The sequence below is a fragment of the Pleurodeles waltl genome, chromosome 8 (genome assembly GCF_031143425.1).
Source record: "Pleurodeles waltl isolate 20211129_DDA chromosome 8, aPleWal1.hap1.20221129, whole genome shotgun sequence".
Classification (NCBI taxonomy): Eukaryota; Metazoa; Chordata; class Amphibia; order Caudata; family Salamandridae; genus Pleurodeles; species Pleurodeles waltl.
The window spans coordinates 1,181,736,346-1,181,808,434 of NC_090447.1; positions in this window are offsets into that span (position 1 = coordinate 1,181,736,346).

The following is a 72,089-nucleotide window of genomic DNA, read 5'->3' on the forward strand; positions in this document are numbered from 1 at the left end:
ATGTGCTGTGGACATGCAAGTGGAAATGGCACATTGCAGTCAGGACGTTGCACAAGGATTGGTGCAAGTCACTAATACACTGGAGTCAATGCAGACAGCTCAGAGTGCTGCAAACAGCGATGTGGGTGGTGGGGAAAGTGAGGAGCTCTCTAGCCTCAGTAGTGCAACAGCCCCTGTAATGGATCCTAGGCATCGCAGTTCCAGACACAGTACTGTCTCAGTACCTTCAACAAGATGTGCAGCTTAGCCCACTGAGCATTCTAGCAGAGTGCGTGGACATAAAAAATGACTTAGACATGTTCTGGCCCTTGCATATTCTGTCGCAATGCATTGGTACTATGATGTTAATAATATGACGTTATTGGGTACTTATTGTGCTATTTTGAAATACCCATGTCCTATGTCCACATAATTGACCTGGGTTTAAGGCAATAAATGTGTTACCTGTAGCAGATAAGAAACGAGATGTGGCGTTGTCATTACTTACATTAGAAATAGTTGTGCATAATCTCAGCACTTCTTTGCCTGCCGTCTGCTTCTCTGGTTCTGTCTGCTGGGTGAAGGGGTGGCAAGGGTTCGTCATTCTCATTGGAGTCGGTCTCTGTCGGTTCCACTGGTATGCCTCGTGTTGTAGCAATGTTATGCAACATTGCAAATGTGGCCACAATCTTGCAGGTGGTTTCTGGACTGTATTGGATTGCACCCCCACTTTTGTGCAGGCACCGAAAGCGACTCTTCAGAGTCCCAAGGTCCTCTCCATCACACTGCGTGTCCTCCTAAGTGCCACATTGTATCGCTGCTCACTGGGCATGGCCGGATTGAGATGCGGTGTCAGGATGAAGGACCCCACTGCATACTGCAGATGCACTGTCTCCTACAATGACAGGAGTGTCATATTAGTTATTGTTATCTGTAACATCACTTATACAATATGCAGCATTGTTCTCTGTTACATTACAATTAGGTATCCTTCGCCAAACTCCCCAGCAAGAAGTCTTGTGTACATTCCACTGTGCCTAAAGATGTTGGAATCATGTGTGCTACCAGGGTATCTGCCCACTAGATCAGTTATGATGTGGGAAGCATTGCAAATGACCTGGATGTTCATTGAATGGGTATTATTACAATTCCTGTATATATACTCTGTTGCAGATGGTGGACAGATTGCCACATGCGTCCCATTAATCTAGCCAATAACATGTGGGAATTGGGCTACCTGGTATAAATTTAATTTAGCTAGCTGCAAATCCTGTGGGGTGTTGGGGAATTTAAAGTGCAGATTTAATTTTGTTAACATTGAATTTAGGAATGCATTAAGTAAGCGTGAAAGCACATTTTGAGATACACCTCCAGCTGCTGCTATGACCCCTGATAGCTTACTGAGGCTAAGAGGTGCAGAGAGCATAATACCTGCACATGAGTGGGAATGGAATTGGTTCTCTGTGTGTTGCTGCAGTAGGGGGTTGTATAACATGGCAGAGTTCAACCTGTACTTGTCATATATTTCCTCCTCTGTTTGATCAAATAGAGTTCTGCACACTCTGAAAATGCGCTCCTGTCTCCACCTCCCTCTCCTCAAACCTGCCAGGCTCCTCATCCTCCTCGCCATGACGTAGAGTGCAGCCATTGTGGAAAAGGGCTGATGCATTCTGGGCCTCTTTTTATAGGTTGCAGCTGTTTTCCACCTGATTTCATTTGGTGGTAAATTGCTCATGCAAAATCCCCATTTTGCAACTATTCACTGTTTGCAACTGCTTCATACATTGGATTTGCGATTCCTTATTTGCGAATCCTAAACCTAATCACATTTTTAGGGAATCGCTATTTTAGCGATTCCTTAAATATGCACTGCGAATGCCTTCTGACATTGTAAACAGCTTTTTTGCATTTGCAAATGGTGGAATTTTGCTATTCTCACCGTTTGCGAATGGAAATTGTTTGATACATTTGGCCCATACTCACATGAAGATTTCCTCATGTGCAAATCTACTCCCAGGGTTCTGGAGTTGCAGCACATGGGTGTTCCAAGGCAAGAATCTTCTGTGAGTTTATACACACCTCCAAACGTACACCTTTGTGGCTATCCACAATGTTCTAACCATCCACTTTCCCCTCTGGCAAAAGTTGCAAAGTTATTTCTGACAAGACAACAAATAAGTATTTTTCCCTGGTTGGTAGTGGAAGTGGCACCGCACAATTGTTTGAGGTGTAGTGTAAGGGGCCTCCCCATGGGCAACAGCGAAACAAAGGTAGCAAGGGCATTTGCACTTTCCTGGCATCATTTTGCATGATCAAAGTATCAGTGGCGGCTGGCAACTTTAGGAGGGAGGGGGGCGGGCGGGAAGCACACACACACACACACACACACACTCATTCTTTCACAAACAGACATGCACGCACACACGCACATCCATTAACAACACTCATACCATTCAAACATGCACGCACACACCAAACATTCATTTTAAAACATCACACACACATTCTTTCACACACGCACGCATGCACGCACATCCATTAACACTCATAACATTCAAACAGGCACGCATGCACCAAACATTCATTTTAAAAGATCACACTCATTCTTTCACGCACACAAGCACGCACATCCATTAACACCATTCATAACACTCAAACATGCACGCGCGCACCAAACTTTCAATTTAAAACATCACACACACTCACACTTACATTCAGCCTCCAGGTCCCAGGAGGGTTGGGACTGCTGCCTTCCCTCATTGGCTGACCTTAGGTTAGCCAATGAGGGAAGACAGCAGTCCATGCCTCGTTACAGAGTGGGATGGGTCAGTGAGACTGCTGACCCCACCCTACTCTGTGACGAAGTGTCACTGATGGACAGTCACCTTGGGAGCTCCAGGGCTTAAACCTGAAGTGCCCAGGTCGAAGTCAATGGGTGACGCTTTTTCTCTTCACCCAGGGGAGGGCCTCAAGGCACCTTTGCTGAGCCGAGAAGGTCATGCCCATAGGAGCTGTGACCTCCTCAGCCCAGCAAAGTTCAGCTCAGGCAGCCAGGAGTCCGCGCAAATCACGCATGTCTGCTCCTGGCTGTCTGAGATAAAAAAAATGAAGAGTGTCTGTCAGGCTGGCCTTTGTCCAGCCTGACAGACACACTTCATGGCCGCCACTGCAAAGTATACATGTGCGTTTGCTCATGCAGAAATGAAATTCATAAACGTTTGCCAGCAGTATGCCTGGAACTTGCAGCTGCTGTCACACCTCTTAGTGCAATCTGGCAAAATATTGTGAGTTCTAAAAATGACTAAACGTACACCAGTGTGAGGCCATACGTCTACAGAGATAGATTTACTCATTCTCTGGAAAGTTGTCCAAATAGATTGCTAATCAAGAGGTTCTAAGTCTAAAGTCACTGCACTCAAATCTTCAACTCTTATATCGAACCAGATTGCTTGCAGATCGTAATGATTTTCAATCACTTTTGCCTTATTAACAAAAGGAAGCGTTGAGTTAATGGCCCACAACATATGGCGCAAACTGTTTAACTGTCTCCCATTTCGGCAATCATATTGTTTTATAACATTTTTGGGAGCCACACAGCTTTACGTTAAAGTGTAGGACAAGACAAAGCCTCTTGGAGAGAAGTGTGCGCAGTGTTTGCAATGAATTCACTTAAAGACACAACGAATTACAGTTGCAAATCTTTTCAATTTTTTAAGTGGATTCAATTTCCCCTAGGATCAGTAATGTCACACTGAATGCTGTAGATACTTCTAAAGTTGCTGGTAAGGGTTATCATGACAAATGTGGGTCTGCTCTGCTGCTAAGCCTTATTTAACAATGTGCTCTGGGCTGGAACAGATACTTTTGTGTATTTTAAACCAAAGACACAGATTCTTGCTGGGAGCAGTGTGTGCCTGGATGGTTTTATTGCAAAATGCCCTCCTTGCTTTGTGTGAGGAAACAAGACTGTTCTTGCCACTGACACCGCTGTAAAATGTGTTAGCATTCTTTAGAAAATAAACAGAAGCACTGTACATAATCACAAAATGAGTATGTCTTCCGTTTTTACTTTAATGCTTTGACCAAATTGAAATAAACCTTAGATTAGCACTGTTGTGTGGGAAATCATGGTTCAAAAGATTTTATACCAGATAGAAAGAATAACATTGTAGGTAATCCAACAGAATGTGTATGTTTGTCGAATATGATATTATAACGTTTTCCAAGAAAGAGGTCCCTAAGAGGTTAGAAGAGTTGAATTCAGCTTACTATATATTCCGTTGTCTAGTTGTCTGAAAGAAAAGGTATAGGAAACAAGCACTGTGAAAAGCACTGTGAAAACCATGGAAAGATCAATATCTGTAGAAAAGATATAAAGCTTTGAGTGGCTAGACTTAATACATGTTTGATATGAAGCTGAAACAAGCGATCATCCACACAGGGACGATGTTCATGATTCTGAACTGGAGAAGCAGCATGAGACTGCCATGTAGATTTTAGGGGAGTGATCTCAAGATGAATACCAACAGCTCCTAAAATTATTCCATTTACTTGCATTACCTTCTCAATCATAATTCAGAAAATAAGGGTTGAAATTTATTTTCCCTTTTCTTTTTCCCATCTGAAAACATCATATTTGAGGTTTAACTTTTGACCTTGTAATCATTAATATATATATTTTTATATCTGTTTATTGTTTTTTTTTCTTTAAAAAATACAGAAACGACTGTATACAACTTAATAACCACACAATGTTTGCAGACCATTGTTACGTGCAAGAACATTAAATAATAGCGTTCAATTGCAACACATTATCCTTGAAAAGAAATAAATGGCAAAGACTCCACAATATTCCAACATTGTAGATGTCAATCACATCTCCTCTCTAAAACATTTGACCTAATCCCTTACTTTGGTGTGTGTTTTCCCCTCTGCCCCTTTAGCCCCTCATCATCCGCGAATCCTCACGATCTCTGGGTGTCCCATCTCTCAAAGCTGGATAGAAATACTCCCCAGTCATGCAGTGTTAAAAATGGGGTTTCTGGTTGGCTAGGGTATGCACCTCAGCCAGGCAGAACCTACCCACTCTAGTCAGGGCTTGGGGGTTACACGTCCAAGATAACCCCTGCTCACCCCCTTGGTAGCTTGGCACGAGCAGTCAGGCTTAACCTGGAGGCAATGTGTAAAGTGTTTGCACAACACACAACACACGTGATGCAAAATATACACCACAAAGTAAACACAACACTGAGCTATGTAAAAATAATCTGTATTGCACAAAACATAATTAGACCAACATTACACATGAATAATACCCTGCTACCTTAGCAGTTGTCAGAATGTTACACAAGTTACTAATACCCTGCAGAAATATGCAGTGGTCACATTAGAATACGTAGGTACTCAGGATTCTGCAACATAAGCAGTAGTCAGGAATTATAGTAAAAGGTATATGCACTTGTCATGAACAATTCCTAAACACCCATAAAAGGAACATTAGAGAATATACCACAAGTCATATAAATACATATTAACTAGACATGCCCATAAAAGGAACATTGGCACACATATTTATTACCAGTAAACAGGGAGGAAACCTAAAACATTATAAGTCTGTATTAGGCTCCTAAAGCCTAGATTTCCTACAAAGTACCTGTTTCCAGTCGATTTGGGTACTTCCAGTACCTAAAGGTGGGTGTAGAGGGCCCCCGGCGCTCCAGCACACAAAAACGGGGGCTGCACGAGGTTTTGGAGGGAAGAGGGGCGGTTGGCACCCTCTCGTTATGAATGGGCCCCTCTGGGGGCCTCCGTTCGGGGTGGGGGCCTGCCTCCGCACACTCTGTCCGTGGTGTGGGGGCTTGGCGCGGCCCACTAAAACAGTGCTGGGGCCAAAGTGGGAAGGGACCTCCATCGAGGTCTCCCTTCTTGATTCTTGCCGCGAAGAAATGCCCCCGTGAAAGGAAAGCAGCGTCCCGCTCCTGGTGCAGCGACCGGGGAAGGGGCACTCCCTGCGCCTTCTCCGAGTCCTGCCTTACGTGAGGAATGACTCTCGGACCCCTCCGGGAGCCCGAGGAAACACTTGTCCGCACCCAATGTGGTGCACGAGTGAGGGAAGCCTCTCCCAAGCCGCCGGGAGGCTTCCTGTGAAATGGAAGGTGGCTGGTGCACCGGGGCGCTCCCGGAACGGGAGGTGCCTCGGGGGCGCCGAGAGGAGCACGCTTGCTCCGATTCTTTTGTTAATGTGCCCTGGGGCACTAGAAACAGCATGGACCTGGCGCTGAAGGCAAATCAAAAGCCCCGTTTGCAGCGGTGATCTCGGGGAGCAGAGCACAGCAGTGTTTATAGCGCTAAAGGCAAACTTGCAGCCTGGGCTGCGGTGGTGATCTTTTCTAGCAACTTTAAGAGAAGAGCGCTTTTCCAAAGCGCTTAAGCAAACGCTGGAGAGATCAGTGCAGGGGTCAGGGGCACAGCACCTTGCCCCTGGGAGCACTCAGGAGTCAAAGGAAGCACAGGGCTGGAGGGCCCAACTACATACCAGCACAAGGGATGCAGATGGTGGCAGTTCCTCCTAGTGCCCAGGCAGGTCACAGGTCAGCACTACAGCAGCAGTCCAAGGTGGTTTCCTGGTGAGTCCATTCATCAGCATTCTGTGTCCAGTTTACAGTTCCAAGAATGTTCCAATTGTGGGGGAAATTCCCCTGTACTTATAGTCAGTTCTTACAGTGGTTCACAATGGTATGTAAAGGAGGTTCCAGCCAGTTACAACTGGTTCTGGGAGTACCCCCTCTCGCCTTTCAGCACAGGCTCCAAACATCAGTGGGGGGTTATAGACCCTATTGTGTGAGGCCAGGGCACAGTCTTTACAAATGCAGGTGTGCCACGCCTCTCCCTTCTCTCAGCCCAGGAAGGCTTTACAATATGTGGATGCACCTCTGTGTCACCTCCACCCTCCCTGTGTTCAGGCTGTCCGAGAAGTATGCACAAAGCCCCAACTGTCAATCTGCCCAGACGTTGATTGGAGACAAGCTGCAAAACACCAAAGTCATAAGCACAAATAAAGGCGCACTTTCTAGAAGTGGCATTTCTGTGATAGTAATAAAAAATACACCTACACTAGTAAGCAGCATTTCTTATCACTGTCACAACCCTACCACACATGCCTACGCTACCCCTCATAAATCAGACAATACCCCTTACACCTAAGGCAGGGCATTTCCAATGCAATCCTATGAGAGGGAAGCACTCCCAGCAGTGAGACACCAAGTTAGGCTGTTTGTCACTACCAGGACAGGCCACGCAACATGGCACCTGTCCTGCCTTCTACATACATGGTACCCTGCCCAAAGGGCTAGCTAGGGCGTACCTTAGGGGTGACTTACATGTAGTAAAAGGGGAATTCTGGGCCTGGCAAGTAAATTTAGATGCCAGGTCCCTGTGGCAGGAAACTGCGCACACAGGCTCTGCGCTAGCAGGCCTTAGATAGGTTTGACAGGCTACTTCAGTGGGTGGCGCAAGCAGCGCTGCAGGCCCACTAGTAGCATTTAATTTACAGGCCCTGGGTATAGGGATACCACTTTCCAAGGGACTTATAGGTAAATTAAATATGCCAATCAGGTATAATCCAATCATACCAAATTTGTAAGAGAGAGCACATGCACTTTAGCACTGGTTAGCAGTGAAAAAGTGCTCAGAGTCAAAACGTCAGCCAACAAAGGTCAATAAAATAAGGAGGCAAAAAGCAAAAAGTCTGGGGAATGACCCTGTAAAAGGGCCAGGTCCAACATGCCCCCCTACCAGCCCAAAGCCAGGGGAGAACAATCAATAACTTGATGGACTTCCCTGACTAGGGCGATAGAACCAGGACCCTGGCCTGCAACTGCAGGGACATGATCCAGTTCTACGCCAAGCTGAACCCAGTTGAATTCCTCTGTCTATGCTCCCAAGACAATCTAAGCTAACCCATGGAGGCCCTGGGAGGCGTCCTAGATGTCTGTGGCCAGAGCCAGGTCCCAGGCAAGCCCTCTCAGAGTGGGGGACGGGAGCCCAAGGTGCATAGCATCCTGTTTCCACTCTCCTTCCCACCAGTTCAGGAGTTACCCCCTGCCACTGGTCTTCTAGCCTAGGGACTGGTACCATAGCCTGAATAGGGCCCAGAGGAGAATCTCTCCTCCTGCCCCTCCTTCTAGGGTTGCGCCCCCTTCGAGGAGGAGTTGTACCCCCAGCGCTTGTTACAGTCGACCTGGTCAGCTCACCCACCAGTTCAGAGGATCCCCCTGTAACTGGTCTCCCAACCCAGGGTCCTTCCCCTCTGGCTGAGCTGGGGTCAGGAAAGAGCCTTTCCTCCTCCTGCCCCTCCTTCTAGAATTCTGCACCCTTCCATCAGGAGTGAAACGCCCAGAAGTAATGGTAGAGAGACTGGGGACAGCCTTCTCCACCTCCAGGTCAAGGGAGCTACCCTGGACCTGGTTTTCCAACCTAGGGACGGTACCCTTGGGCTGGTTCTCCAACCTAGGGACGGTACCCTTGGGCTGGCCTTGAGTTAGGGGAGCATCCTCCCTCAAACTATCCCTTACAGGAACTGAATCCCTAGGGCATGCATCTTCCAACCTAGGGACGTTACCCTTTTGCTGGACAGGAGTCAGGGAAGTGTCTTCCCGTGAATCCCCTCTTGACGGAACTGAATCCCTAGAGAATGCATCAGTAGAGAGGCTGGTTACAGCAGTCTCTATTTTCAGATCTAGGGGGTTGGCTATGATCTGGTTTTCCAACCTAGGGACGATACCCTTTTGCTGGACAGGAGTCAGGGGAGTGCCCTCCCTCAAACTCTCCCTTACAGGAACTGAATCCCTAGGGCATGCATCTTCCAACCTGGGGACGTTACCCTTTTGCTGGTCAGGAGTCAGGGAAGTGTCTTCCCGTGAATCTCCTCTTGAAGGAACTGAGGGCCAGATGTATCAAAGGGTTTTACCCATTCTGTGTCAATGGGAAAATGCTTTGGTACATATGGGCCTAAATCCCTAGAGAATGCATCAGTAGAGATGCTGGTTACAGCAGTCTCTATTTTCAGATCTAGGGGGTTGCCCATGATCTGGTCTTCCAAACTAGAGACAATACCCTTTTGCTGGACAGGGGTCAGGGGAGTGTCCTCCCTCAAACCCTCAAAAGGAAGCACCTGCACCCCCCTCTGCGGGTTGGTGCTGCTGATCTCCAGAGTTGGAGAAACCCTGTTCCCAGGTGTCCCCCCTTCTCCTTCAGACTTTAGGGCATCTTTGTTACAGGATTGGCCTTTGGTAACGACAACCCTCCCACCTTGGGGCCCCTCTCGGGTACCTTCCAAGACCTGCGGAGGAGGACAGGTCCCTGTGGATCCTGCACCCTCCCCGCTCAGAACATTGTCAGGGTTAGTTAAATTCTCGCCTCGTTGTACCAATAAGAAGCCCTATAAGGCATACGTAAGAGGATAGGTCCTTAACAATCCTACTTCCTCCCGGCTGAAAACTTTACCTGGATTACCCAGCACCTCCCCAACCCCTTCCAGGGGTGAACCTAAGACAGCCCTTGGTGTCTGACAAGCTCCCCTGGCACTAAGCCAGAGGTCAGCCTCTTTTGCAAGCTCCCTGGGGTCAGAGAACTTAAAGTAAGACAAGTGTTGGCGTAGCTCTGAATAACAGCAACGGAACATGTGTTCTCTTAGAATGAGACTAAACAGCCCTTCATGAGTGGTTGCTCTGCTACCCTCCACCCATCCTGTTAGTGCTTTGCAACAAGTCCCCATAAAATCCTCCCAAGACTGGTGAGACCGCTTTCTGCTGCCGTTGAACCTCAACCTGTAGTCTTCAGAGGTGAGACCATACTCTTCTATCAGGGCCTTTCTGATGTGGGGATACCCCTGCCTGTCACTCCCTTCTGGGGCCAGCAGGACATCCTTTCCACCTGAGGAATATAGCTCTCTAGGACAGTTCCCCAATCTTTCTCAGGAATCCTGCGCGCAACTAGAGCTTCTTCATACCCCTTAAGCCACTGACATATGTCATCTCCCTCCTTGAACCCAGGTACCAAATCGGTGGGTAGGTAAGGATTGTGCCTAACACTAAAAATGCTGCCACCACTGGGCTCCACCTGCATTGCTGGTGAGTCCAGATTTGTAAGACTGCGCTCTAGAGCAAAGCTTTCTCTGAAAAAGGCCCTTTCAGCCTCTGCCATCCTCTCCTGGGCTAAGGTTTTTTCAACCTCAGCCTGTCTCTCTTCTACAGCCAGCCTAGCTAGCTGCAGCTTCAGGTCCCTCTCTTCCCATCTATTTATGAGCTCCTCAGGTGACAGGAAATGGGAGGTGGCGCTGCTGCTACGCAAGGACCCAGTAAGGACTCCCTATCTATGGGGTCCTCTCTCTCTACTGGCGTCCCTGGCCAGTCATTTTCTCCCTCAGAACCCTCCCTCTCTTGGGCCTCTTTTTGTGCTATGTAGTCTGCCTCCTCAAAATTAAACAGGGCTCTCCTGAGGGTCCCTTCATGGGCTTCAGCCTCTATAAAAGGTATACCTCTCTACCTGCAGAATCCCCTTAACTCTTCTAGAGTGTAATACAACATATCATCCATGTCAAAGGTGGACTCCATTTTGTTAAGAGCACAACACTAGCGTAAACACAAGAGTCAAAAGTGCGAGTATACAACACAGGAGTAAAAATAAAATGACTAGTTTGAGAGAACAGGAGAATAATTTAAAAAGAGAATTAAAACATGTAATGGTCTAAGTGCAATTTGCGGTGCAAAAATTAGTCACAAGGTACTGTGCAAGCGCAAGTCCTATCCTCACCGCTGACAACCAATGTTAGAAATGGGGTTTCTGGTTGGCTAGGGTATGCACCTCAGACAGGCAGAACCTAGCCTACCCACTCTAGTCAGGGCTTGGGGGTTACACGTCCAAGATAACCCCTGCTCACCCGCTTGGTAGCGTGGCACGAGAACTCAGGCTTAACCTGGAGGCAATGTGTAAAGCGTTTGCACAACACACAACACACGTGACGCAAAATATACACCACAAAGTAAACACGACACTGAGCTATGTAATAATAATCTGTATTGCACAAAACATAATTAGACCAACATTACACGTGAATAATACCCTGCTACCTTAGCAGTTGTCAGAATGTTACACAAGTTACTAACACCCTGCAGGAATATGCAGTGGTCACATTAGAATACATAGGTACTCAGGATTCTGCAACATAAGCAGTAGTCAGGAATTATAGTAAAAGGTATATGCACTTGTCATGAACAATTCCTAAACACCCATAAAAGGAACATTAGAGAATATACCACAAGTCATATAAATACATATTAACTAGACATGCCCATAAAAGGAACATTGGCCCACATATGTATTACCAGTAAACAGGGAGGAAACCTAAAACATTATAAGTCTGTATTAGGCTCCTAAAGCCTAGATTTCCTACAAAGTACCTGATTCTAGTTGATTTGGGCACTTCCAGTACCTAAAGGTGGGTGTAGAGGGCCCCCAGCGCTCCGGCGCGCAAAAACGGGGGCTGTGCGAGGTTTTGGAGGGAAGAGGGGCGGTTGGCACCCTCTCCTTATGAACCATCCGGGGGCCTCTGTTCGGGGTGGGGGCCTGCCTCGGCCTCCGCACACCCTGTCCGTGGGGGGGGGACAGGCGTGGCCCACTAAAACAATGCTGGGGCCAAAGTGGGAAGGGACCTCCGTCGAGGTCTCCCTTCTTGATTCTTGCCGAAAAGAAATGCCCCTGTAAAAGGAAAGGAGCGTCCCGCTCCTGGCGCAGCGACGGGGGAAGGGGCGCTCACTGCACCTTCCCCGAGTCCTGCCTTATGTGAGGAAGGACTCTCGGACCCCTCAAGGGACCCGAGGAAACACTCACCCGCACCCGATGTGGTGCACGAGTGAGGGAAGCCTCTACCGAGCCGCCGGGAGGATTCCTGTGAAATGGAAGGTGGCTGGTGCCCCGGGGGCCCTCCGGGAAGTGGGTGGTGTTTTGGGGATGCCGAGAGGAGCATGCTTGCTCCGATTCTTTTGTTAATGTGCCCTGGGGCACTAGAAACAGCGCGGACCCGGCGCTGAAGGCAAATCAAAAGCCCGGGTTGAGGCGGTGATCTCGGGGAGCAGAGCACAGCGTTTTTTACAGCACTAAAGGCAAACTTGCAGCCTGGGCTGCGGCGGTGATCTTTTCCAGCAACTTTAAGAGAAGAGCGCTTTTCCAAAGCGCTTAAGCAAACGCTGGAGAGATCAGTGCAGGGGTCAGGGGCACAGCACCTTGCCCCTGGGAGCACTCAGGAGTCAAAGGAAGCACAGGGCTGGAGGGCCCAACTACATACCAGAACAAGGGATGCAGATGGTGGCAGTTCCTCCTAGTGACCAGGCAGGTCACAGGTCAGCACTACAGCAGCAGTCCAAGGTGGTTTCCTGGTGAGTCCATTCATCAGCATTCTGTGTCCATTTTCCAGTTCCAAGAATGCTCCAATTGTGGGGAAAATTCCCCTGTACTTATAGTCAGTTCTTACAGTGTTTCACAATGGTAGGGAGAGGAGGTTCCAGCCAGTTACAACTGGTTCTGGGAGTGCCCCCTCTCTCCTTTCAGCACAGGCTCCAAAGATCACTGGGGGGTTAACGACCCTATTGTGTGAGGCCAGGGCACAGTCTTTACAAATGCAGGTGTGCCCCGCCTCTCCCTTCTCTCAGCCCAGGAAGGCTTTACAATATGTGGATGCACCTCTGTGTCACCTCCACCCTCCCTGTGTTCAGGCTGTCTGAGAAGTATGCACAAAGCCCCAACTGTCAGTCTGCCCAGACGTTGATTGGAGACAAGCTGTAAAACACCAAAATTATAAGCACAGATAAATGCGCACTTTCTAGAAGTGGCATTTCTGTGATAGTAATAAAAAATACACCTCCAATAGTAAGCAGCATTTCTTACCACTGTCACAACCATACCAAACATGCCTACGCTACCCCTCATAAATCAGACAATACCCCTTACACCTAAGGCAGGGCATTTCCAATGCAATCCTATGAGAGGGCAGCACTCACAGCAGTGAGACACCAAGTTAGGCTGTTTGTCACTACCAGAACAGGCCACGCAACATGGCACCTGTCCTGCCTTCTACATGCATGGCACCCTGCCCAAAGGGCCAGCTAGGGCGTACCTTAGGGGTGACTTACATGTAGTAAAAGGGGAGTTCTGAGCCTGGCAAGTAAATTTGGATGGCAGGTCCCTGTGGCAGGAAACTGCGCACACAGGCTCTGCGCTAGCAGGCCTTAGATAGGTTTGACAGGCTACTTCAGTGGGTGGCGCAAGCAGCGCTGCAGGCCCACTAGTAGCATTTAATTTACAGGCCCTGGGTATAAGGATACCACTTTCCAAGGGACTTATAGGTAAATTAAATATGCCAATCAGGTATAATCCAATCATACCAATTTTGCAAGATAGAGCACATGCACTTTAGCACTGGTTAGCCGTGAAAAAGTGCTCAGAGTCAAAACATCAGCCAACAAAGGTCAGAAAAATAAGGAGGCAAAAAGTAAAAAGTCTGGGGAATGACCCTGTAAAAGGGCCAGGTCCAACATGCAGGTTATCTTCCAGCTTGTTGGCTGTTCATACTCGTTTAAGGTGAATTTCCCCCGCCAGCGCCCATTCCCTAACATCCATTATCCAGCATTCGAGCCTAGAACCTGTGCACCCCATCCAAGCGATGATGTTCTGCGTTTTGTCAGTAGTAGGGCCAAGTATGTGAACCTTTACTCCACCTGTTTTCCTTTGCGTGCCCCCCTTAGTCCCACCACAGGGCTCCATTCTAAATTTATTCCACAAGCGACCTCCAAATGTTGGAACACTTCTTCCCAGCATGCTCTCACAGACAGGCAGCTCCAATCTAGGTGCATGAAGGTTGCATTGTTCACCTGGCATCGGGGGCAGCTCGGCTGCCTGATGTGATCTATCCTATGAAGTAGGACTGGTGTAATGTATGTACAGTATAAATAGTTGAAGTGAGTTAACTTCAACCTAGTATTTGCAGAAATCGAGTGTACAAGGAGCACATCTTGGTCCACTGCGTATCAGTGAGGTGGGTCCCTAGATCTGTGACCCATGCCTCTCTAGCCGGGAGTTGCTTTTTCAGTCTATCAGACAATGCAGCTTTGTATAAATGCAATAACAAGTGTCTCTCACCCCCAAGCTCCTGTGGTGCTCGAAGTCTCAGGGAAGAGGGTGGAGCAATCATTAATATTTATACACTTGGCATCATAAAAAGAATGCAGTATCCTGCTGTTGAAACTCAAAAGAGTGATAGTGTGATGATGCTGCAAAAGAAGACACGGTAAGGATGAGTGTTGCAGTGAGGTAATGGAGGGCAGCAGCAATTACCAGATGAGGTGTGTGGAAAAAGTTGCCCAAACATGTTTTTTTTAATGCTTCTAAGTCACATTGGTTGCAATTAAGGTTGCATAGTACTAGTACAGTGGTAAACGTGCACGTGTAAAAAACGGTATTGAGTAAACACCCTGCCAGCCCCATGCAATTATAAGTTTATCACCATGGAGTAGGGAATGATTGTTTGGACCTAATTTTCCTGGGCAGTATTCAACAAGGTAATCAGTTTCCCATGGTTTAATTGCTCACATTTACCACCTGCTTGAAGCAGGTGGTAAATGTGAGCACAGGCAGCTGCAGGAGGAGAAGGAGGATGGAGGGAAGGGGAAAAAAGGGGAGGGAAACCCATAGTGTGGCAGGGGAAGAATGATGCTCCTTCTGTGCCATAGCTGAGGGTTGGGTGGGGGCAGGAAAATAGGACAGGGCTGCAATGCAGCCTGTATCCAACGCTATTTAACTAGCCCAATTATTCATCCTGTAAAATTGGGGTTGTTGTTCCTGCATCCAGTAACTTGGAGGGCGGGACTATAGTCCACAAAAAGAATGAGCAAAACAGGACTCCATGCAATAATTCTGGTCCGCTCAACTCATAATCAAGGCGATGGTTGTGAAAAAGAGAGGTTTGTGGCATTCTAGCAAAAACGTGATGAGGAAGCGCAGTGAGTCTGATCTTGCTTTGCATGAAAGTGGAGCTTTGATAAATAAATGATATGTGCCGAAGGAGGAGCTCTCTAAAGAAAAGCTATCATAGAAATGGAAGATGTTTTAAGGCATGTTCTAAAGCTGTTTAGAACATACTGTAAAGCTGAAGGATTCGATGTGGCTAAAGTGTGTGGTGACTTGGAATGTGATATTGCCAGTACAAAGGGCAATAAACGCCTACAGGGGTGTGTAAAAAGTGGATCGCTGAGCATTGAGGATGTAATAAAAGGTGAGTTATATGTTGACGTGGTATGCTAAAATGTAAGGCAGTAAAAAGTGGTGAGGGGCTGTTGCACTTTTAGAATGTGATAAGTCGATATGAAGTTGCTGTTACACAGGGTTGATTGTTGCTGATGCTGATATGTGTATTTTTGGGTTGCTGTACATAGGCTATGCAATAACATGGAAAAGTACATGATAGGTAGTACATTGAGTAGGTGCAAGATGAGTGATGTAAAATAAGCCCAGTGTGCCATTGAACTACAATACCCAACATGCAATACGTCAACCCAATCGTATAGCTGTAAATACATTCACGGTCAAAAACGTCAGTAAAACTTAAAAATGCAATGCCGACCATGAAATCCTTCCAATTGTAAGCGAGACGCACTCACTGGTAAAAAGCATCAGAACCTGCAATGAATAAATCGTGCCTATAAAAAATCTACTGCATGTACTTGTGTTAAACCATGTGAGCAGTCCTTGTGTAGACATAAAAAGAGTACCAGAAAACCAACTGGATGAGTGTGTCTATGTATGGAGGAGTCACCCATCATGGTAATTGTGGGAACAATTCCCGAGATGGAAAAGGGAATGTCTGATGAATAAATAAAAGCACACAAAAGGGTTTGGCATGAATCTTTACCTGAAAAGAGAGTAAATGGTGTTTCCTTAGTCCTCTGTGTGTCTCTTGAAAGTGCATGAAACATTGTGTACAACCCTATTGTGCAGTAAAAAAAAACACTAATTAAGAGAACTGATCAACAAAGTATACACATAAGATCAAGATATTGTTAGTGCGTCTGACTTTAATAAGTACATTTACGAGGGGACGCAAATAGGTCGATGAACCTTTTGACTCACAATTAAGATGATCCCATTATAACTCCAGATCAATAATCAATTACAGTAGACAGTATCAATAATCATCAATAGTCAATGAAATTAATAATCATTAGAGTCAGTAATTGTCGCATACCATGACCTCTCAGTCATGAATAACCACACCTTTTAGTAAAAGTTAGAATATTTATTTCCCTGTATTAACAATGCTAAAGTCATGTGAATTAACCTCAAAATCAAATAATACGCATACAGAAACAACACTGGCTGTCCAAAGCGATGGAAAAACTTAATCTAATCAAAGCTTAAACTATGAGATATTCTAAGGTTACAGTGCAAATTAATATCAAGAACAATTTTGCAACAAGATCACATAAAAGTAGGTTCAGCAAAGAAATTTCTCAAGCATCATTCCTTATTGGTAGATTTTCATTAGTGAGGATCCTTAACTAACATCAAATTAACATCAGCATGTTGGGCTTCATGCAAAACAATTTATTAACACGAATTTGGAAAAACATCTAGCTATGGCGCAAGCAAAACAGTGTGTTTGGTACCTAGAAAGAAAAAAGCTAATATTCATAACAGACACATGGGTGCAATTAATACCTCTCCTCAATCGGATCGACAAGATAAGATAATCTTTGTCATCAGGACATGAGTCTATCAGCAAGGCATCAGGATTCAGCATCAAAGTACTGAAAACGTAAAGTCTTTAAAAGCAACTTCAAAGAATAGAAGTAAACCCCCAAGAAGAATAGAAAGAATGACATCAGGCAAAAGCGCAATGGCTCGAATGCCGGTTTCTTAGTGCAGTCCTGGTAAGTTAAATTCACGACAACTACTTCCCAAATCCCTATTGTTCAAGGGATCGCATGTTCACACTTTGTTCAGTAAAACTAAAACTTTGAATTCTACCATTACTCCATTCACATGTCGCTGATTGGTTTTGCCTGCAATGTTCTCATCATCCGGCTCGTCAGATAACAATATTGTTACAGCTTCTACTCCAGTTAGTGTCTCCATTGTTCTCCTCCTGACAAAGTCAATATTACACACATTACATACATATTGTTACATTTAGCAAGAACAACATCTCCTAGCAGTCGGTTCTCATGAGACAACGTTCTCAGCTGCGAGCACATTTACACAATACAATGGAAAATAACAGTTTAACTCTCTAGGACAGCCATTTATTAAACGACAAGAAATACAGCTTGAAGGGGAACCGTAATCCATAGTAATAATTGTACTGTGAATTTTTGTCAACACTTGTTTAATCCTAATTTCCCTATTAGTTCCTGTAACATTTGTCAATGGCCCCCTCAGCCCATACGTCCACTGGACTTGAGAAAGGATGTAGAGCAGGTTAGCAAATTTTTGCTGCTGAACTGTCGCTCCCTATCTGCCCACAAGCTACATATCCACTCACTGTTCAGCGAGCATGCCCCAGAGGTTCTGTTTTTAACAGAAACATAGTTGTCTGAGGATTCTGCTCCCAATATAGTCATGGCCCTGCCCCCAGGCTATTTAATACATCACCTAGATAGACCCCACACCAGGGGAGGAGGGATTGGAACAATCTACAAAAAACTCAATCCTTTGTTTTATCCACTCCCTCTCCCTACCGACTGCGAAGGTCTGTCCTTTTCTCTGGCAATCAATGCTACTTTTACTATCTCTGGCATTTTGATTTATCGTCCTCCTGGCCCTTATGGGAGGTTTCTGCAGGCCTTACCGGACTGTGTAGCAGATCTTGCATGCAGAAATTCCAACTTTACTATCCTAGGTGATTTCAAAATTCATGTAGACAAGGCACATAACATATTTGCCAAAATGTTACTTATGGGTTTAGCAGCTTTAGACCTGACACAAATGATAACTGGCCCCACTCATCTCATAGGCCACACAATTGATCTGGTCTTTAGTAATCTTTCAGACCTGCCAGCTCAGACCTCCCTTCCCTTGATCTGGTCCGATCATTTTTTAGTCTTACTTATGTTCTCCAAATCTCCTCCTCCAATACACCAACCCCCTAGTAAATTAACTGTATGCCAGTAGTCAAAGTTGAACATGAAGGATTAGATGGATACCCTAGAGAGCCTGCGTTCCTCTCCTTCTTTTTGTGAGCCTTATACAGCAGACAGTTTTGACAAGTGGATCCCCAAGTCCCTAGACATTATTCTACCAACTAAGACTATTCACAGGGCTAGCCGCCAAAAGAAATCACCATGTGAGCGGATGGAGAGGAAGTGGAGAAAGGCTTATCAAGCAGTCTCGAAAATAGGCTACAGGAATGCAACTAGGTTCTTCCATGCGGAAATTAAGGTTGTGCAGGCATCTTTTTATACCTCTAGGATAGAACAGTCCTCCCATTCCCCTGAAGAGATCTTTTTAATTTGTAAGGAAATGACTCAGCCTCCCTCCCCCAGTAATGTACTGGAAGGCTCTAAGGAGCACAGTAATGAGTTAGCCTGGTTCTTTCAAAAGAAAATCTCTTACATTCAGGCAACTCTCCCCAGCAATTCTTTCTATGATGATAAGTTAGCCCCCCATGATGACTCCTAGCCTTAGGATCGGATGTTATAACGCCTGTGCTAACCAATGTTCTTAACGACTCTCTGTCTTTTGGCATCTACCACAACACTGGAAACATGCTGTTGTCAAGCCCCTACTAAAAAACCCAGTCTTGATACAACACTAATCTGCAACTACAGACCAATTGCTCTTTTCCCTATAGCATCAAAAATAATCGAGAAACACATTAGCAATCAAGTGTCAGGCTTTCTTGAGGAATCTTCTTCATAACACTCATATGGGATTTAGACCACAACACAGCATGGAAACTGCCCTGGTGGCTGTTACTGAAGACACTCGACAATGCCTGGTTGGGGGTGGATTTGCAGCAATCATTTTACTTGACCTGAGTGACGTTTTTATCACTGTGGATCATGAAATCTTACTTCACAGAATTTCTCAAATGGGAATTGAGGGTACCAGCCTTAAATGGTTTTCATCTTATTTGAATCTGAGGACTTTTCAAGTCCTTGATAGGGCATACTTTTCTAATATTTTTTCTCTCACCTGTGGGGTTCCACAGGGCTCATCCTTAAGTCCTACGCTTTTTAATATTTATATCGCCCCTTTGGCAAACATTGTGGAACCCCATGGTTTATCCCTGGTGTCTTATGCTGATGATACCCAATTGGTCTTCTCTTTTTCCACCAACACCAATTCAGAACAGGTTACTCTATCATCCTGTCTGTCGGATGTTGCTAGATGGATGGCGAAGAGCAAGCTTAAGCTTAATGACGAGAAAACAGAGGTTATGTTGGTAGGGAACCCATCCCTCCTCAAGTCCCCTGCTCCAGTCCCAGTAGGATTAAAAGACCTCCCCCTGCCTAAAGACAATATAAAAAGTTTAGGCTTTTCGATGGACTCCCGTCTTTTGATAGAATGTCACTCGAAAAAACTAGGAGCCACCTGTTTCAGTCTGTTAAGGACTTTCGGGAAAATCTTTACTTTCCTTCCTTTTGTGGCCAAAAGGCTTATTGTTGAGGCTCTCCCAGATTATGGGAATGTTCTATTCATGAGCCCCCCATCCTATGTCTTAATGAGATTGCAGGTGGTACAAAATGCTGCTACCCGCTTACTGATGGTCGTTCCCAGACATCACTCTGCCAAAGCAGCCCTGGCCTATCTCCATTGGCTCCCCATTGAACAGAGTGTCAATTTCAAAGCCATTTGTTTTGTTCACAGGGCACTTCATAAAAAGGGTCTGGCTTTTCGTAGGGGGATTGTAAGTCCCTATATTCCTCAAAGATCACTTAGATCCTCGTCTGCCTCTTTAATTAACATTTGTCGTGTTAAGAAAGCAAGATGGGGAGGCAGTTCTTTTGCCTTTAAAGTAGCCAATCTATGGAATACCGTCCCACTGGAAATTCGCTTAGAGAACTTGGAACTTTCCTTTCGTAAAAAGCTGAAGACTTTACTGTTTCCTTTATAGTTTGTCAACTTTTTTTTTGCCTGTTTAATGGTCCTGCATTAGCGCTGGGAAGCCCCCGGGTAGCCATGCGCTTTATAAGTTCTAATAATAATAATAATAATGAGGCCGGGCAACTAGGCCAAGACCTTCGCTAAGTTAAGGCCTACAATTAATAAAGTTAACACATAATGCATAACCTTTAATATGACATATTACTACATTAGTCAAATATATGCTCCACATTTCACAGCATTAGACTATTAATAAGTACACTTCGTGGACACTGGCGGGCACTCATCATAATCACATTTTCAAATGCGGGCATTATTTTTCTATGTTATTATATGTTCTACACAAATCCACTACTCAGAATACATGAACGCTCATTAATAATTTTTATTAAAACACCTGCACTAGCAATATGATAGCAGTTTAGTGGAGCTTGGAACAAAAAGAAGGTGTGAGGCTGAAGTTATGAAATGTCTGAATATTTTCAGAGAAACTCACTTCACTTTGCCCCTTATCATGGAATCAGGCATCAGGACTGGTCAGGCGCCTACCTCCACTGAGTTTGATGATCGCTGTTTGGAACCTGCTCATAACAAGCTTGGTGCTCACCATTCATCGAGGTTTGTATGCAGCAGGGCACTGTGACCAGTTAGTGTTAGCACCTAATGATGATGACTGGTAAGAGGCAATCATTGGCGGGTGTGCCTAGGCTAAGGGGGTAATAAACGCAGCAGGGAGCCATTCAACGGATAGCAGACGATCCTCCTTGAATTTGCATTTCCAAATGGAAAACACTTTTTAAACACAGTTTGTGTCCCTTTTTAAAAATAATGATATCCGTTTGGACCACTTCCTGTACCCTGCAAAGCTACCAACACGATTCCCAAAGGGAAAGCTGAGGTAAGACAACAGCTTCACGTTGAGAAACAGCAATTATGGTCACAAAACACTGATGCGTTTTCTTGTGGATCACAGATAGGGGGGAGGCTCCCTTCATGTTTCCGTCTTTTGCGATTCTTAATGGATCTCAAATGACCTTTCATGAGTTCGAAAGACGTTTCTGATTCACAATAGCCGTTTCATGCATTGCAAAAAATGTTTTGTTTGCAAACTTTGTATGTTTGCAAATCATAGGCTTTATGACTGCAAAACACCTGTGTACATTGGCCATTTTTTATTTCCATTGTTTGTCTAATCCCATCATGACTAATATACACCAAATAGCAATAAAACCACTAAAGGAGATAATAAGTTTATAGTCTGACTATTCTTAGGACTTTAATGAAGTTACGGGTGCCTTTAAAAGGTGTTTGTACAAAGAAGTGATTCGTGATTCTACTACATGAATCTAAACTATAATTTTAGTTAAACGGGCAATAGAGTGTATTATCGAAAAGGCAAATGTGAGAAGAGCGTGCTTAACTGAAAACCTCCACAGGTTTCAGAGAGATACTTTTAATGGCAGACAGGGAGAGGAAACACTTGAAAAGCACATCCATAATGCTCCGTCTGAAACATGCAATGTCATAGACTATACTTTCATAAATTGTATCATCAGTGTGTTATTCAATTTAAAATACATCTCAGGAGAGAAAACAATCAATTTCAAAATAATAAAATTAGATGTTAGTATACGTTCAAAAATAATTATGTAGCGGGTTGCTGTGTAATGGCCAGACTCTAGGAAAATGATTTCAGTTATGGAGAAGGAGCATAACAAATCCATTAATATTTTTTTTCCTATTGATTAAAATTAAACATCCATTACAGCAATGACTAAAAATCATGTGTCCTGGTAAAATATAAAATTAGAAGATTTCAAATACAATTACGAGTATACACAATTGAAAATCCAGTAGGTTTTTCTTCTTATGGGTGAGCGCAAAGTCCTCCGTCCCCTGGAGTAATCTCTCTTTGGGCTTCCAACAACGCCCATGTCACGTCAGTCACTTTCTTTGGTTCGTGGGCTTGCCTTTTAAAATCCGCTTGCTTTCATTTGTGAAAGGCATGCATACGTCATGCCTTTTCTGGCATTTAGTCCACCTACACCGGTAAACTACTGAAAACATACAAGGCTCGATGTTTTCAGCGTGGTTTCCAGACTACTTTATCTGTTTATTTTCAACAGGGCGTGATCGCGCTGGGGTTTACATAGCACGATCTCGCTCGGGTTTTTCCATTTTAAATTTCATCACGATCACGCTGCATCTTACATAGTGCGATCGCGCTGCGTTTTTATTTTATTTTAATTTGTATGGCAAGAAAAGTTTGGTTAGGAGTTTACAACACTAATAGCTCTAACTCGAGCAAATGCGAGACCTGTTGCATTGAAAATGCTTGTTTATTATTGAAAGTGCTTGGTAATGTTTGAGCATGTGTGGGGTGAAGCAGGACCAGGAGGTTCTAGAGAGGAGTGAGTCACCAAAATGCAGATGTAATGAGAATGGGTGAATGTGGGTAATTGTGGAGGATGCATGAGTGACTAACTGGGCACATGGATGAATGGGTGGGTGCACGAATTGGTTAATAAGCAGCAGTGTCAGGATAGTTTTCTGTACTTGCTGGGGGCATCCTGAACTGTATTTGTATTTATGTATGTATAATGAACAAAGTATGCAACAGAAGTCTAGTTTCTAGGTGCCATGAAGTGAATGTAAGAGGGATAGGAAGAGAGAGAGATACCATTTCCTATAAACTGGGCAGTGCAAACAGCATGAGGTGTTAATATGAATCAAGAGCAGATTTAGTCATAAAGTGCAATTTCAACTTTGATTTGAAGATTTTGAGGGATGTGGCTTCTTTGCAGGATGGAGGGAGGGATTTACATAGTTCGATGCCCACTCTGGATAGTTGTTTACGCCTGAGGCCTTTTTTTCTTCTTTTAGTTGTGTGGAGATTAGGACCCATATTTATGGGCCTTGTGGCACAGGGCAGCGCAGCATGTTACTTTGCTGCGCTACCCTGAGTCACAGGGAAAGGGCAGGAATCCACAATATTTAAAAGAATACTGTGTTCCCACACAACTTCCATGGGATGCCTCCAAGGTGCAGAGTAATGTAATGCAGCATTTGTGCTGCGTACATTACTCGAGATTTATGAAGCCATGCAGGGCCATGCGAGGTGGCATTGCGTGGCTTCATAAATCTCACTTAAGGTTTGCATCACTTTTGCACCACGCTGCAAGGTGCAAGAGCTACGCAAACCAGGCCATAAATATGACCCTAGGATCTTTGATGAACTTGGAGAGTTCTGTTGAGTGGCTTTTCAAATGAAGATTAAGGCGTTAGTTTGATTTGTTGACTAAAGGGAAGCCATTTTAATTTGGACTGGTAAAGTGCTTTCAATTCAAAAGTTGTTGTTATTGCTCTGTTTTGGACCATTTGTAGTTTATTCATAGCCTTCACTGGAATTTTGACGGAGATGAATGAGCAATAGATTAGGCCACCATCCCTGTGATTTTTGCGATTCCCATTGGACGCCAAAGCTAGACCAACCTCATCAATATTCATGAGGTAGGCCTATTTGCGGCCCACTTGGAATTGCAAATGAAACTCAAAAGAGTTTCAGACATTAGAAATAGCGATTTCCCAATTGCCATTCACAGAAAATCGCAATTAGAAAATCAATAATGCAAACCTTCGTACATGTGGGTCTTATTATCTTTTCCTTCTTTCCTGTTTCTCTTTTGTTTTTTTTGTTTTGGTAGAAGCAGGGTGCTAACGAATTTACAGATGGGACATTTTGTATATATAGTGTATTTATTTAATAATTGTCATTTTTTGCTTGGAATTTCTTTCTCCTCAATAAAAATAAAAAACATGATTTATTTTTCATATGGAGAAAAAAATGCTAGATGTGCAAATATACCATTGCGACATTGACACCACGCATATGCATACAGTTTACATTTATGAATGCTCAAATATATGAACAACTGGCATAGATCTTCTTAAAACATCCATGGATTCTTTATGAATCCCATCAAAGTTTGCTCCAAATGCGACTCATTTTACAGTCACCAATCTCTGATTTTTCACAGCCAGCATTTTGTAAAGGGAACACTCTGTGGCACTTCTCATACACATGAAAATGTGAGTGGCATGGGTGATCCTAGATATGTGTGAGGAAAGCAGACACGACCTGTCAAATGACACATAAGCAGTGTTGTCTCATAGCAAAAATGTATAATTTCTAATTCAGTGGAGTCTACGGAAACTTTCTTTGGCAGGTTACCAAGAGTTTCCACCTAAATGTGTGTTTTTATTTGCAGTCTTGTATAGCACAAACTTGACCCAAGGGCATTATAGCCCTTTGCATGAGAACCAGATTGTATTACACTTTTTTTTTATAGTTTTGTAGGCACAAAGAGATTAAGTGATTTGCCCAGAATCACAGGATATTGAGCCAAGACCAGGACTTGAACCATGTTCCCAAGTCAGTATATTGGAGGAACGTTCTCTAGAGCTATGGTGTTTCATTCCTTTCTCACACACAGAAGTGTTAAAGAGACATTTGGGCCTAGACATTTGTTCCCCTGGGTATAATTTATGGAGGGTTAGCAAATTTACATTGCTGGGGGGTCTAAATCAATGGCTCTTATTGATAATCCTTTATCTCTTTTCCTTAGTATGCTGGTTGTGCCCATAGAGAACTCCTGCACAGCCCTCTGTACCTTCAGGAAAAGATCAGGAAAGGAGGGAAGTAGAACAACTGCTGTGAAAACGAACCATACATTGCCTGCTGGAGGAAAACTGGAAGACTCATTGCCATTTCTAACTTTCATTTATGCTCAGAGTCCTTGCACTGGGGTTTTGCCAAGACAAACTTCTGAACTATTCTACATGTATATTTGCACCTAGGTCTGCAGGAAACACATTGCTTTCCTTCTGGGGAGCTCTAACACAGAGAGACTAAACACCTCAGGATCCAGAGGAATCTACCCACCAAGTAACTGATGGAGTATTGAGAAGACTTGGAGGACTTATGTCTATTATGTCTATTGTGACTGATGGAGCATTGAGGAGACTTGATGGACCCATGTCTGTTATGTTCATTATGAGGAGACCCCCTACTATTTTCCCAAGTTCACAAAAATACATCTTGAAGAAATCAGCGAAAGAATCTACTGGAAACATGGAAACGTTTTTTTTTTAAACTGGAAAATCTTCACATAGGAACTACATGCATCAAGTAGGATAAATGGTGTTACTACAAATACATTTGCTTGTATGAGGGCTGAGAGTTTCCAATGAACATTTCTGGGGCCCAGCTGCCACCTTGTGGCTACTTTGGACAGCTGTTACTGTATACATTTGTATTATCCTTCCAAGGGATAGCTTCCTGTGCCAAAGGTCAAGGTACCTGTTAGAAATTGGGTTTCTTGTTGGCAGAGGTATGCACCCTGTCCAAGCAGAAACTATAATCCTAGCCAGGGTAAGCCACAAACACAACCTAGATTAACTTGTCCTCACCCTCTGGTAGCTTGGCACACAGCATTAAGGCTTAATTTAAGAGACAATGTATAAAGTATTTTTGCAACACTTCAGACAGTAAAACAGTGAAAACGCCACACAAAAAGATATGACACCCGGTTAGAAATATGGAGCTTAATTTAATAAATAAAACAAGGGAAAAATGACATAAGACCAATAGGTAGAACTTTAGTTATGAATCAGAAAAGAATAAAATGCAGTAAAGCACCTAAAAACATATAATGCCAACCATGGCTATCTGGTCTCACTGAAACAGGTCAAATCCAAAATGTCAAGGTGACAGAGATGGAGCATGAGCCTGATACAGTCCTAGGTTAGCCTCGCTGAAGGTTTACCTTCTCAATGACTGTGCCAAAAGTCCAGTTCACGGGGGAGACGTTCGCTGGAATCAATGAGAGTGGATCGCTGGTGGTGGTCCGCAGCCACAAAGAGTCAGCTGGGTACCATGGTCATGCAGGCTGGAGCCTTGCGGTCACGAGCGGGGGTGCTTGCTGTGCGTAAAGACAAACTTGAAGTAGCTCATGCTAATTCTTCGGGCGAGCAGCGTGGTTCTGGAGCAAACGAGCCCATTCGTGAACAGCCCCAAAACTTGAAGTCAGAAGCAGAAAAACACATCCAAGTGCCCAGGACCTGAGAGGCACCTCTTGGGGGTCAGGAGCTCATTGAAGATGGGTCCAGGGGCTGTGGAGAGCCTGTTATGTCCCTGAGGCTCAGATCAGGAGGCCAGCAGACCAGACCTTGGAGTCACTCTGGGGTCCTGAGTTCAAGATGAAGTGCAGGTCCAGTTCTTCTTCCCAGGGAGGAGGGCAAAACACAGCAGGTCAGCACAGCAAGGCAGTAGCTCATTCAGAGTAGCACTCAAGCAGAGTGGCAGTCCTTTCAGAAGCACAGCAGTCCTTCCTGGCAGAGTATCCTCAGGTCCAGAAGTGTACTGGAGTTGTGGTGCCAGAGGTCCACTACTTATACACAGTTTGCTTTGGAAGTGGGGGAGACCTCAAAGAAAGGTATTTGAAATGTACAGAGGACCTCCCTTCCTGCCCTGGCTCCAGACTCACTACACGGGGATACTCAGACCTTTGTGTGGGGACAGGACACAGCCTATTCAGGTGTAAGTGTCATCTCCTCCCTCTCATCCTGCCCAGGATGGCCCATCAGGATGTTGATGGACAATCGGTCACTCCTAAGCTCCTCCTTTTGTGTGTGACTGTCTAGAGGGAATGCCCAAAGCCCAGCTGTCACCCATCCCAGACATGTATTCAGAGACAGGCAGTAGACACCAAGAGCCAGATGTACAAAAAAGTGAGTTTGCGATTTCCTAATTGCGAATTGCTGTGATTCCCAATTAGGAAATCGCAAACACCCATGTACAAATGTGTCTTTGACACATTTTGCAATTCCCAGTGGGTCCCAAATAGACATACCTTATTAATATTCATGAGGTAGGTTTCACTTTGTGACCCGTTGAGGATTTCAAAATATCACAGTGATGGTGGCCTTCTGGGATCAACAGACCACCGTATATGAGTTGCTTTTTCATGAAGCAATCTTTTTTTATTTTCTTTTTTTTTTCAATGCAACCTGTTTCCCTTAAAATTAAAATAAATTATTTCGTTTTTTAAGAGTAGGCAGTGGTCTGTGGGATCACTGCCTGCTCACAAAAATATTTTTACATTCACTCTCAAAGGGGTCCTTTGGGGACTCCTTCCCATTTGCAAATGGACTATCACTAACTCAGAGCTGGGGGTAAACTGCAAATGTTTTGTGACCGCGTTATTAGACTTGATGGATGCCAACTTGATTTTGTCAATTGCACTTAAGAAGAGGCAATGAAAATCTCTGTCATTAAAAGGAAGCTTAAGAGACATACAACTCAGTACTGGGTGAATGTGGTCAAGTGATGAATTCAGTAAAAAATTAGATTTACTTTGCATCACCCTGAATATTATGGGAGTAGGTCTGCCTCTCAGGTGAGACATTATCGGTTAAACATATCTTCACTTTTTTCACTTGTAATTGAAGCACGGAGAATGTTGTTTGCATTTATCTGGCTCTTGTGAAGAAGTGAGCTTTTCAGGTAGATCTCAGTGTTTTAATCCACGAATTCAGCAGAAACATCTTCAAGGAAAGCCAAGGGTGAAATTAGATGTTTGACTCCATTCAAAGTAGAAGGTGCCACAAATGACTGTTACAGAGAGTGAGAAGAGGTGTACGTAGGTTGATGCATGGTGAAGCTCCTCCCGTTTGAGGACCCACAGGTTACCAGGCAAGAATCAAGGCTGCGCTGATTCCAGCTCTCTACCTGCCACTATGAAACATGAAGATATAGGTCGGCGCCAAGTACAGCTAATTGACTTTAACTGAGCCTTGGATATGACCCACTGTCGTGCAACTTTTCTTCACAATGAGACATGCTCTTTGTCCCTCAGAACCTGCCATTTATCCCGTACTGATGTCTCTATTTCAAGCACTGACGAAGTCAGAATGACTCTTTAGCTATACAGTTTGTCATCTCTACGTGAAATGCTACTTCAACTTGACAAAATATCTCTTTTGCCTTATTTTCACATTTTTTAATTTTGTTTTTTCTCTCAACCAAGATAATTGCTTGACATCCTTATCGTCGCAGGCCGTATGGAAGTGACTCTCTCTTCAGCAGTAAGTCTTAAGTTGTTAAATAAAATCGGCTTTCTACATGATCTTGATGTTGCATAATTCATCGGTTATTCCTCATTTATAGGCAAATTGCAGAAATTTAAGATTATTTCTGCAAGTCATACATACAGTCAGCTTGTTGCAAGAAATCACTCTGATGTTTTTATCGACATTAAGGGATAATTCAGGCTAGACGGACCTGCTACTACATCTATGAACAAATACTCAATAAAGTCCTTTTCATTTCATTAACTTCTTAGTGAAACGTCTGCAAATCCTCCCAGACCAACCACTAAAAGGATTAAAAAAGATTCACATTCCCAACTAAAACACATCTACATATATCCTTGGAGGTATTGTTGGAATAACTTTGGTCTCAATGCAAGATATGGCAGTTTATATCCTTTCCTTTTTAATGTTACCTACAAAAATATAACAATAACATGAAGTTCCAGAAATTAAGGAGTTTCATAGAAGATCCCAAAGCTGAAGAAATGGAAGTCTCCAAATCCACAGATTATTGACTTTTGTTTCATGTATCTATGTTCTTCATTATACTTTTCTTAAATGCTTCAACTTTTAATGTTTGGAGCGTTTATGGCATTAAAGTTTAGTTTGCTCATAATCTGTTTCTATAATTATTTTCCTTGCAAGCTACCAATCGCTCTAAACACATTTTATTTTGTTTTTACTGGTTCATTTGACTTGTTGCTTGCTTGTCTTAACTCTAATTCATCAAAGTCTTCTCCCAAACCTTTATCTGGAGGGCAGGTGTGTCATCTTCATTATGTGGCCTAAACACATTCATCTTTTTGTCTTATATCTAGGTACATTTTTGTTTTTCCCGTTGATTACCCTTCCTTGATTCACTCTTGATGTACCATCTTTTTCTATTTCTTACATACTTCTTCTTCCTTTCTTCCCTCTCTTTTACATCTTATTTTACTATATTTATATAATTCTTTTTTTAATTTTCCTTCGCAACATACATACAATTGGTTATCTTTCCTACATATTACGTCTGATCTGATCCTCAATGTTTCTTTTATATAAGGCTTTAAAAATTATATTTTGGAATGTCAAAGGGTTAGGTTCATCCTTCAAGAGACAGCTGGATTGTCTCACGTACTCAAACTTAACGCTGATTTTGCACTTATACAAGAGCTGTATGTCATAGAGTCCTTAATAATAAAAAGAGATTGGGTGGCTGTAGTTTTCTTTTCGCCATGGAATGGTAAAAAATTGTGTTACAGCTTTATGTAATAAATCTCTGGATATACAATTGAGCTCTCATGATGCAGATTCTGAAGGAAGGTGGCTACTCAACACGATTCATTATTGATGATATTCCAATTTTCATTTTTAATGTTTATGGTCCAATATACAGAGATTATCAATTTTGGTCTATTTTTATTCCAAATCTCATAATCGTTCACTGGCAGGTAACTGGAATGACATTTTTGATCCTTTTATGGACAGATGTTCCAAATCCACTTTTATTCCTAATAAATCACAAAAACATGTTGTGATTGCAATCAAACAAGAGTGTTAATAGATGCTTGGAGGCTGGATAATCCCACATTATGAAAGTTTACCCACATTTCCCCTGTTCATCACACTCAGTCAAGAATAGACTACATTTTTATTTCTCATAGTTTGTCTCAAAGTTTGAATTTTGTGGAAATTGGTTCAGTCCTAATTTTTGATTATGCACCTGTTACTGTACACCTAGATCTTTACTAAAACCTACTGGACCATAACAATGGAGATTTAATAACACCTTTTTTAGCTAATTTTTCAAGATTTCAAAATAACTCTGCAGAAGACATTGCCTTTCATATTATATGGGATTCTTTTAAGGTAACTACTAGAGATTTTATTTTCCGCTATGTAGCTTCCAAAAGAGTAACTAATGTGAAATATAGACATGTTTTCAAAAGTATTAAGCAATTAGATACACACTTATCAAAACTGCTTGTAGCTAAACTTCTCAACTTATTCCAATATTTCATACACTTCAGTTACTTATAGTGCAACCTTCCTTGATGCACTCATTCCAAAGCAAGGTGAAGATAAACCATGTTGCAAAAACCATAGACCTATTTCCATTGTCAATGTGAACAACAAACATTTTTCTAACGTTGTAGCCCTACTAATAGCTCTTTCCTACCAAAATGTCTTGGTAACGTCCTATCTGGTTTTGTTAAAGGGAGATATATCTCTGCTAAAACCATATTAGTTTTTAATATATTATCCAAAAGTATAGATTCAACAGTGGCAATCACATTCAATACTGAAAAAGCCTTTGATAGAGTTAATTGGCTTTTCATCTTCCAAACTCTCAAATGGTTTGAATTTAGTTTTAAAATTATTACTTTAATCTGTCTTTTATACATCTCCTCCCTTGCTGCCATTTGTATTATAGACTTACATCTTCCTATTTGAGTTTAGCTGCAGGTGTAAGACAGGGTTGCCCGCTTCCCCCTTTCTTTTTAATCTGGCACTAGAAACATTTGAATCCAAGCAACAGGAAAACTCAGATCTATATGTTTTTAATATAACGGACAATATGTTAAATTAGCAGTTTACACTGATGACGTACTACTGTTCGTATGAAATCCTCAAACATTTATAGCAGCCTTTTTTAACTGAAGTTCATTCATACTCTTTGGTATCTGGATATGAATTGAATTCTAAGGAGGCATGGCCAGCCGCCAACTAAAATGGCTGCCTGACCAGGAGCTTCCATCCTCTAAACCCACTAAATCAGCATTTATCCATACCACAGCATGGACCGCAACACAGACTTCTACACTCCAGTGACAGGACATGGTGTGGAGCCCTTCGACCACTTTTCTTTGATCAGACATGGAGCCTCGAATGCTGTGTGGAGCCTTTTAGGCAGGTGCTACTGGAGGACTCACTCCACTGGGAAGAGGGATGCTCTCCCCCTTTCTCTGGGTATACTGCCGGGTCATTACAAGCAGCGTGGCCAGCTGCATTGGACTCCCTGTTGGGTCCGACTCATACTCCTGACGGCCCCAAGAGGCCACAATAACGGCTTTGGCAAAGTTCATTGCAGGAGCCTTGCAGCTATGAGGAGCGTTCTGCTGATGCATCTTGCTTGCAGAGTGGCAGGCTTACCCTGGTTGGTGAGTGACTGCGAGAGCCTCCCAGTGGCTCCATGGTGCACTTGCTTGACCCATGGTCCTGGATGGGGCCTCCCTATTGATGGAATGTGCCCACTTGTCCCTCCCCTGCCCCCCGACTGCCTGCACTGCTTGACTGGTGCCCGGTCTATAACTGTGGGCCTGACACCTCTGGGCAGCTAAATTAACTATGTGGCTGGGGTGCTGGAGGGTATCTGTCACTCTCCCGGGCCTGAGACATGTCTGCTGACTACAGGGAGCAGGTGGTGGCTCCCTAGGGGTGACATTGTTGACTTGCTTGATTATACAGGATATAGTATCAGTGAGGCACATAAGAATCTTTCCTGACATGGCTCACTTTTGAGTCTATGGTTAGCATCCAATCTCACAGAAATGTCAGCAATAATGATGGAAGCACACTGCTGGAGGAGAATGGCATCTGCTGCCTCTTCCTGAAGATACGTATTAGCTTGCAACAAACTGATGGAAAACTAGATGAATTCACAATGAATCTTGATCATATGATAACGGGCATTGACAAACACGATCGCTGCCTGAAGGAAATGGAGGATCAGAACTTGGTGCTGGGGGACTGTACTGAGGCCTGAAGTGGCATTCTCATCAAAATATCATCTAAATTTATGAGGATAGCTGCCAAAACTTAGGAACTTCAGTCACTCTCTCAGTGCAACGACCTCTATATCATAGGAGTGGAGGAGTCTGCAGATACAGGTAAAATGGAGACCTTTTGGAGCTGCTCCGGTGGGAGCATCTGAGTAGAGAAAACATTTCACAATGCTTTGTAGAAGAGTATGCTCACAGAGTCTTAGGGTCTAGACCAGATCCTCGTACTCCCCTACGCCCTATCATTGCAGGCTATTGCCTCCTTTCCAGGGAAAATTGATGTTTTGCATATCAGGATGCCAATCTTTTCATCTACCCGAACTTTACCCAGGGGCGTAGCTTGGTCAGTAAGACTGGGGGAGGTGAGCTTCAGATTTTCCGACATTCACAATGGCATATCATGTTAATCATTATATGGGAGGCAACGCATAAGGGGGCTTAAGGGCCAGTGGAAAGGGAAAGGAGTGCGGATTGTGAGGGTACTTAAAGCAGTATACAGTATTGTAAAATAACTATGTTTTAAGACCTTCAAAAGAGAGACAAGAGTGTCTGTGTGTTTTTGTATGAGTGAGTATTTAAGAATTCCATGTGAAATCGAATAGACATCTTACCATACCCAACTGAAAGCTCCTGTACCCAACTATTTATTAAATAATACATTTATTAGGGGTGTAACACCCCAAACACCCCACCCTGAAGCTATACCCCTGACTTTACCCTGGCAGTGCAAGATGCTAGTAAAGCCCATACTGAGGTCAAGAAACTGGTCAGGGAAAGCAACATTTCCTATGCTATTTCAAGAAAAACTGCACTGCCATCTTGACAACTATGCAGCATTTTTTTACCTCTCCAATAGAGGCAATGAAATGTGTCAAGGTGCACCTGAAAGAGTGCAGTAATTGACTATGTACCACCCCTACATCATCGGCAAAGGAGGAAATGCTTTCAGGAGTATTGTTTGAGGATACACTGTATTCTGCTACAGCTTATATCTCTTGCCCTCAATGTATGCTGCTCTCTACCGCATGCAACTGTGACTTTCATGAGTCATGTCCTCGTGTGTGTAGCACGGAGGGTGTTTATTGCTATTAGTTGCCTGTCTAAGTAACTTTGTTGACTGTTTTCAATGTTGATGTTTCTCTCCTACTGTTGAGAACTTAGTTGTGGATGTGATGATATCTGCATCGGGTGGGTGGGGAAGCCAGTGTTGGTACATAGACCCCTGTGCTAAGCACAAACTTTGGCTCATTTTGATTTGAGGTTCAGGGATTTATAGGTTGGCATAGGGAGGGATGGGGATTAGTCAGGGTGGGGATTTTCAGTGTAGCATGGTGAGGGATTGGTTGGGCTATTTCAGAACCAGCTTATGTTTTGGCTGTAGTGCATTGCCGGTAATGGTGCTGAGAGGGAGTGGGTTGTGGATGATTATTTCTTCATGTACTGTGCATGTTTTTATGTCTTTGCATATTCTATGGTGCACATGTTTAAAAGTGTGATTTTGAATGTCAGGCCCTGACCCCCTCCTGCCTGCTGAGAGGGAGCAACCTAGAACGATAGTCCACTCTCCATCATCGGCAGATGGGGGCCTGGTGTTGGGTAGTGCCTAGATACTGCAGTCTTTTCCAAGCTATCATTAATCCTCATATACGTTTGGGTTGAAATTTCCCCTGGAGCGACTTGAGCACTTTTATGCAGAAGATTACCTTAGCCTGGGTGGAGGGACAGAAGGGAGTTCCTGCTTGCCCCAATTACATTGCAAGAGATACTAACAGCCATTGTTAGCTCTGCTGGTGGTAAGGTTCTGGGATCTGATGGGCTGACTAAGGAGTTCTTAAATTAATACATGTACACTCTAGCCCCACGTTAACTAGAACTCCATCAAGATGCCTGTGAAGTGGGAACACTGCCCCAGAGGCCATAATATCTGTGATCTTGAAGCCAGGAAAGGGCCCAAAGGAGGTAGGATCTAATGGACACTTGTCCCTTTTAAACATGGACAATAATATTCTAGCATGCATGCTGGCTAACAGATTGAATCAATTGATGCAAGACGTGGTGTTGCCTGACCAGTCAGGCTTCATTCCCGGCAAGGCTACTTATAACAAACTGCGAACACTACAAGCCAGCCTGCATCGTATTAGGCCAGTGATTTGAGTGGCCTCTGTACTTTGAGGTGCCAAGAAGGAATTTGATTCTCTAGAATGGCAGATTCTATTTGTGGTCTTGTGCAGATTGGCTTGGGACACTACAGTATTTGTAAGCATTACAAAACTGTTGTACAGTAGGCCTACGACCAGAGTCCGTGGTTATTTATCTGACCCAATCCTGGTACGGGAGGGTTGCTGCCTGTCACCATTACTATTTGCCCTGGCAGTGGAGCTCCTTACTTCACTGCTGAAGGACCAACATATCAGGCTCCACACCGTTAGATATCTGCTGTCCACGTACACGGATGACATTCTGTTGTTTATCAAGGACCTGAACAGAAACTTTGACCCTATTATACAACATATAATCAATTTTAGAGGCTTCCCGGATGTTTGAATAAACTGGGCAAAACCGAATATATTTCCATTAACAGACAAGACACGTGAATATGTCCTGAATTTCCCAAATGCATGATGGGATGGATTGGTCAAATATAATGGTGAGCAGGGACAGCAATCTACTGCTTTGAGAAAATTCCCATCCAATTTTGATTAAGCTATCTGCCCAGGTTGAACAGTGGATCACCTTGCCATGAAAAACAAATTGAAGTAGCACAATTTAGACTCCATCCTTTATATGTCACAATTGTTCAAATATACTATTTGTAATTGACATTATACTCACTACGTGCCTTAATCTCATTAACTTATGTTAAGCATTTGAACATATTAATGAAATGTAACAATTACAGAAGTTAGGGACTTATACACAAATACACTGTTTGGTTAAACGAGTAATCATAATGGGGTATTCATATTTTGCATTTATTTTGGAAGTTACACTTGTGTATGCATAAAAATGTATTCAAGTCCATATTAGATGCTAGTTTAATTTAGCTAAATACATTTCATTTTGAGGCCTACAATTTAGCTATGCCAGAGTGTTCTTTATTTCCCTTACAGGAGCATTATCATGATTCTTGTTAGCCAGAGAAAGGAGTATTTTTTGTATTAGACTGCTGTGGCCTGAAACGAAGAAATTGGCAAGGAGCATGGTGACTAATGGTGAGAAGAATCCTCCTATTCATTGTGTACCAGATCGCAAGATGTTCAAGGTTGAAGTTAATGTTTCAGTTTTGATGGGACGGGAAACCTAAGGGATGTTGCAAATATTCATCTTGAGTAATTAATTGATTGGTTCCTGGTGGTGTGGGAAAAGATACAAATGTGGCTGAAAATCATGATATTTTAAGGGGTGTTCACACAGTTAGTAAGCTTTCCTTTATTCTTGCAAGTGTGAAGCTTCATCCTAAACAGTATTCCTTTTCCTGAAGACTTCTACAGAAGTCTTTGCTATGCTGACACTTTCCATAACTCTCTAATTAGAGCCCTGTCTAGATGATCATATAGTCACCCTATGTGTAGGAGAGAGACAGGAAGGTTCTTTATGGAACTCCTGTTCGCTGTACCATGTTTCTGTATTGCAGTGGCTGTGATTATTTTGTATCTTATCTTATTATGGCTGAACGTATTGAGATATTTCAGCTTGCCTGCTGTATTGCTGTATCCTTGAATTTATTCCTGGCATGTTTATACACTGGCCTGATTAATATTCTGAAAAAAAACCTTTTAATCATTGCTATTGATTCCTGGTCCTTATTGTGGAGTCGCATTGCCTTCACAAGTCTGAAATGTATTGCTGATGCCTACGTTCTTACAGTGCTTTGCGTCAACCAAAAAAGGTCCATAAGACCAAAGGGGAATCTATGATTACTTTACTGAAAAATTGCGACACACTTCTCTTTGTGTTCTCACCACTCTTTGTACCAGTTCAAGTGGTGCTGATTAAGATGTTGATCCTCCCAAGGGTGCTTTACCTTTTTGTCAACATATGTGTCCATACTGGAAATACATTTTTGAGAAAGTACACTCCTTATTGATTAAACTGGTGGGGGGAGGTGGTCTGGCAAATGTTAGCTGAACAGACTAACGTGTTCATATATTTAAGGGGGATTTCTGGTGCCAGAAATGGGACGTCCTGGTGGCCCAAGCCCACTGTATCTATACTGGGTTACTGCACAAAGTAGAGCCCATCACCTGGCCATTTAGCAAGACCAGATGGAGATGGGTACACTGAGTAAAGTGCTTGCCACTCCGCTTTCCAGACCCATTCTGTGACAGAAATGATTTGTTGTACACACTGGATGTTTTAGATTTTGGCAAAGTGAACAGGCTGCACAGTTGTGTATTTCGCTAAAAGGCCATTATTAAACTTTCCAGCATTGACTCCTACTATGGAAAGGCTGATGCGGATTCTATTTACAGTGACTGGCATTCACCAAGCTGGGACAGGTATTTGATGAAGTAACATTCATCTTGCATGACAAATTACGAGCCCTGGGTGAGGTAAGCCTGTTGGATGTATTAATATACTTATACTATCGGGTGCAAGATGCAGCTTCCAGCTGTTGGAAGAGATTCCCCCAAGAGTCTGTGGAGAAGCCACCCATCACTCAAATGTACCTGGCCTCCAATACAAGAGGATGGGTAGCCAAGTTATATCAGATAATGGATGAGGCAATGCCGGCCACAGTTGCTGAATTTCAGGAGAGGCAGGAAAGGCACCTGGGTGTTAGACTCACTCTGAAAACATGGCGATATTGCTGCTAATAAACTGAGTCAATTTCAACAAACCAGAGACATCAACTCTGTTAGCGCGTCAGACCTTAATAAGTAAACTTACAAGGGAAACTCAAATGGGTCAATTAACCTTTTGAATCGCTTTGAGGTTTTCCCACCATATATCCTGTGCATGCACAGATAAATAACCAATAACAATCAATAACATTAGTAATCAATAGGAGTAAGTAATTGACACACACCATGACCTTTCAGTCATGAATAACCACACCTTCTATGTGAAAGTTAGAATGTTTCTTTCCCTATATTGACAATACTAAGGTCACATAACTCATTCTCATGATCAAATGATAAACATACATAAACAATACTGGCTGTCCAAAGTGATGAAAGAATCGCAATCTAATCAAGGCTTGAGCAACTACACACTCCAATGTTACCGTACACATTAATAGCAAAAATAACTGCGCAAACAATATTACATACATTTAGATTCAGCAAAGAAAAGACATCAGCTGTTATTACATGTAGCAAACCTCATCAGTGAGAACCCTAACTAACACAAGATTAGAATTAGCATATTTGGGCTTCATGCAAAACAATTTAGTCACACAAATTTGGAAAACATCTAACTGAGACTCTATCAAAATAGCTGGTGGTACCTAGAAACAAAAGCAAATAGACACAGCAAACAATATCATAGTCAGTATACCTCACCTCAGTAATGATCAGCAAGCTGTGACAGTCTTCTTCATCAGGACATCAGTCTGGTCAGCAAGGCATCAGGATTCAGCATCAACGTTCAGAAAAAGCAAAGTCTTTAAGCAGTAAAATTAAGCATGTCTCTTCTCAAGACGGTCAAGAAAATAATGGAGGTCTTAATGGCAAGATATAAAATGAGCAAATGGCCTGTCTTCTCTCCGTGCAGTCTGGCTAAGTTAGATTTCCTAAAACTACTTCCCACATCCTAATTGGTCAGGGGATCGCATGTTCACACTTTGTCCAATGAAACTAAAAATTCAAATCTACATTTCCACTAGTACATGGTTCACACGGTAATTGGCTCCTCTTGTCCCGCTCCCGTCATTAGGCTCGTCAGGTAACAATATTGTTGCAGCTTATACTCCAGTCAGTAGGGTCTTTGTCTTCTTCTGGGAAAGTAAGTCTCAAACATACTACATTAAACATTGTTGCATTAGCAAGTACAGCGTCTTCTAGCAAGCAGTTCTCCTGAGAACTAACTTCAGCTACAAGCACATGCACAGTACAGTGGAAAATCACAATTTAATTCTTTGGACAGCCATTTTACTAAACGCCCAAGAAATACAGCTTGACATGAGACCGTGCAACTAGGCCAAGAGCTAGCTAAGTTAAGGCCTACGATTAATAAAACTAATACATAATGCATAACCCTTAATTTGACATATTGCTACATTAATCAAACATAAGCTCAACATTTCATATTAATAAGTCATTAATAAGTACACTTTGTGAACATTGGCAGCCACCCACCTGGGAGCACCTTCAAATGCGTGCATTATTTTCCTCTAAGTTATTACATTTTCCATGCAAATCCAACACTCAAGATAAATGAATATTCATTATTTAACTCAGCGTTAACAATTCATACATTTTAATTTTCTAAAGAGAGTTTACTATATCCATAAGTGGCTATACCTTATGAACAGTACTTGTGTCTTGAGATGTCCCCGATGCCCTGATTTCATGAACCTTTTATGGCACTGCCCAACAATGCAATCCTTTTGGTCTGACCTGATTCCGATTCTTAGTGATATTGTCGGAACTCCTATCCCCAACACACCGCTACTGTTTTGCCAGTTTTTGTTGCATATATTCCACAGGGGAGACAGCAGTTGGTTGCATTGCTTTTGCTACTCGCCCGGTACCTGGATGAGAGGGCCTATTCTGAGAATTTCGGACCGTGTCCGAGATGTCGCATTTTGTGATGAGTGCGCTGAATTATACTCAACTTTGCAGCACAAGAAATGCATGCTGAGAAACATTTGAACTGCCCTAAGAGACGGTAGAGCACAGACAATAACTGACCCAGACAATTACGTATCAGGCTCGGGTGCTGACTGTAATACTTGAAAGAAATGTATTGTGCCCAAATTGGATTCTTAGATGGAATGTGGTCCTTGAAATATTGTGCTGCACAACTGAGCCCAATGTTTGGCACAATGGGTATGCCGCTGCTTGGAATTTTAACATGCACCCCTGCATTATTTGTTGCTGCTTTCCATTTTTTTATTACATGCCTTAAAGCCGTGCAAGAGGCTGTTCTTTGTGATCTCAGTCCACCTTGCTTTTTATGCCTCTTTTTTTTAGGGGCGAGCCCAAAGCGCTCCATCCCCTGTTGTAATCTCTCTTTGAGCTTCAAACCATGCCCATGTCAGGTCAGTCACTTTCATTGGTTCCTGGGCTTGCTTTTAAAATCTGCTTGCTTTCATTAGTGAAAGGCATGCCTACGTCTTGCCTTTTCTGGTGTTTAGCCCTCCTCGAGCACACCGACCCACTACTGAAAACATACGAGGCTCCATATATTCCCTATGGTTTCTGGACTACTTTTTCACAGCGCGATCTCGCTGGGCAGTAGTAGAGGACTTTGCATGACATCGATCCTGTTACATAGGTGATTGCACTTTTGCCAGTTACGTAGAAAATTGCACTTTTGCGAGTTACATGGAAAATTGCACTTTTGCTGATGCATTTCCCTGCGAGCCAACTTTTTGTTATGAGTATCCAATTAAAACTACAGTGCTGTGTCGAGCTGCTGCTGCAAATTGCGTTATTCGGCCAAACGGGATTGTAGTGACTGAGTGGGTTAGAGATGTGCCTGCGGGTACATTTCAAATTGCTGCTAAAATCAGTTCATGAAGACTTGAAATCACTCAGCAATACGCAAGATGTAAACTAATTCAGGTTCTCCTTTTCTATGTGGGCAGTTAGCAGACGAAGTGTGAATTATCGGGCCGCTTGTGCCACATTGAGTAGGTGGACCCGTAACCGGTCAGGCACAGTCTTATGTGAATAAGGCAGCCTTGTGCCCTCCTGCTGTGCTCCTTACGAACTGGGAATACTTCTACTCTTTCTAGACGTGTTAGACTTTTATTGTGCCGCCTGCCTCTTTCACTCTCTCTGACCTGGATGGACCTATTTGTCAGCAAGTCATTCATTTATACACTGCTTTTCGGGCAAAGCTTAATTTGTTGTTTTGTGGGCTAAGGCCCATATTTATACTTTTTTACTGCCGCATTTGCGCCACTTTTTGACACAAAAACGGCGCAAACTTACAAAATACAAGTCAAAAAATGATGCAGATGCGGCGCTACAGAAGTATAAATATGGGCCTAAGTTTTCTACTGTCTTTTGCAACAATAGGGGTGTGCATTGTCTCCAGTGCTCGTGGCGTATGCGCTGTGTTTGATGGGCTGTTTTAGACCTGCAAACTGGGGTTGAACGTCGTGGGTTGTTGCCCGGCCGGTTTTATACCGCTGTGATCACTGTCTTATTGTGAAGGCCAGGTTTATATGGCCATTCATGCAACACTGTTAAATACTCACATCCAATGGTGCAGCAAGGCCAAACGGAGAGCAGTACATTCAGGTACCATGAACAAGGTTATTAGAGATATGGCAAGAGTACTCCCTAATCATACATGTACAGTGCTCAATTTGTGCTTGTTGTTTCCGGTGCGGAGCACCAGCACTTATTTTTGAGGGCCGATGCTTTTTCTTCTGCCTTAAGCATTTGCTGCGAGCAAAAGATAATTTTGGGAAAGACGGAGGAAGCAAAAAACGAAAAAGCGTCACAATGGGAGAAAGCAGAAAACTGCAAAAGTGAGCTGAAGGGGCAGGGAGTGTCTTTAAAGGGATTGAAGAGGCCTGCGATGGCTTCAGGATCACGCTGCCACAGTAGTCCGTGTTTGCATATTTAATTGCAGCAGCCGCATGTTTAAGAGGATGTCTTTGGGCACCGGCACGTTTTTGTTTACAAATTAAGCACTGTACATGTACCCGTGACATACAGTGTGGCACGTGCAAACTAGCGACTTCACTGCTTCTCCTGACTAATAATGAAAGCAAACTAAGTTGAACATGAATGCAGACAGTTTCAGGTACACTTCTACTAAAAAAGGTCCTTTTTTTATCTCACCACCTTTGGGCAACTGATGTCTTTGTGCCCTTCCACCCTCCAAAGTAGGGTTCTTCATTTCCATGCCCAGGATATGTATGAAGGGTGCGTGTAGCGATTGTGAGCATCTTCAGTCTGAATGAGCGAACCAGTGAATCACGGTGCCTATTGGAGCTAACCTGGGTAAGCCTAAAATACTGATCATCAATGTGCTACTGTCCTCATTGACCTGCCATCCTTCAACTACACATCCTGTTCCCCTCTCTGACCAGGGCATGAGGTTGCTGAAGCTAGGCAGCCGTTTCCCTTTTAACTAACAACATTCAGACACTCCCCCCCGCCTTTCCGGTCTGATTGTGAACCTTCCCCATAAGCCACTAAAGCCCTGCTGCTGGAAGAGCCGAGTGGCGTCTCTTAAGTGGTCCCTCCTCCCGAGCACTAACCATATCGTAGTGGTCCAGGCATGAGAGGCCCGGAATTTCATGCCTCAAGGCAGGTGAGCCTTCCTTGTCCCCAATCCTCCTTGTACTGTGGTACGGCATTTCCCTACCTTTGGTGAGAATCTTCCAAAGTCCTGAAAACTCTCAGCTTTGATTCCTGGCCCATGGTTTTGTGTCATCGGCTATCGTTACCATGACATTTAAACAGTTGGAATCCTCTTCATATCCCTATGATTTTGTAGAACAAGTGGTTGTCGCCAATAGGAGTCCTTTGTCCTGAGGACTACTGCAGTGACCACTGGACTCCCTGGTGTCCGTGTGTGTGTCCCTGAACCCGTGGTTCCTCCACTACTAGAAATTCTCTGCAGTGATGGGCACATTTTAAGGTACAAGTCCCACTACTCATATAGCTGCCTTACAGGAATACTTTGGGAAAATTGTACTATAACAATCTTCTGTCCGATTGGCCTGTTGCCTGTTTAACTTGTGTTTAAGTGACCGTGCCTACAGGTCCTGGGGCACTGTTGATGGGACACCCATTGCGCCCCCCACACATTCCTCCCAGAACACCAATGTCCCTAATGAGCAACGTTTTGTTTTTACCTTGTGGGTCGGGGCTTCATGTCTGCGGTTGTGATTCTTTGGTTATCGCATGAGCACCATTTTTAGGTTGAGCTCGCAAGTGCTCTGACGTGTTGTAATCTATCTGCGGGCTCTTAACCACAACCACCGCACGCTCATCACTATCACTCGTTCGTGGACTTGCCTTTTAAAAATCTCTTGTTATCTGTGGTAAATGCTTTACATTTGTCCCTCCTTGGGGCTGTTTTGTTAATGCCTTAGACACCGACCCTGTTACATGAATAATTTCACAATTGGCGATACATATGACTGCGAGCAAACTTCTTTTTCCTTTAGTGTCTCTCCTTCGCGCTCATGATGGCTGTGGAGCATTGAATCGGCTTGCTTATGTTAACTGTTTTACTTTTCGTTTTTAATTTATGTGGCAAGAAAAGTCCAGTTAAGAATTTACAACGCTCATAGCTGTAACTCAAGCAAACGTGAGGCCCATTGCATTGCAAATGCTTGTTTCTTTTGTGTTTATTAAGATTGTGTTTTGTATTGTTGGAAAGTCTCAATAAAAAAGAGTTGAAAATAAATAAATTAAATCCGACAAATGCGAAACCCTATAGTTTCAAACAAGATTTTGTAGATACTAATTTTACATGGAATACCCATTAATCAAGTATCTTGGTTTATGTTTGCCCAATCCATTAGAATATGTTACATCAAATATTGAAGAGTGTCTCATTAAGTTAGCAGCACTTATTATTAGATGGAATCCTTTACACCTTTGTTGGTGGAGGCGTTTAGATTTCTTTAAAATGATGCTAGTCCTCAATATTCCATACACAATATCTACAATTCATTTAAATATCCCCTGTAAGTTACTCAAGAACATTATTGTAATACCTTCTTCTCTCTGGGATATCAAAACACCTTGCATGTCTTTATTCAAATTAAAACAACTGAAGCAGGATCGAGAATTAGATTTTCCAGATTTGTACAATTATCATAGTACCTTTTGATTAAAACAATCTACTATCTGGATTTCAAAATGCTTAGATTTCTCTCCTCTTTGGGTGACGTGAAAATAAGATTTCTATCCCCCTTCTCTTTTAAAGAATCTCTGGCATTCTCACAAAAAACCTAGAATATGTCATCTCCAATCTTTACAAATGTATGTAGTCTATTAGGACATCTAGTACTGTCTACTTCTTTTGACTTACAAACTTTTTTTTTAATTCAACTATATTTATTTATAAATTAATAAAAAGTATTAACAAACCAATTTCTAGAATGCATGGAGAGAGAAAGGTTTCCTTTGGTTTCATCAAATATTTTTGAGTGACTCCATAATTTATTTTTCACAAGCACAATCCCCTTTTCACTTCCCAACTTCTTTTCAAAACAAATTCTATATGTTAACCAATTGCATATAGTTACATCTGGCCTTCTCTGCACGGTCACTCTCAAATCATTTATATTCACCCTTCTCTTTTTCTTTCTTTATTTCTGTTCACCTTAGGATTCTGTGCACTTAGTCACTGCCAATCAGTGCTAAAGTGTTTGTTCTGACTCCTGAAAACATGGTAAAATTGGCTTCCACCCAATTGTTACATTTAACTTACTTATATGTCCCTAGTAAAGTTGTATACCATGCACCCAGGGCTGGTAAGTTAAATGCTACAAATGGGGGTGCAGCACTTATTGTGCCACCTACTTAAGTATCCCCTTCAAACATGTCCCAGGCCTGCCATTGCAGCATTTTGGCTGTGTTAAACTATCAATTTAACTAAGCAAAATAACCCCCTTGCCAAATCTTAAGCTCCATTTTTATTACATAAAAGTAATCCCTAGACTGCCCATAGGGCAATGTGTATTGTAAGTAAAAAGTTGAGAATGCACCTTTCAGTTTCACATGTCCTGGTAGTGAAAGACTCAGACATTCATGTTTCACTACTGGAGGCCTACCTCTCTCATAGGATAGAATTGGGATACCATATTAAATTGAATAAGCAATAACGTTTGATTAAGTGCAGGTAAGAAGGTCATGTTTGATGTCTGGAAAACTGTAATATAAAATTCTATTTGATGGTAAAGCCGGATTTTTAAGTCATAATTCTGAAAATGTCACATTTAGAAAGCTGGTATTTCTTGTTCTAACTATTTAGTGACTGAAACCTGCTCCTGGGTAACATGACTGGGGTTAGTTGGCAGCTGGCCTTTGTGTATTCCTCACAGACAACCATACAATATAGGGACTAAGTGTGCCTGAATGGGCTGTCTCAGGCAGGTAGGGGGTGGAGCTGGCCCCAACGTCACTTGCACTTCAAAAGACTGAGCCTTGCTTTCACACAAAGAACTTCACAATAGCCTTTTGTGCCTGCAGACAGACTAGAACCAGTGCAGGAAGGTAGAATATTCCAGACACCTCTGTGAGGATAACCTTCCAGATGTTTTTCTCACTTTAAAGATGGCACCAGATATAAAAATAGGACCCACAAACCTACCCTTCAGCTTGCTTTCTGGACCTGTGCAAGGACTCTCAGAGAACTGGTTGCTGCTGTGTACTTCAGAAGACTTATTTGTTGCACAAGAAGACTGTTCTCTGTCTCAAGCCTGCTCTGAGACCACAGAGGTCTACCCTACTGCTCAAACCCTGCTCTTCTACTTGAACCCAGGACTTCCAAGGTGACTCTAAGTACTAGTTGGATGGCATCTTGATGAGGGCTTCAGAGATGGAAAAGGCTTCCACCATCCAAAACCCGCACCTGGACCCTGCCTGAGTGAGTCCTGACCCTCCAAGTGGTGCCCCTCCTGTCCTAGACCCTTTAAAGTGGTACTGAACATGCCCAGATAGTCCAAATTCAAAACTTGGGACATAGAAAATTTTCAACCAAAAAGTGCTCTGAGAACCAAGAGGAGACTGGGACCTACCTGCTCATCGATCTGACTGAGGTGCATCGCCAGTCGGTCTGACTTCGTAACAGCTCCTGCTACATCCTGCTCTACAGCAGCAAATCCTGTTCAGTAGTTCCTCAAATAAGGGGCATAGAGCTTCATGGAGCCCTCAACGGGTACAGTGGAGTTTTTTGACTTCCAAAAAAATAAACTATGGGCCTGATTTAGCTCTCGGCAGATGGAATACTCCATCACAAATGTGACAGCTATCCCGTACACCATATTACGATCGCCATAGGATATAATGAGATCGCAATATGGCAGACGGGATATCCATCACGTTTGTGGCAGTGTGTTCCCCTCCGCTACGATATAAATCAGGCCCTAGGTCTGAATGGAGGAATTTTTAGCACAACTTTGTCCAACCGCTCCCGGATTATGACACCTCCTCCTTGGACACCCTCAGCTGCCTTGCCCCACTGAACTTTACCTTCTCAAATATTTTTCTATCAAAAGTTCTTCCAAGTCCAAAGGTAAGCGGAGACCGGGCCCAATCCACTTCATGTATCCGACCCGCACTCCATTGCAGCAAGCCATAATTTTCAAATTTTGCCTGGTCTCTCATGACTAGATGTCTGTGGTTGGTGCTTTGATCTTTCAGGCAATATTTTTATCCTTACATTTAAAAAAATCATGACTTTGGTTCTACTGACTGGGTTTTTTTCATTTTGGTGTCAATCATTTATTAAAATGTACTCTATTTTTCTAAACTGGTGTGGTTTATTTCTTGTATTGCGTTTTCACTTTATTGCCATTTGTGTACCATATATGTACTTCACACATTTGCTCTAAGTGCAATCTGACTGCTTTTGTGACAAGCTACCAAAGGGTTAAGCACAGGTTAATTCAAATACTTTTATGGTTCACTCTAACAAGGATTGTGGCTTTTGCTTGAGTAGAGTTTCGCCACCCCCTCCCCAAAGCAACAACCCAATTTCTCATATATAACAACTACTTGTAGTTAACTTTATTTGCAAACCCATACTAATTTGTCCCAAGATATGCACTTACACACAGTTTTAGAAACAATTCCAAAAGCATCTATCATTTACAAACACTTTTGACTACTAAATGTAGATAATTGTAAGTCAGACATAAAATCTAAAGGGAAACATGACTGAGGTTTAGTTTGGCCAATATTCCTGTGGAATAACAATTGTATAAAAATCAGGAAGTCTTCATGTGTGGCAAACACTACTCAAAACTCTATTTCTTGTATCCAATCCACTTTTTTTAGCTCCTTCTTCTTCACATAAAAATCAGCAAAATCCTCTACATTGCATATTCCACACAGTGAACAAACTACGAAACCTCTTTGACTTATTTACTGTTGTCGTAAATCAATTGGTTATTATACCATTATATCTCAATATCATTATTCTAATTTACATTAATATAAGACAGTTTTGTTATATTCTTACAAATGTTTGTAAATATGTGCTCACAATCTTCTCTTTTCTCCATCTCCTTTTTTGTTATCCTTCGATTGGGCTTTATTTTAATAATAGCAATTATTCATATCATTTTTATTATTGCTATGCGTTGATAAACGTGGCACATCGCAATACAATTCCTTTTAAGCTTTGGAAGATGTTACAGTATTGAATTATGGAGAGAACTGTACTAGGTGCTGAAGTTGTAATTAATCACATTGATTGAATGATATTTTAGGTGGCATTCTGACCCTTTCAGCATTATAGCCCATCCTTTTTTCAGAGCTCGAACAAAGTGATGGGGCTAAAACCTTCATCTGAGGCAGAAGTAAATCATGTCTTAAGGCCAAATCTGACCACCATGTCTTTTGATACTGTGTGGAAGAAGTTGACCTTGAACTACTCCTTTAGGTCCACCTCAAGTGAAGCGGTCAACTAATAGTTTTCAGATCCCATTGAATATCAACCAATGATCAAGTGAAAGAAAGAGGAGGATGAGTTGCTCAGTGGCTCCCAAAGTTAAACAAATGCTTTATTTATTAGTGTAGGTTAAAGCAAAACCAGTGTGTGAACACCAGGAAATTGCATCCGAGTAATGTAATGAGATCCACTGAATAGGCTGAGAATAGCTTGAGATAAGCAAGGTTGCCTATGATGAATACAGAGAGGGGTTAGTACGAGAGACCAAACACCATTTGATCCAAAGATGGAACTGGAAGGGTACAGTCCTGTCCTTTGTCGCTAATCTCATGCCTGGCGCCTCTTGTTTATTTCTTCTTGGCACAGTGTAAACCCATGTCCACGGTCAATGAGTCTTCAGTATTCTACAATAAAAAAGAACACAAGTACAAGCGCCTTGGTCTGAGGAGGTAATTCAATCCTCTCTATTATATACGTCAAAGTAATTGGCTTGGTAATTAATGACAGGCTGTAATTCAGAGTATACAATTGCTGTCCATAAAGCAGAACTGCAAGGCCTTGTTTTTTCCTTGAACTGTCTCAAAAAGTCATGGAACATCACCCTTCATATTATTTTCTGTCTCTGTGCACTGGGACACTATTGTCCAGACCCCAGTGCATTTGCTGTGAACCCTAAAACATGGTCAATTTGGCTAACCCCTAGTTGGTTTATTTAACTTTCATATAAGGCAATAATATGTGGTACAGAAAATACACCTATGGCATAGAACATTAAATGTTGCCTGTGGACTGCAGCACTTATTGTATCATCCACTAGTGTAACCAGGGCTGACTCTTGAGCAGTGTGACTGATGCCACCACATTGGGCACTGACTTCGGGTGTGGACGCTGTCTTTGCAAGTATATTATGGTTTTAAAAGCACCCACTGCTGCATTGTCTAGAGCAAGTTTCAGACAACAGTAAAAATCTCAAGATACTTCTGGTGATTAATGTTCTTTCTGATGAGAGATCGAGTTTTGTCTAGTTGAAGTTTTGACTCATTGTAAGGTACAGAGGGTTAATATGCCTACTACAAAGAACGTGTACCATGCAGGTCACAAAGTGCATACAATGTAAATGTTGTCAGAGAGATCCTTCGGGTACTTGCAGTTTATAAGTTAAAATCCTAACGTAGAACAGTGAGCTATTAGCTATCATCAAAGAGCTGTGTGCAAACTGCAAGGTATAGAATAAAACTTCATGATGTTTTCCCAAGTCTTTGATTATCCTAATTTTGCAAAAAGGGCTCATTTAGGTAGAATTCTAACTACCAAAGAGAACCCCCAACCATGGTGGTATGGTTTTTAGTTTTTGCTTCACTAGACCAAACACTCTTTAACTATACTGCCTACCAGTATAGATGATGTGACCTGCTACAACTTGTAGTCTTCTGTCTTATGTAACATTTAATATACAATTATTTACATATGATTGTTTGTCTCTGTGTAATGTGTGTAATGTAAAGTGCTCTGACACCCTATACTGCTATTGAGTGGCACTATAAAAATAATTAAATGCATCTGAGAGAGAGTGGTTATGGAGACTGTTGTACCTGGCCCTTTTTGCAGGGTCATCCTCAAACATTGTGTCCTCCTCATTCTATGTTTCTGACCTCTTTTTGTTGGCTCTAGGACCCTGGGCACTTTATCACTGCTGATCAGTGCTAAAGTGCATGTGCTCTCCCTTCTAAAATTGGTATGATTGGCTTGCACCTGATTGGCTTATTTAATTTACCTGTAAGTCCCTTGTACAGTGGTATCGCTTATACCCAGGCCCTGTAAATTAAATGCTACTAGTGGGCCTGCAGCTTGCGTCGTCATCATAAGTGGGACCTGGCAGCTAAATTTACTTGCCAGGCCTGGAACTCCCCCTTTACTACATCTAAGTAACCCATAAGGTAGGGCCCTATCTAGCCCTATGGGCAGGGTGATGTGTAGGTAGGAGGTAGGGAATGTGCCTGGTTGTGTGGCCTGTCCTAATAGTGACAAACAGCCTTTTGAGTATCTCATTGCTGTGAGTTTTCCTCTCTCATGGAAATGCATTGGGATTACCATTCATTTGGCTAAGTGGTATTTTCCGATCTATGAGGGGTGGCATAGCCATGTTTGGTATGGGTGGAATGGTAGTGAGAAATGCTGCTTACTGGTGTAGGTGGATTTTTATTACCATTGCAGAAATGCCACTTTTAGAAAGTGGGCATTTCTCTTTGTTTATAACTCTAGTGCTTTTGTAGCTGCACTCCAATCCATGTCTGAGGTAGAGTGACACCTGGGCTTTGTGCAAGCGTGGAAGTGTAACAGGATTACATCTCCATAATGAATGGTCTTCCTGGGCTGGGAGAGGGAGAGGTGGGGCACACCTACATTTGTATAGGCTGTGGCCTGCCCTCACAAAAAGGGCTTGTTTACCCCCTACTGATGTCTGGAGCCAGTGCTGGAGGAGAAAGGGTCATTCCTGAAACCAGTTAGCGGTGGTTGGAATCCCCTTCCCACCTTTGTGGAAGCTGGGAAGAACGAGTATAAGTACAGGGGGTTGTCCCCTACATTGTTACACACTACTGGACTAAGGAACTGTTGACTGGATGCTGAAAGGACTCATCAGGAACTACCTTGGGTCTGCTCTGATGTGGGACTGACATGGTCAACCTGCTAGGTCACTAGAAGGACTGCCACAGTTTCTCTCTGGACCCCTGTGCAGGCCTGCTTGCCTCAGTCCTGTGCCCCTACAGCTGTATCCAGGGGTGGGTGGTGTGCCCCCCTGTCGCCATTACACTTGTCTCACTTTTGTGTTGTTGTACTGCAGCTGGCCACAAGTAGAATGCTCCCAGGCTATTAAGGAGCATTGGAGAGTGATCTAGGGGCCTCAGCATGAGAAGAGCACTTTATTTTCTTCTATTAACAGAGTGTGAAGAGCACTCCACTCTTTTTCCCTATGGAGCATGAAGAGTGTTGTTGCTTTAATTTGTGACCGGCTTGGAGAGCAAGGAAGATCCTGTGTCAACCTGTGTGTGGCTTCTCTCCTCCCCCGACATGGGATAGGTCATGAAGAGCCGGGAGCCCAGCACAGACAAGCACGCTCCATCCAGTGCCCCCAGGACACAAGCAGGCCGCTCCTATGGTACAATTACTGCTGCGGCCAGGACTCCACTCTGAGCCCATCGCCGGAGGGTGAGAAAGCTGCAGGAGTGTGGGAGTTCCCATTCTGGGCAGGTTGTGGTATGCCTCATCCCCCCATCGAGTAATAAGAGCCCAGGGCCTACTATGGGGTGTGGGTGTAGGGGCACCGGATCTGAGGGAGTTGTGCCAGTAATTCGCCCCGCAGAACTCCTGGGGAGTTCTCATTATTTGCAGCATTGGATGTCATTCATACCCTCTAGTGATATGAGTACAGATGTTGTTTCAGGGGGTTTGCAAACTGCAAGGTATAGAATAAAGTGTTTGTTTATGACGTGCCCTATGAAAATGTTTCTCTTTGGGCATTCATGATAAGTGGTGTGACCTGTGCATTTATTTTTGTAATAATGCTATTCTAACTACTGCTTGCTTTTGCACAGTTTTGTAACCTTTGTGATGATCTAGCAACTGCTTGGGTAGCAGGGTATTACTGATGCATGTTGTATTCTGGTCTATGATGCACTATGATTATGCAATACAGTATATTTTTATATCACTGGTTGTGGAGTCTTCTTTATGCTGTATTTATTGTGTTACCAGTGTTGTGTGTGTTGTACAAACGCTTTACATATTGCCTCATGGATAAGCCTGGCTGCTTATGCCAAGCTACCAAGGTGGTGAGCAGGAGTTATTGTGGGTGAAGCTCCCTTGCCCTGACTAGAGTGGTGGTCCCTGCCTGGCTGAGGTGCCTACCCTAGCCAACCAAGAACCCTATTTCTAACAGAGACTTGAGGGGCACTGTTAAAGAGTGGTAGTCAGTAAGAAAAGCAGTATCTGGGTACTCAGAACAGTCTATCTGGACAAGGCTTCATTACAAACGGCAGTATTAGGCCTTCGTGGGGCTCGACTCGCATTCCAATTCATTGCGCAGACATCTTTTCCACATCATCTATTCATATGTCTAGGGAGTCACACATCGCCCTACCGAGCCTCACACATCGCTATGAGGCTGACTCCAGGGTATTTTGGATTAAAGAAACAGTACCTGGGTACTCAAAATAGTCAGTCTGGGTAGAGCTTTGGCATTGTGGCTGTTCTTTGATACCCGGTGCAGTTGATTCAGATTCTGTTTTCAGTGCGCGGGCATCTTGTTTTCACTAAGGCAGCAGCACAGTGGAGAAAAAATTGCCTACTCCACAAAGTTTACACACAGTTCCAAAATCAGAGAAAAAAAAGAGATCGAGGGTTATAGTGGTAAAGACAGGTTTCCAGAGACAAAAAAAGGGGGGGGAAGCAATATGCTTGAAGCAAGAGCCCTCACTCACCGTCCGGTGACATGCTTCATCATAGGGCTATGCTCCTCGTCAGGCCGGCACTGCAATGCCTGACGGGCCCCACAAAGGGGCTCTTTGCCGGAGATCTTTTAGGCAGTTGGTGTAGAGCCGGTCAGATGAAAAAAAGAAGAAAGAGGATTGGTATGGAAGAGATTAAAAATGACTAGGGGTAAAAAATTTATTTATTCAGATATTTAAACCCCTGGCATAGTTAAAAACATCGTTTTAGGGATATAGTAAGTTAATGTATACAATCCCTCGAAATTATAACAATTTTCACTAGAAATTCAAGTAAAAAAAGGGTACAAAAAAGAGTATACAGAATCACTGTGATACTCAATCAAGGGGTCAACATGTTTCTCGCTATATTGAGTTGAAATTGATCTCATGCGATTCATCAGGACCTATTTACGTACCTAATCCTTTATGAAAACTGCTTTGTGCATTAATTTATTCAAAACCTAAAAGGTAAAACAAAGAAAACCAACGTCAAAGGATAACCTATTCAGCAACAGTTATCTTAATCACCGTACCTGATAGGTTGTTACATAACCTCGTGAAAGCGCCCCAAATGTGCCTTAGTGAATACACACAAAAACATCTAGAGTGCTGATAGAAAACTTAAATTTTGCTCACCCTCCAAGTATTACTGGTGGGCTCCCTCAGGGAGGTGGCAGGCTCTAAATTCCATTATGAACTGAATATATGCATACACAAAGAGAAAAAGAACAGTTTAAAAAAACCGTATGATACTTGATAGGATTATTACCTCATCATAGACATGTCACTCATTGCCTCTCATGCAAAAAATATATAGTGGGTGAATTGTATTCAAACCGCTAGAAAAAATACAAGATAGAGAAAACGCACGATTGTAAAACCGAGGGTAGTTACAATTAATATTCAGTGAAGGAAAGTTCTTAAGTACACGGTAACCTCTAGTTGAAAAAACAAAAAACAATAAACTGCAAAAGCAGTATCGGTCAGTCGCCGTCATATCACTTAATTAGTGAAACCAAATGCTAATGGATTCGGAGTAAGAAAGAATAGGAGAGACGTTTACAGTCTTATCCCTCTTGTGTGTATAATTTCACACAGGTAGTCGGTAGATAGCCCCACTGAGAGGAAAAACCTGTTGGGCGGGGGCGTATCAAATCAGGAACGCGTCCCGCCCGTGTCTGCGAAGGCGCGGAGCTCGCGTGTGCCGGCTAGTGCCCGAACACTAAATAATGCGGCTTAGTACACAATTATGAAGCTCAAGACAGAGGTAACTAAGCGTGTGTCAATAACGGCGATCGTAAAACGCCGAAACAGCACTTACTTGATATCGAACCACAAAAGTTCGTTCACCTGTGAGCCGTCTCCTTCCCGGAACACAAAGTAGCGTTAGAATGGGGTTCTTTTAAATGCCCTGGGATAATGAAGAGTGAAAGGGGACTGTAAGCCTCGACAGGATCAAAGACAAAGACAAACACAAAAGAAGGACTAAAACCAGGTCGGCCATATATAAGAGGGAAATGTCCTAGGATCTAGAAGACTAGGAAAAGATGGAGTCATCTCGGTGTCATAGTTGATGCAAAGGATTGCCAACTATACAAAATAAAGTACGCTCACCGCGCGTACGACATGAATTATGCAAAAGTTACCAAAGTTAAAAAATTGTATTTATAGAAAAATCATATGGAAAGTGATTCACATAATAATGCAAAAGGTTCATCGGTGGTCTGAAGGGACCCGATGTTCAACGGGTAAAACAAGCCCACGGGATTTCATCGTTGAGCCCATTCTCATGGGTCCTTAGCCTAAAGACCCATCGTTGTTCTTTTTCAAAGAGTCTTCTTGTACAATCATTGTTGTCTTTAATAGTCTCCAATATTAGCCATCTGATGTTGTCTGCAGTATGTTGTTTTTCCAAATAGTGATTTGTTAATTTTGTTGCAGACCTCTTACACCTGATAGTGCTACGGTGTTCATTGATGCGTGTTTTCACCATTCTTGTTGTCATTCCTATGTACCTCAAGTCACAAGGACAAGTGATCATATAGACACAGTTTTTTGTGCGACAATTGGTGTGTGTTTTCAATTGCCATTTCCTGGGTTCACCGAGATCTACTTCATAGGTGCTTTTAGTCATTGAGCATACGTTACAACACCCACATGGGTGATGGCCTTTGACTTTCAACCACTGATCTTGGTGGACATCATCCGTGGTTTTATGTACAGGTCTGGTGTGAACCACCATATCTTTTATGTTGTGGGTCCTCTTAAAGGCAAACAAAGGGCAGTCCAAGGACTCTCCTGCACTGTTCAGGATAGGCCACTGTCTCCGGATGATCTTCTTAATCTGATTACTCAAAGGCGTGTAGGTAGTCACACAAGTAAGTCTAGATTGAGAAGTGCGGATATTGTTAGTCAGAAGAGTCTCTCTTGGAATATTGCTGGCTCTTTTCTTTGCTTGTCTCACGCATCTAGCAGGATAATTACGAGCACCCAGTTTACTGCAGAGAGTTTTTGCTTGAAGATGAAAGTCGTCTGTATCTGAACAGTTTCGTCGTATCCTTAGGAATTGTCCAAAAGGAAGATTGTCCCTTAATGATTTAGGGTGATGGCTATTGTAGAGTAATAAACTGTTTCTATCTGTGGGTTTTTGGTATACAGAGGAATGCAAATAACCATCTCTGAGTGTTATCCGTAAATCAAGAAAAGCCACCTCTTGATCCGAAATGTTAGCACTGAAACGGAGATTGGTGTCAAGGGTGTTAATCCAATTTGTGAAATCTAATGCCAATTCATAACTACCCTTCCAAATGACTAGAATGTCGTCAATGTAGCGACGCCATAGTCTTATGTTGTTGAAAAATGGTTGCTCAGGAATTAGGATGTGGCGTTGTTCAAATGCAAACATGTACAGGCATGCCAGGCTTGGTGCGAAGGTGCTTCCCATGGAAGTACCTTGTATCTGGTGGAAGAGACGTTTCTCGAACTGGAAAAAATTCTCTTTCAGTGCCACACTTGCGCATTGCATGATGAAACTGACTGGCGTGTTATGGGTCCACGTTTCTGCCATCAGCAAGTCTTCTACTGCTGTTAAGGTTGCTTCTTGTGGAATATTAGTGTAAAGGGCTTCCACATCCAAGCATATCAGTATATCTGTGGGACCTGCATTGTTAACATCATTAAGTAAGATCAAGGTGTCTTTAGTATCTCTAAGGAAGGTAGATGTGTTATGAACCATAGGTTGTAAAAAGAAATCACAAAATTTTGATAAAGGTTCTAAAAGAGAGCCTATACCAGACACTATGGGGCGGCCCGGAGGTGGGGTGCCCTTGTGAATCTTAGGTAGACAGTAAAAGTAAGGTATTTTGGGATTTTTAGTGTCCAGAAACTCTGCTTCCTGTCGTGTAATCCATCCTGCTATTTCTGCTTCCATTATCATCCCGCGGATCTTACGTTGTAGCCGGGGAGTAGGATCTGTCTGTATGTGTCTATAGTGGGTGTCGTCACTCAAAAGTCTAAGACATTCCTGTCTATAGAAAATAGTATCCATAACTACTATTGCTCCCCCTTTATCTGCAGACTTTATAGTGATTTCAGGGTTATGCGCTAGAGATTGAATAGCCATACGCTCCAAGTTGGACACATTTTGAAAGGTGCGGATGGGTTCTAGTTGTTGAATCTCATGACGGACCGCCTTCTCAAAAGTCAGTACCTCTATAGAAATTGAGGTCACAGGAGGAGTAAAAGTAGAGGGGTTCCTTAAATTCGTGTCACCTCTAGAGACCTTCGGTGGTTGATCTTTAAAAAAGAAGTGCAATCTAACCTTACGGAATAGTGCTGACATTTCACAATTCAGTCTAAATTGATCTTCTCTGGGGGTGGGAACAAAACCCAAACCTTTCTCTAAGACCATCATTTCAGTCGGGGTCAAAGTTGAGCAGGAAAGGTTAACCACTAGTTTTTCTTTTGTGCTATCACACTCCGGCTCCTGGTCATCATCTGGGGCTCTTCTTGTGCCCAGTGCACATTTCTTCCTCTCCTTCTGTTTCTGCCTCTGCCTCTGCCCCGGCCTCTTCCTAAAAAAGGGTTGAAATAATATTGGGGTTGGGGCTGGAAAAAAGGCATAGGCATAGGTTGTCGATGCCAAGGAGGAATCTGCTGATATGGAAAAGGAGGATTGTAGTGCGGAGGAGGGGTGTAACGGTTGTGGTTTATCCTCTGTCCCTCGTCACTACTCCAACCATCAGAGCTCGAGCTGTAGTTAGGTACCGAGATCTTGCGTTGTGGAGCCTCTGAGTCATCTGAGGTCTCAGAATTGACCTCACAATGGTAATCGTCTTTTGTGTAAGGATAAATCTTCTCTTTGCTGAAACGTTTAATATCTTTTTGTAGTTTGTTAATCTTCTGTCTCGTGAGATATTCCTTGGTCTCATTAAGTTCCAGATTGATTTCCGCCAAGCGGGACTTGAACTGAGCGAGTTGAACTGTAGTTCTAATGGCTGCCTCAGTGATGGAGATCTGTACCGTGATCGAATCTGCTAGGCGTTTAGATGTATTGATAATCAAGATCAACCAATCACGAGTGCATTTCCATGATATCTGTGACCAGTCTATTCTGAATTGTAGGTCTTGTAAGAAAATCCTAGGAACATTGGTAACAATGAGACCGTTTGGTGAAATATTGGCCCTCAGGTATTCGGTCATGATAGTGCCGTGTAAGACGGTCTTAAGGAGCTCTTTTTTCAAGGCCGATAGTTTCGTCCAATCTTCTCTTGTGCCGCTAGAAGGACCGCTATTCTCGTCCCCTAGTATGGAAGGAGTCTGCAGGATCTCCTGCACCACACTATCATCAAAGCTGAGCCCTTGTAGGTCAGACATATTTACTACCAGGTATAGTCAACCAGGTTAGTCTTATATGAAAAGCCCCGTAGCCAAAGGCTACTCTAAATCATCAATTTCAAAAAAGGAGGGGCAGAACGGGAGATTTGGAGAAAAAACGAATATCTCCTGGTCCAGTGTGTATTTCTCCCAATTATATACTCCACAAAGTTTACACACAGTTCCAAAATCAGAGAAAAAAAAGAGATCGAGGGTTATAGTGGTAAAGACAGGTTTCCAGAGACAAAAAAAGGGGGGGGAAGCAATATGCTTGAATCAAGAGCCCTCACTCACCGTCCGGTGACATGCTTCATCATAGGGCTATGCTCCTCGTCAGGCCGGCACTGCAATGCCTGACGGGCCCCACAAAGGGGCTCTTTGCCGGAGATCTTTTAGGCAGTTGGTGTAGAGCCGGTCAGATGAAAAAAAGAAGAAAGAGGATTGGTATGGAAGAGATTAAAAATGACTAGGGGTAAAAAATTTATTTATTCAGATATTTAAACCCCTGGCATAGTTAAAAACATCGTTTTAGGGATATAGTAAGTTAATGTATACAATCCCTCGAAATTATAACAATTTTCACTAGAAATTCAAGTAACAAAAGGGTACAAAAAAGAGTATACAGAATCACTGTGATACTCAATCAAGGGGTCAACATGTTTCTCGCTATATTGAGTTGAAATTGATCACATGCGATTCATCAGGACCTATTTACGTACCTAATCCTTTATGAAAACTGCTTTGTGCATTAATTTATTCAAAACCTAAAAGGTAAAACAAAGAAAACCAACGTCAAAGGATAACCTATTCAGCAACAGTTATCTTAATCACCGTACCTGATAGGTTGTTACATAACCTCGTGAAAGCGCCCCAAATGTGCCTTAGTGAATACACACAAAAACATCTAGAGTGCTGATAGAAAACTTAAATTTTGCTCACCCTCCAAGTATTACTGGTGGGCTCCCTCAGGGAGGTGGCAGGCTCTAAATTCCATTATGAACTGAATATATGCATACACAAAGAGAAAAAGAACAGTTTAAAAAAACCGTATGATACTTGATAGGATTATTACCTCATCATAGACATGTCACTCATTGCCTCTCATGCAAAAAATATATAGTGGGTGAATTGTATTCAAACCGCTAGAAAAAATACAAGATAGAGAAAACGCACGATTGTAAAACCGAGGGTAGTTACAATTAATATTCAGTGAAGGAAAGTTCTTAAGTACACGGTAACCTCTAGTTGAAAAAACAAAAAACAATAAACTGCAAAAGCAGTATCGGTCAGTCGCCGTCATATCACTTAATTAGTGAAACCAAATGCTAATGGATTCGGAGTAAGAAAGAATAGGAGAGACGTTTACAGTCTTATCCCTCTTGTGTGTATAATTTCACACAGGTAGTCGGTAGATAGCCCCACTGAGAGGAAAAACCTGTTGGGCGGGGGCGTATCAAATCAGGAACGCGTCCCGCCCGTGTCTGCGAAGGCGCGGAGCTCGCGTGTGCCGGCTAGTGCCCGAACACTAAATAATGCGGCTTAGTACACAATTATGAAGCTCAAGACAGAGGTAACTAAGCGTGTGTCAATAACGGCGATCGTAAAACGCCGAAACAGCACTTACTTGATATCGAACCACAAAAGTTGGTTCACCTGTGAGCCGTCTCCTTCCCCGGAACACAAAGTAGCGTTAGAATGGGGTTCTTTTAAATGCCCTGGGATAATGAAGAGTGAAAGGGGACTGTAAGCCTCGACAGGATCAAAGACAAAGACAAACACAAAAGAAGGACTAAAACCAGGTCGGCCATATATAAGAGGGAAATGTCCTAGGATCTAGAAGACTAGGAAAAGATGGAGTCATCTCGGTGTCATAGTTGATGCAAAGGATTGCCAACTATACAAAATAAAGTACGCTCACCGCGCGTACGACATGAATTATGCAAAAGTTACCAAAGTTAAAAAATTGTATTTATAGAAAAATCATATGGAAAGTGATTCACATAATAATGCAAAAGGTTCATCGGTGGTCTGAAGGGACCCGATGTTCAACGGGTAAAACAAGCCCACGGGATTTCATCGTTGAGCCCATTCTCATGGGTCCTTAGCCTAAAGACCCATCGTTGTTCTTTTTCAAAGAGTCTTCTTGTACAATCATTGTTGTCTTTAATAGTCTCCAATATTAGCCATCTGATGTTGTCTGCAGTATGTTGTTTTTCCAAATAGTGATTTGTTAATTTTGTTGCAGACCTCTTACACCTGATAGTGCTACGGTGTTCATTGATGCGTGTTTTCACCATTCTTGTTGTCATTCCTATGTACCTCAAGTCACAAGGACAAGTGATCATATAGACACAGTTTTTTGTGCGACAATTGGTGTGTGTTTTCAATTGCCATTTCCTGGGTTCACCGAGATCTACTTCATAGGTGCTTTTAGTCATTGAGCATACGTTACAACACCCACATGGGTGATGGCCTTTGACTTTCAACCACTGATCTTGGTGGACATCATCCGTGGTTTTATGTACAGGTCTGGTGTGAACCACCATATCTTTTATGTTGTGGGTCCTCTTAAAGGCAAACAAAGGGCAGTCCAAGGACTCTCCTGCACTGTTCAGGATAGGCCACTGTCTCCGGATGATCTTCTTAATCTGATTACTCAAAGGCGTGTAGGTAGTCACACAAGTAAGTCTAGATTGAGAAGTGCGGATATTGTTAGTCAGAAGAGTCTCTCTTGGAATATTGCTGGCTCTTTTCTTTGCTTGTCTCACGCATCTAGCAGGATAATTACGAGCACCCAGTTTACTGCAGAGAGATATTCGTTTTTTCTCCAAATCTCCCGTTCTGCCCCTCCTTTTTTGAAATTGGAGAAAAAATTGCCTCCAGGTCACACAGGGGGCTCAGTTTTGGCAGGAGTCGCATTGCAGAGTGTTCCCTGCAATTTTGAGGTCCAGGCAGCTGCAGATGGCTACAGAAAAAGTCGGGCATCGCTGCAGGCTCGGTAGAGATCAAAAGGAAGCCGTCATATCCCGGGAATCTCCTTTGATAACACACCCTATAAAATAGTGGACTATGCCGATGACATACTGATATTCACAGAATCCCCTGGCATTCCATCGCAGCGATCCTATCAAATATTGCTTGATTCGCCCAATTCTCCAGTGACTCACTAAATAAAGACAAAATGGAGATCCTTTCTCTTAATGCCCTTTGTCTCCCATCCGTACGTGGCTCACCCAACTTCTACTGGAAACCTTCCATCAAATACCTTGGAATTTGGTTTTGCAATAACCTTGCTGAGTCCGTTGCTTCCAATGAACACAGAACTCTGAATAAAATAAAAGACTTATTAGCCGCATGGACACTAAAGTATATATCATTGTAGGGTAGACTGGACACCATAAAGATGATTGTTTCACCCCTAGTTAACTTCTTAACCAGCATGATCCCAACACACCTCTCACTAGAATTCTTTCTTAAAATAGACAAGGCGGTTTCATTCTTCCTTTGGGAGAACAAAAACCCAGAATCAGTCTGAAAAAACGAAGGTCCTGATTTATACTTAATGACGCAAAACTGCACTAGCGCAGTTTTGCGTAATTTTTTTTTAGCGATGACTAGCGCCATTTTTTAATACCACTCTGGCATCAAATTTATGCTTTGACGCTGGGTGGCATTAAAAAAGGTTTAAAGTCATTTTTTCCCATGTTAACCATTGTGCCTTGTCGTAAGGCAAAATGACGTTAACGGAGGAAAAATGACTCTAATCCGGTTTACGACATGTAAACACGTCACAAAACTGAAATTCACCATTTTTGTCCGCAATAGTGTCAAAAACAGATGTTAACGGAGCAAACAGTGCAAAGGAGTCCCAAAATGGATCACAGAAGCCAGGAGAGACCCCATGGAGACCCCATTCAACCAGGAACCAGCCACGAGGACACAGACAAGACCTATCGGAGGGAGAAGAAAAATAGGAAGTGTAGTTTATGCGCAGAGGAGCATGAAATACTGGTGTGAGAGGTGAAGGAGCATCAAAATCAACTCTTTGTCACCTCTTAATTGCCAATTGCAAGGAGAGAGGCAATCTGGCAGCAGAGTGTGGATAAGATAGTGTGGCAGAGGTCAGGAGAACTGTGACTGAGTGCAAGAAACACTGGCATGACTGCAAGAGAAGGACCAAGGAAAAAATGGCACAGAACAGGAAGGCAGCACTGCAAACAGGAGATGGGAGTCCAGAACCGCAAGAGGACTTGGATGACATGGAGGAGATGGTTGCAGCGGTCATCCCGGAGGAAATCGTTACAGGGATACAAGGACAGGACAGTGCTGAATACCAGGAAACACCACAAATGAAGGGTACATTGCCTGGGGGAAATATATGTTTAGATGTCAAGTGCAAGAAGGGGGAGGCACATAGGACTCACATAATGTATTTCAAAGGAATGCAGAGGGATACAATGCACACTAAGCAAGTTGCACCATGCCAACGTAAGCTACGCATGTACCTATGCCTTGGGAGTGCCATGCACCATTGACACATACACAAGCTGGACATATTAAGAACACCAGGCCTAAATACCTACATGTACAAAATGCAGCACATGGGATTACAGTGGGATTACCACTGTGCCACTGGATGTGAAATCACAATATCCCTTGCATGTAGTCACATCAACACCACTAACACAGCCAAGACCTCAGAGACCAGGTAGTCAGTCAACACAATTCCTGGGGTCACTTCATAGGGGTGTCCCTTGCTGTAACACTTTGCAACAGCCTTGCCTCATTGCCCAAATGCATGTGTGCTGCATCTCATAGCACACTAGTCATTGCAACTGTCCCAGCAGTACCCAGGCATGTGTCGGTAGCACAACCACACCACACTTGGACAACACATCCACATGAGGCAGCCATCACTACATCGCGCAGTCAGGGTGTCCCCTGGGTGCATGGAACAATTAACTGAACAAGTGCTGTGAGAATAGCAGGCTGGACTGGTATCATTGGTAACATGCCACTACCCAGACCAACTAAACTGAAGTTGTGTTCAACCACACATATTGATGCTGAACTGAAATGTGCCACTACGGAAAATATGTACTACAGATAGCAAACAGTAGGTCACAACAGTCACAGGCTGAGCCAACAACTATTTGGACACAACCATGTCAGACACATGGGAATGGGGAAATAAACACACATATACAACACATGGGGTATGGCTGTCACATAATGGCGGTTAATTCCACATCAACGGGTGGGGACTGGTGCATGGGCAAGCCCGGTGTTGGTAAGAATGCCAGTGCAGTGTACCCATTGCACTTGGCATTATGAGTCACACGTTGGGATGGCGGCTGGAAATATGCCTGCACATAGTAGCTCTGTGGGGCACTTACTAGACATTATTGATGGATTAAATAGAGTCAGTGCCAGTTTTGGTCTGCATTGGGTGTAACAGGACACGCTGCACTCAGCCCTGCAAATCAGGCAGTAGAAAGGGCCAAGGTATGGGACACCCTGCACTGCCCATGCCAAGTGCATGGGCTGTACAGGGGCCCCCAGGGGCACACCACACCACTTCACCAACAACCGTTTCATGGGGGTTACACCGCCATGCAAAGGCTGGAGAAAATGTGGAAACATACCTGGAGGAAATGTGGAAACACATCTGGTGTCACAGGACAGCAGTCTGTAAGCTGCTGGTAACCAGCCATGTCCGGCCATTGGCCCATGGGGCATTACACATTGACAACAGTTGCCACTACCACCTGTGCTTTAGGGGGTGGTCAGTTACACAGTGGCAGTCAGGTGCCCCTTGTACTGATGCACATGAAGTATGAACTTGCCTCAGGCCCTGACCTAAGTACAACTCCTGTGAATTGGCTATGTCCATAGACACATTTACTATCAGGCACTTTCACATACAGAATGATGTACGCAGCAGAAATTTCATACCCACAACTGCCCATCCCTGTGTTCAACCTTGTACTTTTGTCACATGAGCTGTACTGTCACCATGCTGCACTCATTTATCATAGTGAAAGGAGGGATGCATTGAGGAGGAGGACATAGGTGTTTAATAAGGTAAACAACCCTACACAGACAGGAGTTGAAACAGTACTCTGCCAGGTCCATGAGTGCTATGCAAAGTAGCACACAAACAAAAACGACAACATAAGGAGACATCAATGGCAACAAGAGCACAGTGTCCCGACAATGCCATCCCAGGGGTGGTGCAAGGTCTCAGCACAGCATGGGTGTATGTGAAACATGTAAGACTGTGACAGGTGAAAATTGCCATGTGTGGTGCTGTGGCATGAGCACATCAAAACACATCACAAGGCCTCATCATGCAACAAAGGGAGGGTAGAACAAGATAAGAGGGCGTCAAGACACAATAAGTATAGACAACATACTTAGAAGCTATGATGCAGCCAATAGTGGCAACTGGGCTTCCATTCATGTGACATGCAGGTGGGGCATTGGGCTGTACACTGCAGCCATGATGTACTTCAAAAATCCTTTGGAACTAATGGGCACATCATAGGCCCCTAGCGCCACAGGAGCATCACTTTCAGTGATGCTCCTGTGGCACCAAGCACTGCGCTGTATTGACAAGGTAGCATTAAGCCACTTTTTGTGGCATTATGTCACCTTGTAAATACGTACCTGATACTGACTGTGCGTGGAAGGTGGTGCAATGGGTGTGCCACAACAACACACATTAAATTTTGATGCTGCCTCAGATAAATGGAATATTGTAAACTTGAGGCAGGGCCAAAACTATTACGCCAGCCGCAGGGGTGGCTTTAGCAGGGTGCAACGAGGAGGAATACATTTATACCTCCTTCATTTCTGCTTTTCCAATATGTGCTGCATTCTGCAGCATGCATAGGAAGAGCAAAATGCCAGAAATGATTGTTTATGAGTGTGAAGGTGTTCCTTTATGCACATAAACAATCATATGTAAATGACAATTTGGCTTTTCTGAGTGTGCTGCGTTCTACAGCTCACACAGAAGTGCCAAAGCGTCTTTGGTGATTCTTAATGTGGAGGAAGGGACACCTTCACGCACACAAATAGTCACACCCCTCAATGCATACATCCTTGCACAAAGGTGCAAGGATGCCTGCGATGACGCTGGCAGCTGAATCTTGCACCAGCTTGGGGGACAACACAGTATTCACTTACATACGATACATCCTTGTGTTACCAAAGTGATGCAGTGCAGCGCTGATTATTTTTGCACAGCACTGTGCTGCACCACATTTACATCAACATGGGCCTATTATGACAATGAGCCTCAAATATCAATTCAGTGACGTGACTTGTCAACTGCCGCAACACAGATAGACTGTTTTCACACTATCTCATTGCAGAGGGTTATGGCTCTCCTGCGGATGTGCCTGTCCTGGAGTACCCTGATGACCTGGATGACCAGCTGGCAACTGTCAGCCAAGAGACCCTCCAGGAAGTCCTTGTGAACTTGCAGACACCACCTCCAGTCGCAAGGAGGAGTATTGAAGTAGCAGACATCCAACAGGCCCCACTTAGCACCCCAATAGTACGACCTGCCAGCACCGACACAGCAGAGGACTCTGAGGACCCAGACACCAGCTTTGAGAGGACAGTGGTAGGAGACCAGCGTGAGCTGGCCAAGGAGGTGCAGGTGGGGATGCAAACAATGGCAGACAGCCTTGAAGAGATGCGGACGTGCGTGGTCATGGCAACAGAACAGACTGCAGCTAACTGACGCACACACTCCCCAATGCGTGGAGTCCAGGAGTGTCTGAGGGACATAGCTGCTGCCATGAGGGAGAGGCCACAACAACTGCCCTCCCAAGCTGGCAGCAGCGTGCCTGAGGACAATAAGGACTCCATGTACTGGGAAATGGTCTCCCTCAGGGCAGACATGGCTGCCTACCACAGGGATGTTGCAGCTATACTTAAAAATCAGCAGCTCCTCATTGCTGCAGTAATGCCATATGTAGTGCCACGGATGGCAGCTGCTGGGAATTGGGACTCCACATCTGCAACCACTGAGGTGTGTGTGGACCCCTCTATCTCCCCACTACCACCATCAAGGGTAGAGGAGGCATCACACACATCAGACGAGGAAGATGTGAAACAGATCATCTTCATTCGTAGGAGTTCCCGATAGCACCAGCCCATGCCACAGGGGCAGTGTTTTCCTTAGTTCTGTGCTTGACATCATGCCAGTGTTAGCACTGTTACAGATATGCACTCCTCCTCAACACACTGTTGACCTTTCTGCTATGGACTGCTATTGTCCCTAACTTTCCAATTGGCAATTTATGTTCTCCTGCACTGAAAGACACTTTACCCAAACATGTCCCATGACATGTCCCTCAAACCCTGGACTTGTGCTGTGTCCCAATTGGATGGATTCCAAGAATGGGGTCACAGACCTGGACATTGTATATAGTTAGCACTGTTACACTTGTAAATAAACACCACCTACACAACTAGCATGTGTATGTGTGTTGTGACACTTCCACTATGCCTAGTATTTGTGATGTGTGTAACATGTCTCAAGTCACAGAGTGTCAGTACAAAAGTGCATGAATATGTGGGCACATATCTATGCACATGGTACCTACATGTTGTACGTCAATGTTGGCCTCATCCCCTACAAGCAATTCACTGAATATGTGATACATGTTGAACACATGTATGCTACACCCACTACATACTGCTAGAATGGGTGTGAAACAGTAATCGGGCAATATCATCAGCTGGAAGTACCAGTAGAACACATTGGTGTGAAACAGCAGAACTCAAACTCCACCATTATTTCCACTGTTCAGTTTAGCAGGATAGGAAGGAAATGTAGGCTGTTGTAAAATGTCCCACAGTGCCCAGCATTCCAAAACAAAATCCATACAGTGTCAGCTGAGTTCCCACACCTATCCTGTCCTATACATGGTCAACATAGACAGCTTGAGTGGTGGGTACACTGGATGACAGGTGCACAGGTACGTAGATGTGTTGTAGCTGCTAATGTGATAGCTCAGTCATAAGGAGTTGTTGAACGTGTCAAGAGAGGGATTTGGGTGCAGGACGGCGTTCCCAGGAAAACACACAATTTTCACTGTACACCAATGGAAAGACCCAAGCTTATGACGCATGACACATGAAGTAAGGGAGCACCCAATAATATTTATTATGATAATGACAAAAATAAAAAAATAGTTATCAACACCTATCCTAATCTAACCTATCCTAAACTTACATAACCCACAACAGACCGTAACGACTCTATGCTACACTTACCTAACACATTTAATGACATACTCTAAACATTCGCCCCCCCCCATATCACAGGACGCATGCAGGACAAGATACACTAAACTACACATTTACTATGACTAAAAAAATATTTTTGTTTTTGTTTTTATTTTTTATAAGCATATAAAAGTTCCAACATCACACCCACCCACATAGTAAAACATTAAAAGTAGAAAACCCACCACCAAACCTATTTATCCTAACTAGCCCACCAACCTACAACTAACCTCCTAATACCCACAAAAAACCTAGAAAAAAGTGGAGGGAGGGGAGTGAACTTGGGAGGAGTGGCAAAATGCCATTCAGAGGTAGGCCTTTTTCAGTCTTTTCTTAATGTTCTTGAGGGCCTTGGTATTCTTGGCCACCTCCATTTCAATGGAGTCCAACTTTTGCAGGAGCTGTTGTACATCCCTCTGTAAATCTGTGATGGCAGTCCTGGCAATGGCAGCAGGTGTGGTTGGCTGTGTAATGGTACTAGAGGGTGCAGCAGCTGGAGCAATATTTATGTTGGCAGCTGTGGGTCCCTGCACAGCTGTGGTGCTTGGTCCAGCCTTCATGAGCAGTGTGGGTCCCCCTTGGCTGAATGCCCGCCACTCACCAGTGGATCGATCCTAGCGATAGCGGCGTGCCAGCCTCCTGAACCCAGATTCCACTGCCAATATGTGCCTTTGGCGCACTGCCCTCTTCTGAAAGGCACAGAGTTGGTCATTATTCATGTTGGCAGCTGTTAAAATGAGACAGGCAACCATCAGTGACAGCATTGTGTGGAGTATGTACATTAAATTAGCTTACTATCTACATCGATTTGCACATGCACTCCTACTCGCATTCTGGATGATACAATGGCCCTGATGGATGATATGACAATGCTGCCTTAGCACCATTTCCTTTACACCATAGCCACCGACAACAAGATTAGGAAACAAACACAATTAGATCTGCTTAGATTTTGTACCATGTGTGACAATGCTAAGGCAGCATCAAATTCACATTGATCAGGGCCACTATTCCTCTTCATATGTGTCACATTTTCTAACATACATCACCTGAAACTTGAATCTGTTATTGGGACTATGGGATGCTGTTGGTAACCATAAAGGCTCAGTGTTGATAGGTACACGGGCAAGCCTGATCAAAATGACTGTCACCTACACTGTGAGCATCACATCTACCTACAAATTTGTTGTTCCCACCCCCTGTGCCTCAGGGGGTATGGCCACGCAGATCAACATCTTAACTGTCCAGGTCATCCACCAATGCATGCCTACTCATACGTGGAGTCAGGAAGTGGACCATAAGTTAGGTGATGACAAAAATGAAGCTGGTATCCATAGGTCTATCACTTCTACATTCATGTGTCCAGGTGTAGACACCCATCAATACCTGATCAGCCAATGCCATTCCTCACACACCCATAACCATGCCAGTACACAATTGGACTTGACCTGCATGCATGCCTATTACATTCCATATACGTGTCACATAAGTGGACTACAAAATTAGTGACACCATGCTGGGGGACAATTGCCCACACAATCCTACATGTACATTACAATACAGGGATGCACCAATTTGTCTACAAAATGGTGCATCACTGTGTTGTGAGAATGACGGTGTGTTCCAGTGCCATTATATACCCAACGGTGCACATCTAAGTCACATATGGAGCTACATGTGGGTTGTCATCACCTTGTTTACACAATGCTGGCCATTGACCTCCAGAAGCCGCACAAGATATGACTCTCTGCACGTGCATGGGGAACCACTTAAATGTGGCACAGTGTCACCATCCAGCCTACTTTGATTCCTGATCATTTTACAGCTCATCACTTCTAGCATTGGGTGCAAAACTCATGACTCACTCACACAAAACACTTCAACACTACACAGGACAGACAAAATCACACTTACTGGATACATCTGGGTCCTCAAATCTTGCCACTTCACCTATGGTGTAGGGGGAAGGTCCACCTGAAATATATGGTTGGAACACCATGGTTAGAAACACATCACTGTCACTATTAGTAGATAACATACAGCAGTATGTACTATTTCAGAGGAGTGAGGTAATTATCAAGGTTGTGGACAGTGCAACAGACACACCACTGCAAACTCACAATGAAACTGACACTCTGGTGAATGAGAGCCATACCTCTGCACTTTTACACTGCGCTTGAGACTCATATAGTGCTACACCCTGCAACAACCATTTGTGGCTAATCGGTAGAAGATGGAACTCCATGGAATGAGGGGGAGTTGGGTGACAGATAAATGACACTACCCGTGTGCTCTGAAAGACAACTGGTTCAGGTATTCTGACTTGTCCTGCAATGCACACAGAGGCACTTTGTGGAGGACAAGCGGCTAAATAGTTAGTCTGTAATTTTCATGCATCGAGTAATCCATGACTGATGTGTCACAGTTGGGTGATGGCATCAAATGCCCCATTGCCAGTGCCCCCTAAGGCGAGTATGCCCCCTTCGAAAACATAATGGCAGGGATGATGTATGTGAAAATCTGACATTGTTGCACCATACATGGATTGCCATACTTTGTTATCACAATTTACTTACATTTGGTATGCTGGCAGTGTCTTGGCTTATCATACATGACACAATGTTGGGGCACAGATGTTGCCATGGCCCCTGAAATGTGTGACTTAGTGATGGATGTGCATGACTCACCTAACATCTGACTTGCATTGGTAAAATGGTAGGATATGTGAAGCCCATGTCTATCCTGGCACAGTGATACATCATTCTGGTTGCATGCAACCTGTCCACAAGCAGTGCATGCAGCACGCCAACACATCTGCTACTGTCATTCAAGTGCAGTGAACAGTAATTAGTTTGCCAATGGGATACTCATCAACAGGGCCACCAATCACCACACCAAGATGGTCCAGAAGATCTTGCTCCCTGGCCACCAGATCAGCCCAGTGATGCTTGAGGTGATGGTTGTCGCGACTGCTGTGGGACACTCTTTTCAGGTGTTGGAGCACCTTGCCCTACCGCAGCCGCCTCGCTTCTGTACGGTAGCTCTGGATCACACTGCCACCCATCTCTAGCATCAATGGGAGGTAGTGGGCTACCAGCCAAATTAAGCCTCCCAGCTCCTCTTCCCCCATTTTGGTCTGCCTCCCCCTGCCAGACATTGCACTGGGGTACAAGCTGAAAAAAGTAAAATGTAGTAGTAAGAAACAAAAAGTAAGGAAAGGAAACTTAACATCCAAAAAATCACTAACCCACCTATAGAACTAACCCAGAAAGACACCCCACAGCACACGTACAAGGTAAAATACACTAGACACACAAATTCACAGACACTGAGACAAATAACAATCAAATACAACAGAAAATACAATAGGAGCGTTACCACAAGATACAAAAAAGAGCAAGACACCACCAACTCCAAAACACAACCACACAGTCAAAAGAGGCACAGACTGTGAAGAGAAAGTGAAGGTATACCCACTGTACCATGTCTGTAAACAGGATATTCTATTACATCACTTTCTGTGCCCTTGCGTCACGTTTTCTGTTATGCGTGTATTTTTTTGACAAATCTGATATTTGCGTGAGTATTTCTGACGCATTACTTATGTGCGTCTATTTATATTGACACATTACCTTTGCGTCGAGTTAACAGTAAATCAGCATTACGATGAGTGCGAAGGTGGAAATTACGCTAAGGGCCCATGGGTAATGTACTTTGCATTTGTGGATATTTTCGATGCATTTGCGTCATTTTGTTTTACTGTATTCCTAATTCTGTGATTTTGACATTTGTTAATGTATGCACCCTGTATCAACATACAAATTGTATGTGCTGGGCTGCAGTATGGCATTTTGTGTATGGCCACATATGGTAGTCCATTGTACAATCTGGTCTGTGTGTGATTGGTCTGTTACACCAATGTGTGTGCTACAGAATCAACAGCATGCAAATGTATACACGTCATGCATATGTATGTATGTGTGACAACAGTGTATCCACATATGTATGGCAGTCAGTACAATGTAAGAGTCATGGTATGTAATTGAGAATTGTGTTCACTTATGTGCTGTGTGTAGTTGTCTTACAGAGCATCACATTTTAGACAACATTCACAGTTCAGGCATTGTTGATGATGGCTGATGAATGCAATCTGGAAAATGTTACCCGACAAAAGTCTCCATATGTTGATCTTGAGTATATGGATGACTTCTGTGTGGACTACACATATGTCTGACATGTGTACATAGTTGGTACATACTGTGATTGACACACTTTGCCTACATTCCAACCATATCATGTATTGAACACAATAGACAGTTGAAAATCATAACATTTTGCATTGTAATTACAATTACTTTGTGGTTGACCTGCAGCCCTAGCTGCATATGTTCTCATCCACTCTGATGTGCATTTCATAGAAATGTCCGTGCAAAATGTGAGGTCATGTGTACCCTGTGACAAGATTGGGCCCCAGGGCAGTGGCAGGAGCGATTTCTAGGGATGTTCTGTGCATGCTCCATTTCTCCCATTGCTTGTCATTCCTGGGCTAATCATGTTGAGCATTGTCACCAATGATGTCCCCACCTTGTCACACATGCTCCATGCAGCCATTGCAACTCTCACACTGAGTTATGTTAGTGGTCTGTTCAAACATTACAGTCCCACCATATTGTGACATCCACTGCCTCATGTGTGGGCCCCTTATTTAGCTCATTTTTATACATGTTGTTGTTGTGTGTGTTGAGCTATTGTTATCCAAGTTGGCAACGTGGATGTAATTAATATGTTGTGGTCCATAAACTGTGTCCTTCAGTTGTCACATTCAAGTGATGAGGCTAATTGTGATTTGTGTGATGGTAGCAGTTCACTCTTACACTTCATGCGTGATGTTGCTACAGTACTCTTCAGATTTGTATTTTTGACATGCTCGCTGAGGTTAGACTCATGATCCTAAGGTATATGTTGAAGAAATTGAAAACACCAAAGCTGGATTGTGTGAATAAGTGAGGTGTTTATTGACAAAATTTACAAGGTGAGTTACGTGATGATTAAGTGAAGAAGTTCTGTACAATGTGCAGTCTGCGGCGTATCCCAGCAGCTGTGTTGTGGTCTTCCCCCTCATTTTCTTCGCCACCATCCTCCTCCTCCTCTTCAGGCAGGTCATCACCCTGCTCACATAATGGTACGTCTATCTGTACACATATGTTGTGCAGGATAGCACAAGTCAATGTGATCTTGCAGACCATTTGTGGGGGATATAGGAGGCTGCCTCCTGTGATGTCCAGGCACATGACTCTGGACTTCAGGATGCCAAATGTCCTCTCCACAATGGTCCGTGTCCTCCGATGACCCTCATTATATGCATACTCTGCTGCTGTGCTTGGGTTGTGAAATGGGGTCATTATCCCTGGCTGTATGCCATAACCCAGATCCGCTGCAAAGGATTACAGGAGTAATTTGTTGTTAGGGCTTGCAACAGGTAAGTCATGTAGCATGGCAGTTGATATTAAGAGCTGGTTTTGGCTCATATGTATTTGTGGTTTGGTGTGAGTTTCTATCATTGTGTGATCTTTCCTCAGCACTAGGTTGTTGGACATGACAATTTTGTGTTTGGGTCAAGGACCTGGAACATATGATTGTATTCCACACTGATAGTCATTATGTATGTACCATGCGTTGTGTAGTGCACCTTTTGTATCAGTGTGCTATCACTAGAGGGGACATGACAAATTCTCACAACACAATGGGGTCAGATGTGATGGCAAAATGGTAGTACTACAGTGCCTGGACAACCCATCCCTTTTGACATGTGTCTTCGCAGATGAGGTGCGACACTTGCGGCCTATGAAATTGGTTAGTGTGAATGCACTACATGTCTCCTAAATTGGTTGCTGTGTCCGCCAACATTTAAACTATGCAAGAATGCCTCATGTGTGGCATGTTACTTGGCAGCCCTTTGTTGTCCCTTGCGCCAGTTGCTCATGTGTAGCCGTGCACCAACGCTACCTACTGTACACCAGGGTACTTAGCTAGCTGCCTTGTGGAGGTGGATTATCTGTGCAGGACGGCACACCGCTCTGTACATATGTTTTTTTGATGGCCAATTGGCTCTTTCTGTGTGTGCACCAGTGTGCAGCATGCATTTGTGCCACATTCATCTGAGTTCATAGCACAGTCTAGTTCCTTTTTGCAACCTGAATACTGCACCCCTGTGTTTGTTGTTGGCACTTCCTCAGGTTTTAGGGGACAGCTACAAGTAATTCTGCACCATCATGCTATGTATATTGTGGTGACAGCCCTGCAGCAAGAAACATTGCACACCCCTTCCACGCTACATACAGCATGGGAGGGTGGCCAAGTTACAATGTGGCTTCAAGTAATGATGAAATGGTCATCTGCCACGATGTACATACAGTGTAGGCCATGACTATGGAGCTGTGGGCTTTTACATTGTTCATTTGGTGTTCCTGAATGGCAGCTAATGTTTGTGTCAGCCATGCGGTGTCCAAGGGTGTGTATCCCATTGTCACAGGATGATCAACATAACTAGCAGTGTCTCTCCTATCTTCCAAAACATTAATGTGCATTTCTACTGTCGACACATGCACAGTGC